The 69,349-nt window shown below is 39.0% G+C and overlaps 6 protein-coding genes, 1 long non-coding RNA gene and 1 pseudogene across 14 annotated transcripts; 3 read left to right on the forward strand and 5 right to left on the reverse strand.

Moving 5' to 3' along the window:
* Window positions 1-7,216: 7,216 nt before the first annotated feature.
* LOC124191523 (NPC intracellular cholesterol transporter 1-like) lies at window positions 7,217-18,617 on the forward strand. Of its 4 annotated transcripts, XM_046584804.1 has the most exons (23): window positions 7,217-7,467; window positions 7,765-7,878; window positions 9,947-10,163; window positions 10,226-10,595; window positions 10,659-10,806; window positions 10,878-11,070; window positions 11,629-11,838; window positions 13,045-13,197; window positions 13,259-13,476; window positions 13,550-13,648; window positions 13,715-13,905; window positions 13,971-14,228; window positions 14,293-14,494; window positions 14,567-14,864; window positions 14,927-15,054; window positions 15,128-15,391; window positions 15,461-15,755; window positions 15,826-15,980; window positions 16,048-16,461; window positions 16,523-16,636; window positions 16,705-16,867; window positions 17,232-17,329; window positions 17,697-18,617. In XM_046584804.1, exons 2-23 carry the CDS (start codon window positions 7,792-7,794, stop codon window positions 17,706-17,708), a joined length of 4,287 nt encoding a protein of 1,428 aa, XP_046440760.1. In that variant the 5' UTR covers window positions 7,217-7,467; window positions 7,765-7,791; the 3' UTR covers window positions 17,709-18,617. The 4 variants fall into 4 exon arrangements, with proteins under 4 accessions (XP_046440760.1, XP_046440759.1, XP_046440763.1 ...); XM_046584803.1 differs by lacking the exon at window positions 17,232-17,329; XM_046584807.1 differs by lacking the exon at window positions 11,629-11,838.
* Window positions 18,616-20,784, reverse strand: LOC124191526 (ras-related protein Rab-8A-like). Of its 2 annotated transcripts, XM_046584812.1 has the most exons (7): window positions 20,326-20,784; window positions 20,110-20,170; window positions 19,994-20,035; window positions 19,760-19,922; window positions 19,544-19,684; window positions 19,418-19,420; window positions 18,616-19,218 (listed from the first exon to the last, which is right to left on the reverse strand). In XM_046584812.1, the coding sequence occupies exons 1-7, from the start codon at window positions 20,447-20,449 to the stop codon at window positions 19,114-19,116; spliced, it is 639 nt and encodes a 212-aa protein (XP_046440768.1). In that variant the 5' UTR covers window positions 20,450-20,784; the 3' UTR covers window positions 18,616-19,113. The 2 variants fall into 2 exon arrangements, with proteins under 2 accessions (XP_046440768.1, XP_046440769.1); XM_046584813.1 differs by lacking the exon at window positions 19,418-19,420.
* Window positions 20,785-20,807: 23 nt separating this feature from the next.
* On the forward strand, window positions 20,808-24,671 carry LOC124191525 (transmembrane protein 268-like). Of its 3 annotated transcripts, none has more exons than XM_046584811.1 (9): window positions 20,808-20,978; window positions 21,299-21,651; window positions 21,717-21,832; window positions 21,897-22,130; window positions 22,208-22,354; window positions 22,420-22,581; window positions 23,404-23,515; window positions 23,846-24,072; window positions 24,141-24,671. In XM_046584811.1, exons 2-8 carry the CDS (start codon window positions 21,309-21,311, stop codon window positions 24,031-24,033), a joined length of 1,302 nt encoding a protein of 433 aa, XP_046440767.1. In that variant the 5' UTR covers window positions 20,808-20,978; window positions 21,299-21,308; the 3' UTR covers window positions 24,034-24,072; window positions 24,141-24,671. The 3 variants fall into 3 exon arrangements, 2 of the variants coding, with proteins under 2 accessions (XP_046440767.1, XP_046440766.1); XM_046584810.1 differs by having other exon boundaries at window positions 20,826-20,978; window positions 23,843-24,072; XR_006873467.1 differs by having other exon boundaries at window positions 20,825-20,978; window positions 22,732-24,072.
* A 152-nt stretch (window positions 24,672-24,823) lies between these two features.
* On the forward strand, window positions 24,824-27,200 carry LOC124191524 (2-aminomuconic semialdehyde dehydrogenase-like). Of its 2 annotated transcripts, XM_046584809.1 has the most exons (10): window positions 24,824-25,115; window positions 25,195-25,395; window positions 25,465-25,559; window positions 25,624-25,662; window positions 25,735-25,895; window positions 25,966-26,049; window positions 26,117-26,292; window positions 26,415-26,583; window positions 26,662-26,796; window positions 26,853-27,200. In XM_046584809.1, exons 1-10 carry the CDS (start codon window positions 24,931-24,933, stop codon window positions 27,075-27,077), a joined length of 1,470 nt encoding a protein of 489 aa, XP_046440765.1. In that variant the 5' UTR covers window positions 24,824-24,930; the 3' UTR covers window positions 27,078-27,200. The 2 variants fall into 2 exon arrangements, with proteins under 2 accessions (XP_046440765.1, XP_046440764.1); XM_046584808.1 differs by having other exon boundaries at window positions 24,827-25,115; window positions 25,624-25,895.
* Window positions 27,201-43,172: 15,972 nt separating this feature from the next.
* Window positions 43,173-44,172, reverse strand: LOC124191527 (heat shock 70 kDa protein 4L-like). Its single transcript, XM_046584815.1, has 3 exons — window positions 43,933-44,172; window positions 43,576-43,854; window positions 43,173-43,494 (listed from the first exon to the last, which is right to left on the reverse strand). Exons 1-3 carry the CDS (start codon window positions 44,017-44,019, stop codon window positions 43,426-43,428), a joined length of 435 nt encoding a protein of 144 aa, XP_046440771.1. The 5' UTR covers window positions 44,020-44,172; the 3' UTR covers window positions 43,173-43,425.
* Window positions 44,173-44,633: 461 nt separating this feature from the next.
* Window positions 44,634-45,591, reverse strand: LOC124191528. Its single transcript, XR_006873468.1, has 3 exons — window positions 45,457-45,591; window positions 45,141-45,281; window positions 44,634-44,947 (listed from the first exon to the last, which is right to left on the reverse strand). It is a non-coding gene; the product is annotated as an uncharacterized LOC124191528 (long non-coding RNA).
* Window positions 45,592-59,036: 13,445 nt separating this feature from the next.
* On the reverse strand, window positions 59,037-59,808 carry LOC124191529 (97 kDa heat shock protein-like). The gene is made up of 3 exons (XM_046584816.1): window positions 59,740-59,808; window positions 59,383-59,661; window positions 59,037-59,301 (listed from the first exon to the last, which is right to left on the reverse strand). The coding sequence occupies exons 2-3, from the start codon at window positions 59,599-59,601 to the stop codon at window positions 59,071-59,073; spliced, it is 450 nt and encodes a 149-aa protein (XP_046440772.1). The 5' UTR covers window positions 59,602-59,661; window positions 59,740-59,808; the 3' UTR covers window positions 59,037-59,070.
* Window positions 59,809-60,917: 1,109 nt separating this feature from the next.
* LOC124190274 lies at window positions 60,918-65,618 on the reverse strand (annotated as a pseudogene).
* Between the last annotated feature and the right edge of the window lie 3,731 nt (window positions 65,619-69,349).

Consider the following 69,349-nt stretch of genomic DNA (forward strand, 5'->3'; position numbering starts at 1 on the left):
AAACCCAGCAAGGTTTTTCTTATATAAAATCCAGAACATCTCGCACATCGCTCAAAGCTCTGAAATGACAAAATCATTCTCGGGAAAAAAAACATTTGCCAAAGATTTTCTATAAATATTTCAATCAAAATTTTCCATTGAAAAATAAATTACGAAATTCTGTTATTGATTGTGACCGACGAAGAAAATAAATGTAACATAACGAATTGGACTATAAAATAAAACGAACTGGTCGCTGATGTAATGATATAATTTCGCATACGTCTTAGCGGTGAAACTTGCTTGTGTGGTTAAGACTTCAAAGCGCTTTCGGCGTGACAACTCTACAGGTGGGATTGGGGTTTTTCATTCTTTCAAATGCAAGTCATCATGATGTCAAAAATAGTACATATTATTTATACTTGTCAAATAATAGTCCTTTCCAAATCGCAAACTAATGTTGGTTGAAAACAACTTTTGATAAAAATGAAAACTGGAAATATTTCGTTTGGAGTTAAAAATGATGAGAAAAAGAAACGTGACTGAACTGTTGGATTATTATTATTTTTTTAAATTTCCTATCGTCACGTAGATGACCTCTAGCAACGAAATATTTATCTACCATGTGAAGTTTGATCTCCCCCATATATACGTGTCATTAATTCTACGGTATAGCATACCACCGTATATGATTTCGACAACGCAGCAAAAGTGAAAGTGAAATCGTTGTGGATTTCTGCTTCGTCTTCTTGCTGGTTGGTCCATAGAACCGTACGGCACATTTTGACGACCGAGTTTGTATTTATGTTGTATGTAATATGTGAGTCGTTGACCGTCACCTGGAATCACTAACACACACACACACCTGCTATTATATATATTTATGCGCTTCTGGCTGTGTGGCAGCATATATATTTGACAATAATGGCATATATATTTTTCCAATGGAATGGAAAATAAATACAGTACAAATGTATGAATAGCAAATAAAAATTGAGTACCCATCATTCATGGTTTTGTGGTCCAACTTTATTAGAATTTGGTTAGCATACGTGTCTTCCACATGATAAAACAGAAGGCTAGACTCTTTTTTGACATTTTAAAAATTGTTTAAACACATTATTCTTATCATTTTCGAATCATCAAGTCTGTCGGGGTTGGAGGTTGGAAAACAATAATTCTTCCTGATTTCAAAGGTCGTTTTTATAGAACAAAAGATAGCGGCACTCTGTGTCAATCCTGTTCTCTATAGCGGATCCTCTCCTATCCTGGCCGTTTATGATTTAAAGGTCAAAAACTGAAGATGGAAGGGGGGTGTGAACCAGAACGCATTAGGCACTTTGGAGTGACCTTGCCAAGGATTATATTTACATCCCATTAATTTCAAAGAAAATAAAAAGACGACATAGAAACAATGGATGGTATAAAAAAAAACAAGTATCAGCCAGGTATATACACACACACATGTGGGAAAATATAATAAGAACTGGGATTATTGTTTGGCTTTTATTTTTAGAGTCTCTCCGTCTGTTTTTTCCAACTGTCGCAGGGCACACAAACGCTGGAAGAATCAGAACGGCACTGTCATAAAAAAATAGCTGACTCAGTTTCTTCTTCAGCGCTGAAGGCGATATTTTGCAGAACGTCATCCAGCAGCAGCGGGAAAAAATATTATTAAGCGTTACAAAAAGACACACATATAATCATTTGTGTATCTCTCCAGTTTTCTTCAACCGACCTCGACTAAATGTTTTCGGATCACCGCAGAGTTTGTCGGACCAGCGAAATTTTTCTCAAAGAAAAAAAGAGACAAGGCTGTACGTGTTGTTCGCCATGTGTACATCTAAAGGCCATGTACGGTTTCACTTGCTGCCGAGATTTGCTTATATTTTCGTTTCTCTAGCTGTAACAACAACAGGGTGAGGTACACAGAAGAGTATTCAAGGCCAATACATCGCGATAAAGTCGCCGGTGCATAACGTAATTATTTATTATTGCCAAGCTATTTAATAGAGCTTAACACGAGTTTTCACGTTCGAACGATCGACTAAATTGGTACAAAATATTCAGCTCCCGTTTACCAAAATAATTCGACGGGCCGAAAATACGGAATGTCGCAATCGACGAGTATATAAATTGCGCCTTGTCGCCGAGCCAATACGTCATCAGCCGCCAACGCACAGATGTCGTTTGGCAGGATTGCATTTTCTGCGTCGTCAGTCGAAAATGATAATATGGAAATTGGCACAACCTAATTTTAGACCCGTTTGGGATATAAGTTTAAATTTAGTAGTTCAAGAGGCCTATTATCTCAAAGTGATTATAAATCTAAAAATTCACAAGTGGCTGAGCTATAACTAGAACTTTTTTCAAGAGACTCTGGTAAATATGTTGATATATAATAATAAGTGCCGTGCTGTTTATTACCAAGATGGATGGGGCATTCACGTAACAGACACGGCGGGATATTCAAACGAGTCTTTTTCTTTGTAAAAGTTCACGCAATTTCGCAGCTACAGGAGACACTATATAGCCAGAGGGGAAATGACTCTACATTTAGACTGTGGCCGAGACTTTTTCGAGCATTTTCATTGATGGCCAGCAAACTAAACGACGGGCCAGCCAGCAGTAGTCTATGGCTAGACGACTACGAAGAGCGAGGCATTCGTTGCGTGAAAGTTGGCCAGCTACGGATATATCTCTCAAAGCACGGTGTGCCCAGCTCTATACCATCGCCATTCATGGAACCCTCTCTCTCTCTTACTCTCTGCGCTGTATAGGAGAAGAGTGAAAGTTCTGATTTTCCTTGTTTGTTCCTCCTTAGATTCGTTGACGTTTTTTTATTTTTATTTTTCTTCTGCTGGTTAGATATTCCCATTTCTATTATAGACACATCAAGGTCTGTGAATCTTTGAATTCTTCTCCTCTCTCCGAGATTCTTGCTGCTGTGAAGCGTCAAGATTTCTTGTCCTATTCTTTTTATTGTGTCGAAGAAACAACAACAACAAATCTAACCATAGCTGAAGACGCTTAAAAGAATGGCGGTTTAAGGTGTGGCGAAAGCACAAACGACTTTCAATTTTTTCTTTTTATAAATTTCTTAATTCGTCAATTGAACGGTATAAAATATTCGCCAGCACCAAAACCTCAACTGGATTTTGGCTGGTTCTTATTTCCTTTTTTAAGTGCCGACTATATAAATTTGAATGGAAAAGTGTGTACAACGCTTTCTCGTTGGCAATATTCAATCAGACGAATAAATAATTCGACAGGTTTTTCGCAATCAGGAAAGTGGCGAGTCAATCACGTTGACAATTCCACCACCACATCAGTATCGGCGAAAAAACTCTTTCACCCGAGGGGAAGTCTACTATATAACTTATATATTTCAAACAAGACACAACTGCTTTCAACTGAGCTGTATTGGGCTGGTTTCCACCGGAGGGTTCAAACTGAAAATAAAATAAAATTTCAAATTCAATTCGTGTCGTCGGGCTGGGCGCCGACCGCACACAAGACAACCAGTCAGAGTTCTATTGCGTGTTGACAAATTCGACGGACCTTATATATTGGCCCGTTTCTATAGGAATGCCAACGTAACTTTGAACCCCCCCCCCCCGTGTCATAAAGGCGAAATAAGGTCATAGCGTGTTTCAAACTTCGTCCCATCGCCCTAATAATATAACAGCGAAAGTTGAATGAATTAGTAGATACCGTACGACGACTGCTGTGTCTGCTGCATTGGCTGGGATGGTGCCCGAGTCCAGCCAGAGACCTTCACCCAATGACCTATAACTGCTGCCAATTCTGGTCAGCGTATTGAATACCGTATAGTATAGCTAGACATAAAACAGCAACAAAAAGAAGGGAGTTCACATGGACCATCCCAATCACGCACCACCGTAGAAACAAACCAAATTCCGGCCATCAAAGATGGCCGATGCCGCTGGCTTATTTAAAATAGGAGCGGCAAATTGCATCGATTCAAATAATGAATTGAAATCAAACGAATGAATGGACAACCAGACTCGAGTCAAATCGAGTTGAACCAGTCTCCATCTTTGGAAGTGATTTTTCTTTCACAAAATAAAATTAAAAAAACAACGAATAACCCGTCTTATTGCGATCGAGTTGCAAAAGTTGAAAGTTCGAGATAGCCATCGCGTCCCATTTCACACAATTTCTAATTCTTTGACAAGCTGTGAAGCGTCATAACAACCAATTAACGCTGTACAATAATAATTGAACAGTGTTTTTATTTTATCAAGGTTATGTATACTTATCAAAAGATTAACTATATACACACCTGTTTGACCTCGTAAGAAATCACCTTCTACACAAACGCCCAAAATGAACGAATTAAAAAACAAACAATCAAAAACAGGAACATTCAGTTTGTCTATAAAGGACATCCGCAAGTTGAATCAACCTGTGGAAATATATTAGTACACTGTCTACACTCTGGCTGAATTAAAGAAAGCGAGGAGAGATGTGTTTGGGCTTTATGGTGTTTGAAATTAAGCGCGGAAAGAACAATTAACTGAGCTGGTAGTAGTAGGCTACACAGCTGGAATATTATGACTTTCTTCTATTGCAAAATGGATATTTAGCTTATAGAGCTGCTGGTGGTGGTAAATAAATATCTATCTACACTGCTGTACAGTGTACTACATGTAGTGGTTTTCTCTCTGGCCAACAGTGCTGCAATCGAGGCAACAACAGCTGGGCGACGGTATAGAGCGGCGGACGAAATCTACTATAGCTACTACTGCTGGTATATAGAAGAAAATAACGTAAGAAAATGAAAGTGACTAGCCGAGTTTTTTTTTCTTTATATTTCACGAAAAAAAAAGAAGGAGAACCATCGTCTCGTTGGGTCACCGCTGCATAAACCCGTTAGCCTTGTCCGACTATTAGAATTGACTGTATTTTATTATTCGGGGGGAGATTTTCTTTTTCTTTTCAGGTTGCTGCTCCTGCTGCTGCTGCTGCTGAGGCCTCTCCTCTTTTCCATCAACGTCTCAGTAACAACCAGCAGCTGCTGCTGCACTGCAAAAGTGCACAATCGTCACTACATGTCTAAGATATACGTATAGTCCAGCAATCGTATAAGAGAGGGACTTGTACCGAATGGGGCTCGCTCCGGGCTATTAAGAGGCCTCATTCTTTTAGCTGTCTATTTCTCTGCTGCTGACCAGCAGCAGCTGTGCGTTTCAATATCTTTAAGATACTGGCATAGATCTGGAGCCCGAAAGAATCGTTAAAAGATGAGAGTAATTAAAAAATAAAAAAGAATCTTCAATCGGTGATTTATTTTCAGATAATGTCGTTAAGTGATGAGTCAATTTGCACACATCCATCCTAAGAATGACGAAAGGAATTTTTTGAATTTTGCGGAGGGAAATTCCCCGCCGTCGCCCTGCCAGTAGAGGCGCTGATGCCAACACGCGCTGCGTGTTATATCAAACATTGTGATTTAGATTTTTGCGCAATTTCTAAAAATAAACTGGATAGACGAGACTGGCGTGCGTATGGCACGGCAGCTCATCGTATACACGGCTCCCGTTTCTACAACCGTGAGAGCCTCTTTTGACATGTGTGTAATTAGGTCGAGTCCTTGATTTTACACTTGGTTATTTCGTTGCTATTTCGTTGTAAACCGTTAATGAACTCTTTTTCATGGTGGTGCAGCAGCTTACATGTCGGATGTACCTTACCGACATTTCATCTCTGGGAGCGAGACGAAGGCCGAAGGGACGGACGGAAAGAATTGATTCGGCCATTGGGAACAACAACCCAAAAAGTGAGACGTTATCTTTCGTCGTCAATAGATTCAATTAGGCTCAATATGGGGCTAAAGGGGCGTTGGGAAAAAGGCCAATAGTTCTTTCTCTCTAGAGATAGAATACAACAAGCCGGACAACGTCGACCCGATACATGTTGCTGCTGGTGGCCAGCACACTCAGAAAAGAAAAGAAAAAGAGTTTTTAGAAAGAACTTAAATGACTTGGCTAACATTATAAATAGAGCAGGATGCCGCTTTCAAAACGAAGGCAAATATATTCGTCCTTCATTTAAAAAAACCCGTGAAAGTTGAAGAGAGAGAAACAAACCTTTATGGGGCTATACCAATGTAACAGTCCAGATAATAGGGGGAGGCGAAAAAACTTTGGATTAATCCATCACGTCGAAAGTTGGACACGTCTAATCTGCGATAAAAATGACGTCTGTAAAAAGAGGATCGATGCCCTGATTATTCCTATTTGTCTTTCCAATTGTGACCCTTCATCAGACAGTCAAAGGCCGAGCAAGTCGAAATGATTTTATGGGTTTCTATGCGCACAATCAATTGATCCATTTTGAATCACGAGTCAACATGTTTTCAGACACTATAAGGATATGACATAAAAAGTCCTGACGTCGGAGAAACTCAATTCGAAAGTCAATCAATAAAAGAAAAGAGAATTTTTAGGACAATTGGAGAAATCAACATTTTTATAACGGGTCGATTTTTCGAATCATTTAGGCTCTGAGATGATTGATTTAGACTTTGGTTAATATTAGAACAAGTGTCATTAGGGCTTCTGCCTTTTCTTCGGCAAATGAATCTTTGAAAAATGCATTTGTTATCGAATCAGGAAGAGCGTGTGTGTAAAGGACGATTGGCCAAGTGTCACGGAAGGGGATCCAAAGTTTCGACATGTCATTGTGTTGTCGTTTAGTTCGTCGTACATAAAATTGTTCCCTTTTTGTTTTTTTAATTCTTTTTTACGCGATAAAAAGAAACCCGAAAGAAGACTGCTACTACGAGTCGATGGGATATTTTTATATAAGATTTCTCATTGCGACTTCCGTGTGAGGAGGAGCAACAACACATGCGTGCGTCATCACTCGCCCCTCATGCAATCCCGCCGATGAGTTAACTTTCACACTCGGCGTCAACAACAAATCGAAGCCGGCGCCCATTATTATTAGTCAACCATTTGAGTCGATGGTCGATGTCAAAGTTTCTTTTGCGAGTTGTTTTATTACACAGGATTTTCCACCTTATAAAGTCATTTCTCCCCCCACTGAATAAACAATAACTATAATAAAACTAGATGTAAATGATTTTATTTATTTACGAATTTACGGGGGGTTCCAAGCCACGCCTCCCCTCCGGTTGGGAAATGGCCGCACGAGTTTGTGCTTGATTCGTAGAGAAATCGAACTATAAGCGTATAGTAGCGCCTCTACATGGTGCAACGGCAACCATTCTGCCCCCAACCTCCGGCACAGCTTGGCCGACTCTCCCCCAGTCGACTGTAGCCATTTTTGTGCGAGTTGTTTAGTTTTATTTTTCCTTTTTAACTACCACAATAGCACAGGTTGGTTAAATAAGGAAAAGCTACAAGGAATCTGTGAAAAAAGACTATTGAAAATTTATCCAGTGTGTCGTGGTTATTTGGATTGTCAGCTGGTAGGATCATCACACACCAGTTCAAAGAAGTAAGTACTGGTCTTCTGCTGCCATTTTGTTTTGACTAGTCAAAATCGAGTCCAGTCTCATCAGTTGGTGTGGGAGTTTCGAGCTGTTAACGGCCGAAAAACCCGTTTCCCGGTCTTGTGTAACGGCCAACGAATATTTTTCATTTTTCATTTTCAAAGTTTCGGTACTGTCAGCCGGTCTCTCCCGTTTTCCGGTCACCCCCCGCTGGTGTGTGTGTTGCTCTCCCACCCACCCCATTTTCCTAGAGAATTTACTGGAAACATTCTTCAACTCATGATTTGTTTAATTCTTTGCAGATATTGAGCGAAAACAAGAACAACAAAATGGGGCGAGACGTGGCCTTCGTCTTCATTTTGGTCCTGTTCTCTTTTTGGCACAGCCCAGTCACCTCTGAAACTGCCAATCTCGAAGTAAGTGAAAGAATTTCACCAAATGTATTTTATGAAATATTCAAGACCGGTTTTTGTCTGTGCAATTAGGCGGGGTCAATTAAGTTTATTCCATCAATTTTGGTTCTCTTTTTTTTGCGTTGCGAAAAAGAAAAGATATTTGGGGCGGGCCCCAGAAACCTTGAAGATGTTCCAAAAATGTTACACACCCCACGGTGGATACCAACAGACACGCGCGCATACACAAACAAGACGACGCACACCGTGACTTTTCTAGACAGAGTCTGACGTCATTTGGTCCCCCATCGATCGATAGTTTATCCCAAAAACAACACAGGGATCTAACATGTGAAACAACAGAAGTAATCGACTTAGACATATCAGTGAACCTGGAGAAAAAGAAACTTTTTTTTGTTTTTTCCTCTCGAACATTCGATAACGCCAGATTATGTCCACACAGAAGATAGCAGATGGTTTGTCGGCCCCCCTAGTTTTATGGCCATCTTCCGGTCAAAAATCGAGACCAGTGGGCTGTTTTTAAAACGCTAGAAATAGTTGAGATAGCTCCTCACAGAAACACGCCACGTCCTAGTAGGTGAAATGCGCATACATGTTAATTAATCATTTTTCTTTTTTGGGAATTTTTTCATGTGGGCGTCGTCGTTATTTTCTGAAGCTTCCCTTTCACCATAGTCACATTCAAGGTCGCAGGGGGCTTGGGTTTCTTCTGTAACGTCAACTCGATGGCATTTGCTTAATTTGTGTGTAGCCTCATCTCTTTTTATTTATTTCCTTTTTTGAAATGTCAAATTGCGTTTCGAGCCTCTCTTTGGGGTTTGCGTAGGCGTGGTAAATGATTCGTCCCGGTCAAATGGTGGGGTCCATTTTCTTTGGGAATGTGTTACCAACTGGTTTGTTGTGTATTTTTCTCTTTATCTTGGACTCGCACGAGTTATACACATTCAAGGTCGTTTACCAGTTAGTAGCCCCTCCAGTAAAAGTGGAAGAATCGCCCGAGCGTAATCCCGAACGAGTTTTCTAAAAATCCACCACCTCATTTATTTTTCTTTTCTGGAACACAAAACAAATTTTGTAATCTGATTTTTTGTTTGGGTTCCTAAAGCTTTTTCTTTAAGAGAAAAGAAAACGAAAGTCCTAAAAGTTGTCGAAGGTGATAAAACAAAAATTATGGCTGGTGAGAAAGAGATTGACCTTGTGTCTTAAAAAAGAGGAAGAATCTTTCAAAAGTTGAGGTGTGTCCTTCACCTCTGTTGTCCATCCACAGGTGTTTGAAACTTCACCTGGCTCATTACCCAATGCCCATTTTTCTGAAGTTTTATTAGTAGCCGCTTCTGCCGTCCAACAAGGTCGACTTGCAAGGAGACACACTCTCACTTTTCTGACCGTTGAGAGTGGGACTGAACTGCAACGGTTTGAGAGTTATTTTGAAAAAATAAAGCCCTCGCTATTTTAGTCATCCGAGAAGAAGGAGGAAACGGGGGGAGAGCAGAAACCCGAGTCGACTCGATGCAACATATGGTTACTGTCGAAAACTACCACACTTAATATCTGGCTGAATGATGTTAGATTTTTCTTAAATTAAAGAAGCATTTTCAAGTGGGAATGGGCGAAATAGTATTCCATCACCTTGAGAGTTTAAATGGGAGATGGCTCTTGTCGTTGATTCGCCAGCCGAGGGAAAGTGTTGAGCCTTTTCGAGTCGTTGGGTCTTTCTAACCTTGGCCCACAAGTTTTCTAGAAGCACAAGAGTGTTGTTTATCTACTCAAGATTCCAATATGTATACTGCCCAGCGAGGTAAACCATATGAGGACTCTTTTCTCCGTCTAGAAAATCTAGCCACCCTAGCCAGACCCAGCCAGACCCAGCCACCTGCAAATTAGAAAGTACAGGGACGTAAACAAAAATTTTCAGGTTTTGCAATGACTTTTTCAAATGTTGACAAATGCCTATGACACTTAATAATTTGCCGATTCAGTCCAGGTGTCGCAAATACATTCCTCTGTGATGAAATGAATTTTGATCTCGAACGAGTATTGATTGTTTTCTCCTTTCTGATTGATTGCACAGTTATTCCATGAATCTGAAGCTCAGCACCACAACATTTGGTCCCCGAAAGCAGTTGCCAAAAGCAGCAAAGATGAACAGGGCCACTGTGTCTGGTATGGCACCTGCAGCGACTGTGACTACGCCTACAATTATGCCTACTCAGGTGAAGCTATGCCAATAGCAGACACTGATCATGCAGCACTCTATTCAGTGTGTCCCGAACTCTTTGATCAATTTGGTAAATTAACAGTTAAGTTTTCACCACTTGATGCCAAATAACTGGATTTCTTTTTAAATCAGGTCCTGGAGAAGAACCGCATTTTTGTTGTGATTCAAGGCAAATCAACGATTTGATTGTCAACTTTGGACAGGCCCTCAATTTGGTGGGACGATGCCCGAGTTGCGCCCGCAACTTGCGGATGATCTTTTGTACCATGACCTGCGATCCGCATCACAGTCGATTCCTCTCGTACAACACGACAGAAGAGCATTCAACACCTGAACCGATTACCAATTCTACCGTAGTTGTCAAAGCGCTGGAATATTACATCTCCGATACTTATGTGACTGAGATGTACGACTCGTGCAAGGAAGTTACAAATCCATCTTCAAACAGTCTTGTTATGCCGACCATTTGTGGCCAGTGGGGCGAGGACTGCTCTCCTCACAGGTATGAAAAGTCTATTTTGAATCCATTTCATAAAAATCACCTTTCATATAATTTTGTCTGTAGATTGTTGGATTTCATGGGACTTGGCATGGCCAATCAAGGATTCTCGCCCTTTGACATCTACTTCCAGTACATTCCTGACGGAGAGACTGTCACCGATGTTGTCGAACCTTTTGCTCCTCCAGCTATCCCTTGCTACGAAGCTATTAGTGTAAATATCAACGTCGAATTATTATTTTCTTTTTTGGTTTGAAATTATAATATGCTTTTGCATTTCTTTAGAACTCGAGTGGAACCTGCTCTTGCGTCGATTGTACTGGCAGTTGCCCGGTTCCCAAGCCGTGGCCCCCTCTGCCTGAGCCGTGGACCATCGGTTCCATGTACGGCGTCTCTTTCGTCATGTTGATGGTCTTCCTTGCAGTTTCTGGCACCTTCTTGGTGACTGTTTTCTGGAAGTGGCACGTGGACCGAGTCGGTAAGTCATTTCATCTGAATTTATATAATCGCCTGCGGTGGACTGAGACGACACTTTCGTTGGCCCCAAAAAATTCACAACGACTGGGATAATGGGGGCACCAAAGACTTGGTCAAAGAAATGGACATGCCGTGTTTTATGAAAAGACACTGACATATGACGTAACTGTGGGACTTGATTAACAACAACACCTTCCACATACCAAAGGAATCGCTTGTTCCATTCAGGGGTCCCATTTAGTCGTCGCTCCTCCCGTATTGCCCCATCCATTGTGTATGTTTGCTGGGTTATCGTCTTGTTTTTTTTTATTATTTTAATTAAAGAAAAATCTCACGACCCGTGCAGGGCTTTTTTCTGTGTGGGGAATATGTCAATTAAATGAGGGAACTGTAAGAAATTGTAAAATGATTGAACTCGGGTAGGGTCACACTCCGTTGGGTCGTTATGATGGTGTCCGCATCTGTTGTTATTGATCGTATTGTCCCCCCAATGTCTTTTGTGCCAAAACCAAAAGACACCAAGCTTGTGTATGTATAACGGTCCGGTGTGTACGTGTAGTCATTCTGGACGACGGGCTGGAGACGATCAGCCGAGGGTGGGATTCGGTGGGGAGACGCCTTGCCGGCGCCGCCACTCATACCCTTTCGCTACCAGCACTCGACGACGAAATAGAACCACTGCACCCACCTAAAACCACCACTGCAACTCCCACCTCGGCGACACAAGCTTCTTCTGGCCAAGGACCAGCTCAACACCCAAACAGTCATTGTAGGTGGATCCGCCGGTTTACTTTTAAGCCTCCTTCTCTCTCTCTCTCTATCTATTCTCTTTATACCTTTTCTTATCAACCTGAAACCCCATCACACTTGCCAACTAGGATCTCCGCTGGATCTCCAGAGATATCGATTGAGTTTTTGCACGTATTTTGATATTTTTTCTTGTGTCGATTCTCGTAGTTATGAGTGTGTGTGTGTGTTGATATGCTTCGTTTTGTGTGTGTGTTTGTGCTGACTGGCGGTTGCTGCTGCGTGTCATTACGATGGATAGCGGAGAGACGGAAAAGAGAAAAGAGAAGGCCTTGTTTTGTTTATGCCCGCCGTTTGCTTGCCGACGGAACGAACGAAACCTACTGACCCACTTGAAGAAAAGCCAGTTCGCCTTATTATTAGTATTAGTATCTTTTACGTATCGTCTATGGGTGGCGCGGTGTAGACTTTTCTTTCTTTGGAAATTCCAACGCGGCCTTATTTTCAGATCGGAGCACATCGGCAAGCATAATTGTATAATGTTTAATCGGTGGTTTTTGTTATCTATTTTCACTTTTTTTTTCCCCCTGTGATCTATTTCGCGTTTCTTTTAGTCGTTGACGTCATGGCGATTGATTGTTTCACTTGTCTTTTAAAAAAAAGAAGAAGCTTCATAATTGACGAATCACCGTCCCACGATTACTGCATGCACTGGTTAATAGCTTGAGGTTTTGATGAAATCTTTTTTTTTTCTACTTAGTGTTTTAGTGTGGTCTTCATCTTTCACTGTTTTATTTCTACACTATTTTATCGGGGATATTTTATTTTATTTCATCTGCTTGATTGCGCTCCGTGAGCTTTACACGGTATTACGGCAACACTATGCGTCGACTGCTTTTACGATTGTTTCAACATAATCTAATTTGGTTTTGATCCAACCCCCCTATTTCTTTCCTTACAACCTGATCATTCCGCAACAAGTTTTTAAACTTGGATAATATTGCTTCATCAAACTTTCACTTTCCATTTCGACGACCCGAAGCATCGCCACGCCTTCCGACTTATTTACAAGCCGATAGTGTAACACGTGGGACTTATTAGAACGGTCCCCGGTAATAAATTGGTGTGGCGATGTTTTGCAAGTCGATTGGATTCGAGCGAAAGTTTGATTGAAGACTTTTAATTCTGTGTTTCCAAACTGTGCTTGACGTCTTGCTTTTGAATTTAGCGCGCGGAGTCAAACGTCGTTCGTTGCAGCCTACCATCTCTACCACGTCATCGACCGACTCCCAATATGAATACGTCGAGGGATCTTTTATGGAACGAGCTGGAGCATCGATGGAAAAGGCTTTGGAATCCTTCTTCACCGCCTGGGGAACTTGTAAGTCATTGTGAATTGGCTAATGATACTTTTCAGTGAATAACATTTTGTGGTTTGACAGTCTGTGCCAGGTGGCCGTGGATGGTGCTCATTTTCGGTTTGTCGGTTGCCGCCGCCCTAACCGTGGGCGTTGTCTTCCTTGAAGTGACGATAGATCCCGTTGAATTGTGGGCTTCCCCGGAGAGTCGCTCTCGTCAAGAAAAGGATTATTTCGACAAAAGTTTCACCCCGTTCTACCGTACCGAACAAGTTATCCTTCACGCCGAAGGAATTGAGGGCGTAAGTTTACCAAAAGGAAAAATGGTGACAATTAAAAACTTCAATTAATATATTTATTTTTATCTTCCTTCAGTTTGAATATGAAACACTGTCGGGGAATAAAACGTTTGGACCCGCATTTCAACTCGACTTTCTTCTGGAAGCTTTGCACTTGCAACACGATATCGAAGCGGTGAGTGTTTTGCCACTGATGGATTGTCATAGTCTAAGTTTAAAGTTTGATTTTCTTTGAACACAGTTGATGGGAGACAACGGCACACGTTTGAATGACATTTGCTACATGCCCATGAAACCCGATGTCAACGAATGTACCATTCAAAGCGTGCTGGGCTGGTGGCAGGGCCGCGAAGACTATTTGCTCAAATCAGTTGTTGGAACAACGAATGGTTACAACTACACGTATTTGGATCACGCCATTTACTGCTCCAAGTATGGACACGAACATTTCGATTTTTTAAACCCCAACTTTATGTTTTATTTATCTTTTATTGCAGAAATCCACTGATGCCCTATGATAATAACTTTAAATGGCAAAATGAAACCACCGGTGCGTTGGAACAAATTGGTTGTTTGGCAGAATATGGTGGTCCGGCATTCCCGTACGTCGTCCTGGGTGGTTTCCGTAATGGAGAAAACGAATCCGTTACTGACGAATCACTCTACATGAACGCTACTGCTCTTATTTTGACCTTTATAGTCCAAAACATTGCAGACAAAGACCAATTAGGTCCGGCTAAAGACTGGGAAAAAAAGTAATGCCTTCAAAGAAGACTTTAGTGCGAGATCTAATTTAACCTTTCTGCCTTTTCTTTCTAGATTTTTGGAATACATGAAATTCTGGAAGGAGAACAAGATGCCAAAGTACATGTCGGTGGCTTACATGGCGGAGCGTTCCATCGAAGACGAATTGACGCGGGCCAGCCAGTCGGACGTCATCACCATCGCCATTTCTTACTGCATCATGTTTGCGTATATTGCTATCGCTCTTGGTCAAGCTAGATCCTTTTCCAGACTTTTGGTGAGACATTTAACTGTTGTTTTCAAGTGTTTGGTCGGCTTAATTTAACGAAATTGTCTTTTAAAATTACAGGTTGACAGCAAGATTACGCTGGGTATCGGAGGTGTCATCATTGTGCTTTTGTCTGTCGTCGCCTCTATCGGCTTTTACGGTTACGTCGGTGTGCCCGCCACTCTGATCATTATCGAAGTCATCCCCTTCTTGGTGTTGGCCGTGGGTGTTGACAATATTTTCATCCTGGTTCAAACGTACCAGCGTGAACCCCGTCGCGCCAACGAGACGCACGAAGAGCACATTGGCCGAATTGTCGGTGAAGTGGCACCTTCCATGTTGCTCTCTTCGATATCCGAAGCCTTTTGCTTTTTCCTCGGTAAATAATTTCTCATTTCCTTCATTTAGAATATCCAAATTAATATTATTATTCTTCAAAAGGTGCTTTATCGGATATGCCCGCCGTGAAAGCGTTCGCCCTTTATGCTGGCATGGCCCTACTGCTTGACTTTTTGCTCCAGATGACTTGCTTTATCGGATTGTTCTCCCTCGATACAGCCAGACAGGAGGTAAATTTCCATCTGTTTTTAAAACATTTTCCCGGTTTTCCTCAACTTATCAATTTGACCTGACTGCCGACAGAGTAATCGCTTGGACATTTGCTGTTGCGTTCAAGTTGGTAAGAAGAACGATCCAAAAGATGCTGCGGCCGCCGAAGGAGCCCTCTACAAACTTTTCCAGGATGCCTACGCTCCTTTCATCTTGTCGAAACCTATGCGAGCCATTGTCATGGTCGTTTTCTTTGGCTGGTTGTGCGCGTCGGTGGCTCTCACTCCCCGAGTTGAAGTCGGACTCGATCAGGAACTTTCAATGCCTGAAGACTCGTACATGTTGGATTACTTTAGCGTAAGTCTCCACTCAATTACGTGAATTGAAATGCCCAAAACTAAAATTGTATTTTGATTACGTCGACAGTATCTTGCCAAGTATCTGTCTGTCGGTGCTCCCGTTTACTTCGTCGTCAAGGAAAGCCAGTTCAACTACACGGATCAGCTGGCGCAGCAAAAACTGTGTGGTGGTCGTGGCTGCGACGCCGACTCTCTCGTCACTCAAATCTATTTGGCATCCAAGAACAAGAGTCGCTCATACATCGCCGCTACGCCCGCCTCTTGGATCGATGACTACCTTGATTGGTTCAGAATCTCAGAGTGTTGCAAAACTAAACTTGACGAACACGGAGAATTCGAATTCTGTCCCGCCTTCCAACCTGGTGCGCTTATTTTATTGGCAACATTTCGCATTCATATTTTAACGGTGCTTTTATTTTCTAAATTAATTAGATCCTTTCTTGGACTGCAACGAATGCAACAAGACCTTCATCGACGAGGAAAACCTTTGGCCCGATCCAAATACATTTAACTTTTGGTTGCCATATTTTTTGAAAGATAACCCTTGTGAAAATTGTCCAAAGGGTGGCCACGCAGCTTACGGACAGGTACCATACGAATAAGCGAGTGACAAAACTATCAACCTAACGTATATTTTGTTTTTTTGAATTTTAGGCTATGCAATACGACAATGTAACAGAAGTGGTTGGTGCCAATTACTTTATGACGTACCATACAATCCTCAGGACGTCCAAAGATTTCTATTCGTCCCTGATTGAAGCCCGAGTCATTGCCGACAGCATTTCCGAAACACTGTCGAATATTACCAACAGCAAAGTGGAGGTGTTCCCCTACAGTATTTTCTACGTTTACTACGAGCAATACTTGACCATGTGGCGCGATGTGCTGGTCAGTCTCAGCATTTCGATCGCTGCTATCTTCGTGGTAACGTTCATCCTTCTCGGTCTTGACATCCACTCAGCCGTTGTTGTCCTCATCACAATCATCATGATTCTGGTCGACCTGTTTGGCCTTATGTACTTGTGGGACATTACCCTCAATGCGGTGTCTCTCGTCAACCTTGTCATGGTAAGGTTCTCTACAGATTTTAACCCTACGCGGTTTAATTCAATTTGTTTCATTTTAATAGGCTGTCGGTATTTCTGTCGAGTTTTGCAGTCACATCGTCCGTGCCTTTGCCGTTTCGATTGAACCTACTCGTATCGCAAGATCCAAAGAGTCTCTCGTCAGAATGGGAAGCTCGGTAAACCACATTCCTCCCCAGTTTTTGGGCTGCACAATTGATTACTCAAAGATCTATTTTTAACTCAGGTTCTGTCTGGCATCACGCTGACCAAATTCGGAGGAATAGTCGTCTTGGCATTTGCCAAATCGCAGATTTTCCAGGTCTTTTACTTCCGCATGTACTTGGGTATAGTCTTGATTGGCGCCGCCCACGGTCTCATCTTCTTGCCCGTTTTGCTGTCGTTCATCGGTAAGAACTTCATTTTCTATCTGCGTACGAAATGATGCGTTTCTAGTCTGGTGTAGTTTTTGTCGCTGTATTTTCCGTCGATTTGTCTCTTGACTTTCTATTCAATTGCGAAACATACGAGAATATTCCGATGGTATACGGAAGTCGTGACATAACACGAGTCCATTACCTAGGGGTTTGTTTCCAAGGGATAGTAACAACATTTGTCTTTGCGAACTGAAGAGATAGACTGGTAGTTTCGTCACATCGCCATGTCGATGTTCTATTTGCGGGATGATGTTTGTCATGTTTCTTTATTTTTACTCGGGTTTGTGTTCGTTCCGTTTTGTCTAACTGGTGAATCACCGTATGGTCGCGTTTTCAGGACCCCCTCAAAATAAGCTGAAGGCGTGGCAGCACAGCGTCTCCTTACAACGACGAACCGTTCACGTAACACTCAGCCAAGCTGAAACCGAGAATAACGTAAGGCTCTCAGACTCCAAAACTTCATGCCTGCTGTTTCATGTTTTAGTCGTTTGAACTCTGCCTGCGTTTTTATTATTATTATTATTATTTTTTTTAATCTATAAAACTTTTTTCCATTACTCACACACTTCCTTACTTTGGTCCTTATTAACGCTGATTTGCTCCGTTTTTTTTAAATGTGTCGATCCTTCATTTCGTTTAACTCTTCACGACAGTTAACTGGGGTTGAGGTATTTGGATTCGTGTTGTGCTCGCTTCTTTTCTCTCCTCAGTTTTGTTTTCTTATTTTCTCTTCTTGTTGTGGTGGTGATGACAGTCGACTACTTCAACGTGAATTAACAAATTTTTATTTTTAAATTGGCAGGACCTGGCGTAAATCGTCACAAGCTGTTTTTGAAAAATTGTAAATCAGGCAACGTGTCTCCGTCGCCGACGCAAAATCTAAGTTATCCGCAATTTTCTGATATTCCGAACGAGGGACATGAGGATGAGATCCACCGCCATAACGCCAGGGTTGATGTTCATAGCGAGACTGATGTGGCCAAGGCGTCGCATCCACATCCTCCCTCATAATCGTCGTTCGTTCCAGACTCTGTCGTTGATGGATGGAATGTGAATCTGGCTTTGAGCTCGATATCCATTTCTGTCGCTTGTCTTATCTACCCTCCCCCCCCCCCCCCCTCACTCTCCTCGTTCACGTCTCCCCTCCCCCCCATACGTTGTTCTGTATGTCACATGTCTTCGTGCATGTGGTGATTAGTTGCTATTGTAATTTTCTTTTTCCTTACGATCACCTTAAATGTATACCCTGCCTCACTTATGTTCCAAGTGTGGACGGTAAATGTCACTCAACAAGAAAGTATTCCTCCTCTTTTTGATTATTTTTTTTCATTTTATCGCCTGATTTTTCATTTCTGAGGGGTTTAATTTTTTTAACATTCCCGTCATTTGAAATTGTTTTTTTTCTTCTCTTCGTGGAATATCTACAATATCTAAAATAATTTGAGATTCAATGTGTAAAGAAAAAAAAAATATCCCAATATTTGTGGGCGTACCTAGTCGGCTCTGATAATTCGTATTAACGCCGATAGATTGTTTACGATGATATCGTCACGTCTACGAAAAATTACTTCTAGCAATTTCCTCCCCCCCATCCCGTCTACCTGCCTTTGGTCTTGATTTTCCTCCATCCCCTTGTTGTCGCTGTGTTACTCCCTGTGCTTATCAGAATTGAGTACGGTCGTTCAACATACACTGCTCCCATCAAATAAAAACGACAAATCAACAAGTTCTTTTTTTGTATTCACACCGTAGAACGTCTCAATCGTTCATCAGTGATACGAAGGTCATGGATTGCCAAACGTGATCTAGAACTGTGACGTGTGTCAGAGGACACACATTCGTTAGTGGGCATTCAAAAATACGCCAGAAAAGTGTTGCAAGGGGGAGATAGGGATAGATTGAAAAACAGTTGACGCTTTTTCACTGTACAATAAGGATTTAGGGAATATCATCTCCATTGAGAGCCCTCTTATTGCGGTGACTTTTTCTCTTTTTTGTCTCCTTCTGTTTTTTACTTGGTTATTAATCAGCCATTCAACTAGACAAAGCAAAACTTACAAAAAAAGAAAAAAAAAAGAACAATCGGGTGCCGAACAAAAAGTTACTTAATTTATATAGGGGGTTCCAAAAAAATACAAGGTGAGGGTAGAGGGGGCAAGAGAAATTTCGTTAAAAAAAAAATTGAAAAAACAGAACACATTAACTAAACGACTGCTGAATCAGAGTATAGAACACCGAGAAAGCCACGATGTGAGAGGTTTTCTCGGGGGTTCGTCAGCTTTGATCTGATGACCTCCGCCTTTACCAGACGGGTGACTCGCCTCCTATAAAACAAAATCTGAATTAATCAATTGTAAGTTAGTTAACTTTGCCAGACGACACATCACTAAGGGATTGGCAAAAAACGATTTCTTTTTCGGGAGGAGGGAGACTTCAAGATGTATAAAGAGGGAATGCTGCGTCGCAACTGTCCTACTGTACGAGCATTTCATGCAAACGTCATCTTTTCACATAATCAATTACCTGCTGCACACCAAGAAGGGAAATGGCATCCAATACGGGCGAAACAAAGGAAAATGAGATAAAACAATTCGTTCTTGTCTTGTTCAAGCCAAAATGGACCGAAAATAAACAAACTAGGAATCTTACCAGTTTCTTTTCCATTTTTGCTTTGATATCTCTGGCCAGAGTAAAAAAAGCGTCTTCGACGTTAATTGAGGCCTTGGCGCTGGTTTCCATAAACTTGATGCCATACTCTATAGCAAGTTGTTCTCCACGATCTTTGGAAACCTATTGGCATGCATAGCATGAATATGCAACTTATAAAGATGACATTCAACAGATAGTTCAGAAAAACAAAATTACCTGTCTCTTGTCATTCATGTCACATTTGTTTCCCAATATCATTTTTTCCACATCGGCTGATGCATGTTCCTCTATGTTTCGGATCCAGTTTTTGATGTTGTCAAAACTCTTATCGTTGGTGATATCATAAACTAACATGATACCCATGGCGCCACGATAATAACTGAAAAATATTACATCAAATTTAACTGCTGTCTTGGTGTTTATCACATTTATATTATTATGTATCCTTACGCTGTTGTGATTGTGCGAAAGCGTTCTTGACCTGCTGTGTCCCTGTTGTGACAATAACAATTTTTTTAACAGATCCTTTACAACATCTTCCGTTTGTTAAAATTGATAAAACTCACCATATTTGTAGTTTTATTTTCTTCCCATCCAATTCAATAGTTCTAATTTTAAAGTCTATCCCTGTAGAGAAAAACCAGCTTATTAGAATATTCATGAAAGCAAAATTGAAACGAAATTAAAGTACTTCAAACGTCACCCGATCTTATTTCAAGATGAAACGGATGACTCAGTTACAGTGTTCATGAAAAATTTAGGAGAAAAAAAACGGAGTATACCAATGGTCGAGATGAAAGTCGAATTGAAGGCATCTTCACTAAAGCGGAAAAGAACGCATGTTTTCCCGACGCCAGAATCTCCGATGAGTAGTAATTTGAAAAGGTAATCATAGGTTTTGGCCATATTCTATAATTTACTAAGAAACACTATTAGTGGGTCATCAGAGTTGGTATAAAATTACCAGTAGACTACAACAGAATATCGGTAAAACTCTGTGTCAATTGTTAATGCCTGAGGGGTAGTGCCTGGTTAAAATGCAGTGGCGCTTTTCGGCATTTTATCAGTAGTCGCTATCTTTTTTCCTTTGAACTTTGGATGATCTGATTTGGAGGCAAGTTCAAATTCAAGTTCCCATATTTTCTAATTCTCTTTCAGAAATTTTCACCATGAACAATTTCATTTACATTTTGAAAAATTTCAAATAGAAATATTTTATTTTTTCTGGGGAGGGGGTTTCTTGAAAAGGCTTCCTCCCTAGTTGATTTGTGTAGGGCCCGTATTTATTTTTATTTTTTAATTTTTTCCGTCTCCCCACGTATCGGCCCGGAATTTACTAGACACATAAACTTGTGACTATAGACTCGTACGGAATAATATGTTTGATGGTTAGACCAAACTTTTAAAGGGTGTGGCTTTCGTCATTAAATACTTGGTGAGTGTTTGTTTTCATACTTTTAATCATACAAATTTTTTCATTGATAGAAAAATAGTAACAAGAAGTAATACATGGTCAAAATTTTGTGACCTGTCTAGTATACACTATACACATCATTGTTTGTACAGGCAAATTTTTTGGTGTTTGTTGACAAATCCTCAGTTAATAGTTATATATTCATACTCTTAGTATTTAAATTTATTGTACTATATATACTGAATTTTTGTTGTCACAAACAAAATAATTCCCTAGCTCTTTCTCTTTTTATTATTATTATTATTATTATTGTTACTCATGTGACCTCCTTTCTCATTCAGGTTCAACAATATGTCTGACAAAATGGGAAATGAAGAACAGAGTAGCACCAGCCCGGCTGATAAAAAATGGGTTCAATTTGATGAAAATAACGATGTCAAAAGACATGTTGAACCTATTCCTCCTACACCAACAGTATCAAACTACAATGGAGCAGTCATAGACACAGAAACTGTTCAAATTGACATTGATAAACTAAAACATTTGGCCCAGTCAAAAGTACCTGATGCTGAAGGCCAAGTTGAAGAGTTGCAAAAAACTGTTAATCCAACTATGAGAAATGTTAGTCTTGATGATCTTGATGGAGCTGATAATTTAGCAACAGTTGTAGATCCTTCAATCTCCAGAGGATTTTGTAAGTTTCAGCTGTTATTTGTTCTTATTCTTTAATTTAATCTGTATATTTATTATGAAATTTAGCAAATGGTGATGTAATAGTGACTGTTTTACCAGTCAATCAAAAGTGGCCTTGGATAACTCCAGCCGAATTTCGTCCAGAGCTTGTACCTGAAGAATTGATGGCAGAAGGACTTAGTGTAAGAGTTTTTTTTACTCCTGCAAAATTCTGGCTTATAATTCATGTTTGATTTCTCTATACAGTTGACAGTTGAAGATTATGTCCAGATCATGGAAAATCTAGTACATGATGTTCGCTTTACAGCTTACAATTTGTGCTACAAAAGGCTATTGATGGCTTGGCTTTTGGCTTCCTTTATTGTTTTGCTCGGGTTGCTTTTCTCTGGCGCTAAAGGCATCACTCTCTTTGGATGCGGGGTGATCTGGCTAATCATAAATGCCGGAGCTATTTTTGTCTGCATGTGGATGAAGAACAAAGTAAGATTTCAAAAGATGCTAAAGCAAAATAAAATAACTTCATGACTAATTCCCTTACGTAATATTTGTAACGGCAGATGAACCATGGACTAGAAAAAGCGGTTGCTAAAGCGAATCAAACATTAACACGCCATCGCATTATTTTAGGAGTTGACGATCGTGGCAAGCTTTCGTGTCACAAAACCCATCTTTGCTTCATATATTTTGATACAACGGACTGTGTGGTGAGTATTGTCTTACCTTGATTTTAATATTGCGTTTGATTAACGATTTTATTGACCTCAAATAGAGAAAATTGCAATCGCTTCTGGATGCGGAAGAGCACACGAATCGATCGGAGACTAACGCGGAGGATCTTCAACGCCAGAGACAGATGCGCCAGCGAATGGATATTGACGATACTGACATCGTGGTGGCTGGCGCCAACCCAATTCGCATATCGCGAAAACAAGTACAGTTTTTATGAATCCCTTTCTTTTCTTTTTATTGCACGAAGAAATGTAGTAAAGTAATATGTGCTAATAGCCTTTCAACCATGAAAGATAGATCAATAGTTGTTGAGTATATTGAAGTTTTTCAAACGCATGCCCATGTACATTAGGAGAGCGCTGAACGGCTGCTGTTACGCTACGCCCAAAGATGGGCCAAGGAATTCCTTCGTCACAGACTCGATTGGAGTGTAGACGACAGCTACAATACCTACAATTCTGCTAACCCTTCCTTTGGAATTGCCCCTCACGCCAACTATCCCCGTCCCCGCCATCATAGCTCCGCCCTCTGCCTCTGCCAGTTTATCGAAGATTATTTGAGAAACAAACCTCGCAAAGATCCGCGCAGTTGTTGTTCTTGCTCCTGCGCGCCTCTCGAATAACTCTATTAGTGGCTTCCCTTGTCCTCCTCTCACGCTCGTCTACTATTAGAATTATGATTAGTGTAGTCAATTTTAAATTTAACCTCTAGCATCGCTTATTTCTTGCAATCTATATTTAACACTTCCCTTGCTAAACAACCAACCTCTTGAACCTGAATGAGCATTTTAAAACATTCATTGCCAAGACGACACATTCTGCCGTAGATGTTTCGTTTTTATATATATTATATACATATATATATTTTCAATTAAGTAGCAGAACATCGTCAGTAGTTAAGAAACTTTGGTAATCTGTAAAAAAAAAACCATTTTCGAAACTCCGATGAACCTTAAATTTGTTGCCTTACCCCAAAGAGTTTTTCTTTAAATGTTGGATTGTTTTTGCAAATGTCTTGTGTGTAGGCAAGGGCAGGCATATTGCTTCTTCGTTACAGCCAGAGATGGGCTAAAGGATTGGCTCGACAAAGCCTGGACTTGCAGCTGCTTGCAGCAATCAATGCCTACAATGCCACAGGTCCATATTAATTTCTTTAAAATTTGCCCTTTGACCGACTTTAGTTCATGCTTCATCACATTCCATTTTTTTCCAAATCTTATTCGTTTAAATCCATACGAGTTTCAACGATTTTAAACACAGTTGAAAAAAAAAGAATGTTGAAGCGAAAACTATGATCGTTATTTTTTTAAAAAGAGAACTAAATCCATATATCATAAGAATATTAATATTTCCCTAGTTAAGTTATCCCCTTTCAATATTTGGTAGCTTGTTAGTAATCAAAATTTTCCAATTGGCGATGTTTCTGTTGCTGGGCATATAACTTGTGCATATACAAAAAACCAGTAGGTGGTGGTGGTGGTGGTCAATCCTCTGGTTCGTCAAATGGTCTCCCTGTTTCCTCTCCAGTACCGCCCACGCCACGTCACTGTGCAACGTCTCAGTGTCCGTGTCAGTACATTCAAAATCACCTTTACAACAAGGCGCACCCTGCCCCTAATATATGCTGGAAAATGCCCAATTTTGGATTCCATTAATTGTCGATGCTTAGCGTCTCTGCGTTGATTCGAAATCAGGTAACCGACATTTGTTTTAATTCACTCTTTTGGATTTGTGTTATTTCTAAACTATTCTGTCGCTTTAGGGACTGGGCAGTGAAAGACATGTTCTTCATTAGCAAAAAACAAAAAAATTATTAAATATCCTTCTGACGTGTGTGAATTCGAAATAATGAAATGCAATATTTTGCTTGTGCCTATTGACCACAGCTCTAGTGCAGCTACGACTGGAGCGTTTAAGAGGAGATAGACCAACCTATTTGAAACGTGTGACTTTTGTGTATAACACTATGACAGCTGTCCCTGGATTTGCTCTAAAAATCTATTATAACTGAAACCGTCCCCATTTCTAGTAAAGTCCATATTGGTTTAAGAAGTGACCATAAAGTAGCCTTGCCTTGGTACAACCATTCGGCTCAATAAGTAAACAGTTATTCTTGCTTTCAGAAAAACGGTGCCTTTTGCCTCTGCTACTCCTATATAACAATTCTACCACTTTTTTAAATACATATATTGGTTTAATGTAATGAAAATCGTCCAACCGAGTTTTTTTAACTTTGTTTCTTATTCTTCTTGTGATTTGAAAATACACTTCGCACAGTAACGGGCTCCTATAATTTAAGTTTTTTTCAATATGCAAGTTTTTATTTTGAGGGACTAATTTTCTTAGCTTTGAAAATGAGGACAACATTTGAAATTCCCTCTCTTTTGAATGTTGGTTGCTGTGCTGAAAAACATACAATCTGGCAAACCAAAATGACGTCTCCTTGCCGCGGGCTTATTTTTGTTGTTCGAGTGTTACTTCGGCTCTTCGGGTGACCTTCTGCGATTGTCAGTCGTTTCCTTTTTGTGTTACATTCCAGAAGTAAAATTGAAATGAGTTTAAGTGATACACCAAATCCACTGGTCGTCGAAAACTTTATTGGAGGAAGTTTCGTCAAGTCCAGCAAATATCTTGACAGCTTCGACCCATCTACAGGGGAAGTTTGGGCGCAAATCCCCGACAGTGATCCGACAGAGGTTGACGATGCCGTTCAGCACGCAAGGAATGCATTTCCCATGTACGCAATTTCAATAATTTTCTTTATGTACTATACTAAATACTATCCATACATTTTTAAAAATACCTTTGATTTCAAGGTGGTCAAAGACAACAGCAGCAGAGAGAGCCAAAATACTTATTAAAATAGCTGATTCCATTGAAGAGAATCTCGATAAACTTGCTCAAGCTGAATCAAAAGACCAAGGAAAGCCAGTTAGCCTGGCAAAAAGGATGGACATTCCAAGAGCAGCACTAAATTTTCGAGCATTTGCTGAATCCATTTGCCACCACCTCAATATGTAATACAGTTTATAGATGCAGGCAATATTTCTCTTAAATTGAATTGAATTTATTAAATAATATTTTAGATCAAATTGTATACCTGAAATGGGCTGCATGAATTACACAGTGAGAAATCCTGTAGGAGTTGCTGCATTGATAAGTCCTTGGAACCTACCATTATGTTTGTTTCAATAATATATTAAGTTATATAATTAATTATTTTATCTATCTTTTAAAAAATTTAGATTTGTTAACATTCAAGATTGCACCTGCTCTGGCTTCAGGTTACTTTATATTGCCCTTGCCTCTCTTTATTATTCTCATGCTGTTCTCAAATTATAACTATATCGAAATAGGAAATTGTGTTGTGTGTAAGCCGAGTGAGATTACGTCTGTTACGGCCTGGATGCTCTGTAAACTTATCAAAGATGCTGGATTGCCGAATGGAGTACTTAACATGGTATTTGGAACTGGTTCCAAGGCAGGAGAAGCCTTAATTAATCATCAAGGCGTCAATGTAATTGATTAATACTTCAATTTAATTTTTAAATGCGTGTATAGGGAATGATTGCGTGAATTTTCTCTAGGTTATTTCATTTACTGGATCTACGAACGTGGGGCGTCATATAGGTCAAGTTGCCGCCAAGAGTATTAAAAAAGTCTCACTTGAGGTATGGGTTATAGCCAAAATTGAACCTACAAAATTTATAATGAAATTCTAACTGAGATGCAATACAGTTAGGAGGAAAAAATGCCGGAATAATTTTTGAAGATGCAGATTTATCAAAAGTTGTGCCAGCTACAATAAATTCATGCTTCCTCAATCAAGGAGAAATTTGTCTGTGTACTTCAAGAGTCTTCGTGCAACGCACAATTTTCGACGAATTTGTTCAACGTTTGGTGAAAGAAACCAAGTAAGAAATAAATCTGAATAAATTATGTGCAACGAGCATTTATATGTAAAAATAGTTTTACCCATTCAGATTTTTTTTCCGTGTAGTGTATAGAATTAATGGCTTTATCATTTTTATCATAGAAACCTCAAAGTGGGTCCTCCGATCGAAGATGTTTTTATGGGCCCATTGGTTAGTCAGGTTCACTTGGAGAAAGTTCGGAGCTATGTTGAAATAGCTCGAAAAGACGGAGCGCGTATTCTTTGCGGCGAATCCGTTGATGAACTTTCTCTGCCAGCTCCGTATCAAAAGGTTTTTTTTCTTAAATATATATACTTATTTTCATTCCTCCCGAATTGTACTTTTAAATTTACCTAAATCATCCTGTAGGGATATTTTATTCGACCAACCATCATAACTGATTTGTCAGATTCTTCAGCTTGCATGCAAGAAGAAATTTTCGGTCCAGTAGTGTGCTTGTCTCCCTTTGACTCAGAGGAGGAAGTCATTGAACGAGTCAACAACGTAATCTGTTAATTTTTTAATTTTATAATTTCTGAACTGGTAATTTTGTTTTGTAGGTGAAATATGGACTTTGCAGTGCGATATGGGGTCAGAAAGGTGATCGATTGCTGCGAGTTGCTCATCAGCTTCACGTTGGCACTGTTTGGATTAACTGCTGGCTCGTTCGCTCTTTGGATATGCCTTTTGGTGGAATGAAAGAAAGTGGAATTGGACGAGAGGGGACTTCTCATTCTCTGGAATTGTACACTGAAGAAACAACGATTTGTTATAAATTTCAATAATTAAAATGACATATTTAGTCATGTTGTAGCTAGTTATTACAGGTTTACCTGTAAATATATTTACTAATGTCATTTTTTTTATAATGACATTTTTATTATAATACATTTTATCTGTGAACCTTTTTACGTATGAGCAAACAAACTTGTATTTTTAGTTTTTTACTTATTTTTAAAGGTGGTAGGCTACTAGTGGCCGCAGAATTATAGAGTAGGCTAACATCCGAATTTGCCAGTTCGCTGAAATTGGGAAAAAAAATTGGACGTGCGTTAACTACTAACAGTTTTTTCATGGCGGCTTACGGAGTTTCGCCCGTTTCAGTTTTAGTTTTAATTTTTACCATTGAAATTTTCGTCAGTTCCGTTAAGAATTGGATTACACAATTCCTTCGTTATCAGGTAATCTTTTAAGTTTTATTTCCCCTCGATGGTCATTGTAGTTTATTTATTATAATTTTTTTTGTAAACGTCCCTACCGTGTTTACAAAAAGATATCGCCATTTCCTGCCCCAAGGGAAGAATGAAAAGAAGAGACGAAGGAAGAAACTAAGAGGGGACAAAGGGGTGGCGCGGGGTTCTCTTTCCTCGGGGCAGGATATAGTCTTTGAAAATAAAATGCCTTTTACTTCAAAATTAATAATAAATTAACTACAATGACTATCGAGGTGCAATAAAAATTGAAAAGATTACCTGATAACGAAGGAATTGTGTAATCCAATTCTTAACGGAACTGACGAAAATTTCAATGGAAAAAATTAAAACTAAAACTGAAACGGGCGAAACTCTTTAAGCGGACGATTTTGAAAAAAAGCAAAGGAGATCTATTCTTCTGGCCATTAATTTTTGATTGATTGAAATGATTGAATAATTGAGAAAAGAATGGAATCGATGTAAAACAGCTGGGCTTGGTTGGCTATCGATAGTTGGAGTTCGAAAATGCGATGCCTTGGTCACCGTTTCCCAAAAATTGTAAACCCCCCAAACCCCCAATTTTGGCCTCTTTGAGTGGTGGACTCAATCTTAAGTAAAAGGTATTTTGTTTTCAAAGACTATATCCTGCCCCGAGGAAAGAGAACCCCACGCCACCCCTTTATTTGTCCCCTCTTAGTTTCTTCCTTCGTCTCTTCTTTTCATTCTTCCCTTGGGACAGGAAATGGCGATATTTTTTTGTAAACACGGCAGGGACGTTTACAAAAAAATTAATAATAAATCAACTACAATGACTATCAAGGGGAAATAAAAATTAAAAGATTACCTGATAACTAAGGAATGTAGTTATCCAATTATGAACGGGAACTGGAGACGACTGAAATGGGAAACATAAAAATAATACTGAAACCGGCAAAAGTCCATAAGCCGCCATGAAGAAACTGTTACTAATTCACGTTCAATTTGGTTTTCACAATTTCAGCGAACTGGCAACTTCGGACGTTAGCCAAGTCTATTGGTCAGACAAAATCAGACAAGGCGGGGCGGGCTATTGTAGCAGACATCATCTTGACTCAAATGCTGCGTTGCCACGATGGCGACAAATGTAAAAAAAAGATGTCTTATTTAACATTTGTATCCATCACGGCAACGCAGCAGTCGTTGAAATTTTTTATCTGCTAGAGAGCCTCAGGCATTGTGCCTCGCTTTGTCTGGTGGGTTTTGGATGGGGTGGGGTATGGTGTGGGGATCGTATGGGTCAGACAAAACGGGCAGCGTCGCTGGCTTCCATTAATATCTGGGCTACCCCTTCCGGCATACCACTTTAAATCTTCATTTACAGTAAGTTTTGCTACTAGGAATGGAGTTTTGTTTTTACAAAAAATGCGATGGGTATGAAAATCAACCTTTGCGAAATGTAAAGGTGTATTTGAAGCGGTAAGAGCCCCGGGCGCTGGCTGAAATAATTATTGAAATGAGTGTACGCTCTCATTAAACTCATGAGCAGCAAAAAGGAATTACATTCGAAGTACCGATACGAGACAGAAAAAGGTTACCGAGGCCTCTCATCGCCTTCTCATAAGGTAGGCTCCCTACTAAAACACCGCATACTAATAACGTTATATGATGGTCAAAAACGAATGTGTACAACCACATTGATTTTTCGAACGTTGCATTTATCTAATTTTTGTTCGAAGAAATTCATCTTAAATTTTAGATTCGCTTAACGTTCATAGCATGTACGAATACAACAATCAATATCAGCACCTAAAATGAACATAAATTTTAGGAACGGATTTGAAGGTGAAATCTAGAAAGTAGATATTTCACATTTGTAATAAACATCTTACGTTAATAGAACATTAAACGCTGAACATATATCTAATCCGCAAAATCGTATATTCATGTGACGTGCGGGATCGCATGTAATATAGGAAAATTATGCTTCTATTTTGAATGTTGGGCGAATGTTCATATAACCTTTCCATTTGTACAAAGGTGTATGTGATTCTAACCTCTTGGCGCCATAAATTTTGATAGGAACAAATAGCTCAATGGTAGAGCACTGGCCTTGTAAGCTAAAGGTCTGTGGTTCCCATTCCCCCCCATTCCCAGCTCCGACTTCTCTAATATAACGCTTCGGAACGATGGCAGATTGGATATAGATACCAATGTATTTGTATGTTTTTTGTATGTTCTATGAACATACAAAGGTATTCAGAAGAGAACTATAATAGTATATGACTAAATGGACATTGAATGCGCGGCAATAGGGAATCAAAAATGAACATTATATTCATATACCATTTGAACATCCACATACTTTTTTTGAATCTCACATTTACATGCAATGAACGTCGACGTTTTAGTAGGGTAACCACTGTAATTTTCTCCATTAAACTTGACGATGTGGCCGACGTCCTTAAATGCGTTGTGGGTAGGAAGTGCAATTGCTAGTTGAATAAAAATTACCAGAATTTGTATTACAAGTTACTCGTGTGTTCTGGTCCCATAACCTGTTGAAACAGATTACTTAAAGACATAATATGCCACAGGGAATACGCTTCGTAACTATCTCTCGTACGGTAACTATTATCTCCCGAATTAAATATCTTTGTCTTGTCTTAATACTAGGCCTATATTACTGACTACTTATTATAAAGATTAGTTACTAAACGTATTCCTTTTGGAACAATTTAAAATGCATTTTGAGCAAATAATTTGCCTACGACGAAAATAAAATTAATTTGGTTGCGAAATAAAGACGAGGATGCACACCGGAATTTAACAAATGCGCTCCTAAAAACGGATATTTGTTAAAAGGGGCAAAAAATAATTGGGTCCACCCGGTAACGTTTTAACAGAGAAATTGTCAGCAATGTAGAACTTTACTCACGTGTCATTGCGAAGTACATATTCATGTAAAGCAGAAATTCACAGGACGAACAATTTTGAGACGACACCATTATCGAGAAGAATCTAAACGATGCCTGGAATAAAACTTGAGTCAAAATAATATTCCGGTTAGTTCAGTAGCAATTCACTAACTTATCACTGGAATTTTGCGGTTTGTTGAAAGAAGTTTGAATCCCAAACACTACGAGATCCCAGTTGGTGTTGTTGACAAGCGTCAAGCCCCTCGGTCCAGCATTAGAAGCCAAGGTGATTCAGTTCAGTTCACGGTCATCTTCTGAATGAAATAAAGCGCAAATATTACGCGTTCTGTTTCAATCTGAAAGCAGAAACAAGAACATTGGCGATCTTGCCTTCCACAGAACATTAGAAAACTGAGGTGGCCAAGGCGCGGATAAGAGCGGAATTCATTTCAGCATTTCGTTTCTGTAAATGAAGGAATAATAATAACATAATATAATAATAAGCAAAATATCACTCTTAGGTGCAAGATATAAGAAATTGTTGGGGCTTTTTCCATGCTGGACTCACAAAAAGAGGCGAAACATTTTATATGCACCATTTTCTTCCAGACACATTTTTATATAAACGACAGAATACGAGCAAGAATTCTAATGGAAACGCACTTCTGGATGGCTGTTAGAAAAATATTGACGAAAAACCAACACTGATTCCAGTTACGGTCATAGGCTGCCATGTAAAATGATAGCCTGAAGCATGAGACAGTGATCCGCAATGACATCTCTGCGTATCCTAAATTTCCCTCAAAGCTCTAACACTGGGTAGTATAGCGCGAGTGAACGTTATCTGTGCTTCATGCGATAACTGTATTTGACAAGTCGGTAATTAAGCCTTTAATTTCATTAAGTAAGTAAGTAATAAGTTTTTTCAGCTTTGTTTGTATTGTTTTTTAACGGATCAACCAAGGCTTATTCCTTGCAATTTTTTCATTAAAAATAGCAAAAAAAACGTTGTGGGGGAGATTTTCTTCACAACTCGAAATGGGCCAACATAGTTAGGCAGGAACTTTTTGGTTCCCTTTTTCTTTTTCAATTTTCTTCTGTACTATTCGGCACCGCTAGTCAACCAGGCGTTTTGACTTCTCACACCGAAATAGGTTGGACGTGAAGAATTAACTCGAGGCGGTTTTTCAAGATTAAAAAAAATTAATGAGCCATTACTAGTAGTCATCTTACTTTTTTAATTGCCACTTCTTTGCCTTTTTGTTTTGTGACTGTTGGGGGAGCATAATGAATCAGGGGAATTTTACTTTGACACGGTGACCGGGGAAAACAAAACAGAAAGACAACAATCTTGTCACTTTGTTGTGGCTATTGTTATTGTTCTTTCCCCCTTTTTTTTAAGAGAGGACCGTGAAATTTTTCTTCAATAATTAACTAGTCTGACAGAACGCTGCTAGATGACACGCAATAAATCGTGGACTATACCTCAAGGTTTTCCCGCCTCTCGGTAGTTAATACACAGATTTTTGAAAACCATTTCTGCTGGTCGTTTACGTTTTTAAATTTGATTTCACGTTTGTACGGGACGTTACTAAACACGAACGGAAAAACACGCGTACGGTCTTGATGACCTTTTTCGGGACTCCTCCTTAAGAAATGAACGTAATTTTGGTTAGCTTTATTTTTACTAGTTTGAAATTCCAGTGAAATGTCAGGTTTAAAGCTACATAATGCCATTTATGATGTCGCATTAGTAGCAGCGCAGCCTTCGAATTTCAAAAATCAAACTGATTCAATTTGAAAAATGAATCGTCAGGTTTCGTCTGCTAAGAAAAATCTTAGACGTTGCATGGATAACGATTTCAATCATAAATTCTATATTTAATATTTTAAGAAATGATAAAATTTGTAAGTAATACATGTTGAATTAAAATTTAAAACTCATTTCTAAAAATTATTAATTGGAAGTGGCAATATATCATTGTTGAAAATTTATATTTTTTCTGAAGGAAGACCCCCCCCCCCCCCTTGATAGTCGAAGCTAGGCTAGAACAATAAAAAAAAAATTAAATCAAAATATATCTTTGTTTGAATCAAATCTAATCCCTGGACTTGTTGCCCTGTCTGGGATCCTTCAGGGAATTCTTTGTTTGTGTTGGCCATGGTGTTACTGTTTTGTGATTGACGGATACCTTGCCGGAGCTGTTGTCTCAACCTTTAGGAGCAGAGGTGATGAATCAGAACTGGGGCATGAAGAGTAGGACACGGCTGACGACTTGCTAGAAAACAAGGTGGACGTATGGAAGTTGTCGCTGTCCCTGCTTATGTCTGACAGTTCTCCGACTGAAAGCTTTCGCTCGATATACCTTTGTGATGCCGTTAGATACGGGGATCACCAAGTTGCATGAGCCCTTTTACGATTGAGAATTAGTTATGACATCAATGACCAGTGAAAACAACGGGGTTTGATGGGCTTGATGTTTTTGGCTTGCCCGACTGCCACCACTTTATTTTTCCCCTCTTTTATCCTTACTTTCCTTTCAAATATTCAATCAACGGCGGTTAACGGTAAGCAAGCTCATGGTTGCATATTTTTTCTGCCTTTCTTTCTCAAGTAGCCCGGCGGTCCCGAATAAAGAAATGTTCTCACTTTGTCATTTAATCACTTCAAAGAAGGAGGATTTTGTAAAAGTTAGATAAATTATGGTAGAATCACAATACGAATATAATTTTCCACAATACTTCGGGCATTAATGACGTGAATCGAGTTGTAAACTGGCAGAATGATTAAGAGTTTTGAATATTAATCAACATAAGATTGTTTATATTGTTTAACTTTCGCTTCATTTGAATTGAATTTAAAACAAATTTGAGTTATATCCTTTGATTTGACTCAAAGAATTCGATGCTATGACTTCATTTCAATGAAAATTTTTTAAAAAAATTACACTATTGCCAGTTGTATTTTATTTTATTTAAAAAACTTGGAAATGAGCTTGAGCGAAAGTGAGCTTAGCTTAGGCTTAGCTTAGGTGAACTTTTTTTGTGAGCTTGAGCTTGAGGTTACATATATGCCATGAGCGCATTATTTCATTGCTAATTCAGCGTTTAAATAACAATTTAAAAGAAAAGGCTGTGATGATAAATGATCTCTCATAACCAAATGTGTGATCAAGGAGGGGGAATCAGAAATGTGTTAAAAAATGGATTGCATTTAAATGGATGGTCTTTGATGAATTATAATACAGGTTAACAGTAAAATACACTGATACACGCATTTTTAATGTTCAAAATTGAGGTTTTCTGCACAAGGCACGAGAGATAAAAAAACGTTAGCTATATTTAATACATGCAACTCATTATAAAATTAAGGTCTATATAATTAATTCGAAATATTTGGTCAATATAGACCTTTTTCCATTTGGTTCGGGTAAGTAGAGCGAAACGTCGTGCGGCTAGTCGACTAGTGCGCACCATGGCGGGGGATAGCCGAAACTTGCTGCAGACTTTGCTTGATCCGGTCAATACCCCATGTAAGGCCATGTACTGTATAACCTGTCAGGCCATGGCTGTAACCTGTTACAAATGTAATATGAAATAACCTGAAACAAAATGATCAGAGCAAACAAATAGTTTGGATTTATTATAATTGCTTTTTGACAACTTCAACCGCTCGGCTCTTCTTCTTTCAATGAGTTCTTTCTCAATTGAATTACTGTTAATGTTGCATTCTGGCACTTTGAAAAAACTTCGGCGATCTCTTTTTTTTCATATGTTGAACATATCAAACAAAAAGCTGTTACCATTTTAAACACTTAAGAAATAAAACAGGTTTCACTTTTGCTGCTGACAGCCTGACAGGTTACAGTACATGGCCTTACGTGGGGTATTGACCGCACAATTTATCTTAAGAATTGTTTTAACATGGCAACGTTGCCCTTTACCTCCAAAAAAGTGAGTAGTTCAGTTGATCTTGAATCGCTGGTCCAGCAAATACACAATTTATGTACTTGTAGAAGGGAGAGGACTTTAAAAACTTCCATGGGAGAATTTTTGTCCTGTAGCTAGTTTTAAATTATTAAATTAGTTCCTTAATTCATAGAATATTGCGAATAGGACTTACAGCTTTTTCCGGTAACAGTTGGTCTTTTGTTATTAATATTTGTTGTTGATCACGAACTTCAAAAACGTAGTAATCGTCTTCGACATCCTCTTTCTTGAAGAAATTTCCGTGTTTGCTCTTAAATACAACGTTATTGTCCATTTTCACCAAATTTGAAAAGGGTTTTTGATTTTGACAATTATGCGGGAGAGAGCCCTTGAGATTTTTTTTTCGTGTTTCGGTCATCATTTGATTGGTATATATTTAATTTCGACTTTTTGCTTCTAAACTAACAGGAAGCTTGCTTTCAATTAGACTCTTTTACTCCTTCACTTGTTTTAGTAAAGAAAATGTTTGGTCCAAATCCATTTCGTGTTGAAGTAAATATTGAATCCTGCAAATAATTTTTTAGATATTGAAGATGGGTAGGGAGTAATTTAGTACCTCGTGCTCAATTCTTCCAATTCACAGGCATCCTTAGCATTCTGGCTTTTCAAATTATTGTAGCAGAACTTTAGATTCTCCAGCTTCTAGAGTAAATTCAATTATTGTAATGATTTATAAGTATTGGTTTTCTTTACTTGCCTTAGTTAACTCTTGATTTGTAGATTGAATTGGAAAAAAATTCACCGATTCCATGGGTGGATTTGCAGATTCCTGCTAGTTTTAAATTGTTTATTAATAGAATATTAAGAATTACTGTTATAGGACTTACAACTTTTTCCGCTATCAGTTGATCTTGTTTGGCTGATGGCTGGAATGGCTGATCAGGAACTTCAGATTCATAGTAATAATCTACCACATCCTCTTTCTTGAATAAGTTGCCATTTTTGCTTTTAAAAATTGGTTCGTGATCCATTTCGAACGAGAAATATGCAAATTTGCGGGAGGGGGACGGGTTTCTTTAAGCTTTTTGCGAAAATGTTGCTCATCCCTCTTGGCGTTGCCAGGTGTTAGGAAAACTTGAGTTTGTACCATGGGCATAGATAAAGAAGACTGTTTTTTGTTTTTTTCCGTGTTTCCCTCATTTGGATTAGCTGATTTGATTTGGTGAGCTGTTTAATTTCAACTTTTGTATTCTAAAATGTCAGTAAGCTTACTTTCAAAGAACATCATTTCACTTCAGTTCATTAAATTCAGTTATTTAGCTCCCCAAATCTTTTATCCAAATCTTTTATCCAAATCTTTTTCATATTTGAGCAGATCCTTAAGCCTGCAAATAATTTTTTAGTATATTTTAAGCATGATAGGGAGTAATTCAGTACCTTTTGTTGATATCTTCCATTTCACAGAGCTCCTCTTCATGTTTGGTTTTCAGACTGGTGTAGCGTAAGATGAGAGATTCCAACTCTTTCTCCAACTCGAGCTTTGTTTTTTGGAGTGGAATGACCTTTACAGATTCCTTATGCGTATAATTAACCGTTGGCTAGTTTAAAATAGTGAGATTAGGTTTTTATTTAATTTATAGAATACCTTACTGGTATTCGACTTACAGCTTTTTCAGGTTCTTTTTCCAGAATTTGGGCTTGATCTGGCATCTCGGACTCGTAGAAATCATCTTCCCGGTCTTCTTTTTTAAATAGATTTCCTTTTTTCGTTTTGAAAGTCACTTTCATTTTAAAACGGTCAAAGAATATGAAAAATCAAATATTCACGAGGTTTCTTTAATCTTTTTTCACGAAAATGTGGCTCCTCCCCCTTGGCGTTGCCAGGTGTTAAAAAACGTGATTTTGTACCATGGGGCATAGTATCTTTACCTATTTATTTATATTTTTAATCATTTATCATTTTATTATAATTTAATCATTATTTTGTAGCTGTCTGTTATCATAAAATTAATGAATGATTTCATTTCCAAGGTTTGATTCTCCTGATTTGAAATATTTCCCTGGTCCACCAGCAGATTCCATTGAGGAAATTATTGCTTTAACGGATCCATCATTGAGCTTGTTCACTGGTGAAGAAGAGGTCATGTCAGAATAGGATCAAAGACCCATCTTGAAGCTCACCAGTTTGGCATTTACGTTGAACCTGGCCATTTATGTCATCTAGAGGGGGGCACAATCGAAGCTAACCATTTACTCTTCGCTGTGCTGGGAGAAACTTCATCCATTTTAACCAAATCAGTCGAGGATTTTGCAAATATTCGGGAGGGGGATGGGTTTCTTTAAACTTTTTTGCGAAAATGTGGCTCCTCCCCCTTGGCGTTGCCAGGTGTTTCGAAAACGTCCTTCATTCCAAGAAAAACTGAGTTTGTACAATGGGGCTTAGATAAATGGGACAGCACAATAGATGTCTAGAAATGAACGGGCAACACATTAGTGAATGCACCGGCTAAAATAACCAAAAATAGATTTCCTGGCAATCAGTGCCACCGATTAGGGTGTTCACACAACAAGGTCTAAATAATAACAACTACTAAATAAACTTACTGATGAACAGATACCTAATTTAACCTAACCCAACACACAGCAAGCTCACATGAGATACTTACATGAGAAAGACACGGAATAATCCAATGTCCAAATGACGGGAGAATACGACAAAAAAACAGTTAGATATCGGCCGAAGGTTTTCCGCAAATTTGGTAATTACCTGCAGAAATGCACATACATTCAAAATCACTACCAATTTTTCTTTGTTAAAAAAACTTCAGAAATTATTATCACAAATTATCCGGGCTGTCCTTGGGGATCTAAGGAAATTTGGGTGATTTGGGCTTCCTCTTCACCTTCCGCTCCCTCTTCTTCTTGACATTGGCTGCCATTAGACGTAAGGCAGCCAACCAGAAAGATTTGCTGCCACTGAAATTTAACTTGCCTGCGTTTTCCTTGTCGGCCACCATTGACTGGATTTTAAATTATTCAACTGTCAATGATGGTTTCGCCTTTTCTTTTTCTTATCATATTCATCCAGCCCCTTCTCCTACACTATCTCCCTCCGTCCGTGAGGTCTACAAGCTCCCTTCAAACCATATGGAAAATATTTCGTCGAAGTGGACAATTTTTTTAGATTTCTAGTGGAAATGTTTGAATAGTTTTTAAATATTATTTACAGGTGGTCCTGTGGATTCAGCCAAACTATCGATTCCTCTTAAACAAGAAGGGTCAGGGGTTCCTTCGCGCCCTCTTCCTCTTTGAGGGCAAACGCGAACGTAATTGAAGAGAAATTTAGTTTATTTTAATTTTTATTTTTTAGAAATAAGTCATAATAGTAATTCTGATAAAAGCAACTTAAAGCTAGTACAACAGGATCCGGTGCAATTTTTCTGCAAAACCCTTGTCCTTGGTCCACACCTTTAGCCAAACCATCTTCCACTCGTTCTTGTTCTTCGTAATGTCTAAATTCTTAGCCTTTTAGTTTTGCGACCGCAGAGCCTGAAAACTCGAGGATCCACAAGGTTCACCCTATAAATAACCGTACAACAATTTATGAACATAGATCGTGATTTTTATAAAACTTAAAGGTTTCCCTAACTTCACCTCCCATTTTAAGTGTGTACGAGCTGGTCTTTGTCATCCTCAATATAAATTCTTTTCCATATAAAGACTCGCCATCTCGACTAAATTAATAAAATCAGCTTTAACTGGAGTTGTTGTTTAAATTTATTTTTAGCTATAGCTATAGTCTTAACTCGAAAGCTTTTATCAGGAAAAATTTTTCTTCGATAAACATTTAATTTATCCGTTCGATTTGCGTCGTTGAGTTCTATCTAATGATATAACGCAAAGGAATTTTAAACAAACAGGAGACCGGGTTCTGTGCTGCGTTTTAACGAAGTATGACCGGTGTGAACAAGGGTTTACAAAGAATGAATGTTTAAACTTACTCTTTAGCAGATTCCAGTCTGTAAAGCTTTCGGTTACCATCAAAGTGGTACCCTAAATAATAGCAACCGCAATCCTTACATCTACCGTGCCGATGAAGAGTATCTTTTTCAATTTTGTAATGAAGAACTTGAACTCGTTGCTGTGTTGGTTAAAATGCGTCCGGTTAATTATGGTATCCTGAGGGGGGGGGGGGAGGGGAAATATTATAAACAGAAAAGCGTTAAAATATTTATAAGTTTTGTCACCCTGTCGTTCAAATGGGCAATTTCAACCAGGACTGTGATATATTTCTCTTGTGACGTTCCTGGAGCCTGGAACATGAGAAATTGGCACTACCCTGAGAACACTACTATGAATAAGATAGCTGATATTCGGTAAAGTTCCTGGCTAATAATCGGATTTCATGTAATCGGCCGATGTGGGTTTTTTAATAAATAGCAAAACGTGCACTCAAATTCTGGACTATAAAAACCATCCAGAAACCTTTGACATAAAAATAATTTTTAGAAACTTTTATTATTTAGATTTTTCCTTTTCATTCATACCTTTTGTCGTGACAACAGATATTTCGTCGGGGCCACACTGAATTCTCATAGAACCAACTGTAAGGCAACTATTGCAAATACCAGGTTCAAGAATTGGCAAAGGAACATCTATGTAAGAATTGAAACCATTAGATATTAACCAAAATTGTATCAATCAATGTAATAAACACAGGTATTACACCTCTGTTTCTCACTTTCCCCAACATTTCAAAATGTTGAACCGACTTTAGTTTATACATGGCTTCTTGTAAAATAACTCTGTCATGAGCAATATGATTAAAGTGAAATGTAGAGTCACACTCAGGACAGAGCAAAGCGTGACAAGTGTGACAAACTACTATTCCTTTCACATTTCTACAATGGTTGCAGATCCCATTGAAAATCTCCAAAGCCTCAACAATGACCATTTTTTCTATCGGAATTTCTAACACAACTAAATGCTCTGTCTTGTGCCCACTGTCGTTCTTTCCAATCTGTTTCCTCAGCTTTTTACTTGGCAGCAGCTTCTGCGGCTGAAGTTGGAGCTGTTCGAAGCTTATCAGGGATATGTCTAGCTTCATACTTCTTTAAAATAGCCAGCAATTCAGGTTCAACTAGTATAAAAAAATATTTATATAATTCACATCTGTAAAAAGGATCACTGATGACAAACATTCTAATAAACAATTCATAATTTTGTGTTCGATATGACAATTGTAATTTGCTTGACTTGTGATCAACACACATTACAATGTGATGGCCACTGGCTGAACTAATCCAATAGGATATTCACAATCTGTCGTCAGTTCTCTTGACGAATGATCCCAATTCCTAATGCTGATGTACAAGGTGAAGGTAAGTTGTAAAAGAACATACCGTGAGAAAGTTAGCAAATCCAATTTAACAGAGCTCTTGTAGAACTTTCTCGGCAATCTTTGTTTTTGGCATAACTGTGTAACTGAAAATCAACCTTTTCCATTTTTGATGTTACATAACACACTGAATATACGCATGATGAACCTGAGTAGGGTGATGAAGAACCTGAAAATTTCTATACAGTGAAGTACTTAAGTGCAGCAGTGTAGTCCTTAAGTTTCAGTCGATGTGCTAACACTTTTACTTCGTATCTTTGTATCCCTCGAAAGCAGAAAGACAAGAAAATCAAACATTTTCGAGCGAAGAAAAGGTTTACGAGAAATTGGTGTCTGAAGAACCCCTAATTTCCGATACCAGTCTTTCGAAAAGCCAGTTATTTTTATTGATAATGTCATTTTTCCTTAGACATAATCTTACTAAGTCTTCTCTGTCAGACTTATTACAACTCTTAAGACTTTTTGGGCCCTCATACTAAAAGCCGGATATTTAAAAAATTAGTTTATTTTAAATCCAATTATGTAAAACTACTTTTCAATCTCTGTTACGCCTCTGTAGCGGTTTTTCCTTCTAAAGTTAGAAGAATTATTTAAATCCGGACTGTGAGGATTTATCAATTTTCACACTTAAGATTGATTGATAATAAAGTATTATCAAACTGTTACGACTGTTGTAGCGTTTCCCTATCTAATCCTAGAAGAATTATTTCTCTTAAACTTAAACTTAAGAAGTATTCAAAACTCAGTAACGAATTGTCTCATGCAATATAACTTAAAAATAGATATTCCTTTTTTAAAGGAGGGTGGTGAATAAACACGGAATCGAACGTTTACTGAACGTCAACTTTCTGAGCAATATAAATCGTTTGCCTATCGTTTTTGTTTTCCTCTCTTCCTTATGGTAGAGATCTTGTATTCTCTACTAGAGAACATTCTATCTCCTGATTCAGAAGAGTTTTTCAAGTTTATATCAACTAGAAGCTTATTTACATCTTTTACTCAAACGTACTTAAGTTTGCATCTTTTTGTCGCAGTGTCTTATTAAATAAACTTGATTTTACAACTCAATATACGAAATGTCCAAGTCAATTGATACTAAAAAATACGAAGATCGGAGATTTTTCTAACGCCATGACTTTCTTCTGCAGAAATTCCGACGCTGCGGGTCACAAAATTACACGAGTTAAAAGAAAAAAGGTTCGAAGGACCATGTTCGGAAAGGAGAATGTGTTAGTTTTACCTTACCGATATTTAGTTGAAAGAAATGTAGAGATTGACACAGGTATTTGTTTGCGGATCGCCGTATATTCTTCTGACTGACTAATACAGATGATTTATTAAGACAGACGGCCCGACCACCCTCCAATATCTCATTTCAAGACTGGAGCACACTCATTGTTGGAAAGAGTTCCCCCCACGGTGATTTGGATCATGAAGACAAGTTGCTGAGACAAAATTCTGAGAAAGTGCTGGATCAAGAGTTGTCCTTTTCTGGATATCTGGGTCTCTCCGTTGTCCTTGTCCCCTTGAGAAAGAACATCACACGTTTTGCCAGAGTTATGCACAACAAAGTGTTGTCTTCACCGTTAAATAAGGTATTCCACTACCAAGATTTTCTTTTTGCAGATGTTTCAATCATTACTTTTTGCCTAGGCCAGGTAACATGTTTGGCTCCACCTCCACATGATTTTCCGAAAATTGAGGAAAGTCAGTCTGAGAGGGATGTGGATGAAGAAGAAGTTGATGATACTTGGCATTGGTAGATTAACTTTCGCTGCACAGCAGTTTGAGAAGAAACTGTCATTGGCCCTACAGCTCACAGCTGATCTTCTTGATAATCAGGAGACTGATCGTTGGCTGGTGGAGCTAATCAAATGTTTTGTGGTTCTTACTCATTTATTCGTGACCAACAAGAAAGGGTTTCTAGTTCTTTCCAGATCCTACCAAGTGCCTATATGTCAGTTTTTGCGATAGAAAACGAAAATTATGATCACTAAAGCTCAGCGTCAACACTACAAGCATTATCAACAATACATTGAGCAATTGTGGAAAGTATGGAGAAAACCATAACGATTTAATTCCCTTCTCGTCATTATATTGTGTTTTCTTGTAGGTTGGGTATGAATAAGATCCAGATATGGCGTAATTTATTCTATAGGAAACACTGTCGATATTAGCAAAGAAAATTTCGAGTTGCAATTCAGTGAAAAAAAATTTATCCCCTGTGAAAATAAAAGATGCGTTCTGTTGGTAAAAAAATTGCAAACTGTGGGTTTTAATTCACACTTACATGCATATCGTGTTAAAATACTAATTGCTGCTACATCTTTTTGCCTTGATTTTACAGAACTTTTTGATTATCACCCCTTGGATAACAGCATTTCTGACGAAAATGGTTTGGTGAGGTTAAAATACCATAAAATTTCTCACCCGCCATCTCACTAAATTGTTATGTCGTTAAATTCTCATACCGCACAGTAATTTGACCATACTCTAAAAATGTTTTCTACATTAGCAAAAAAAAATTATTTTATAAATCTTTTGTCTTCGCAAAAAACTATTTTTTATGGGAAAGAGTTTTTTTTTCCGTCAGCCAAAGGGAATAGATTCAGGGTGCACTGCTGATCTTTATTGTTTCATAGTTCGGCTTGCGTGCGACGATGAGAGTGTGACTGCTCTGCTTAAAATAATTGTTGAAATTTTTTTCGGAATACTGTACTACAGTAAAAACAAATATTAGGAATGCATCTTTGAAAAGTGATTGAAATTGATAGACAGGTTTGAAACCTCCCTTGATTCTCTTGAACTCCATTTTGATGATTTTCCCGTGGCCACGGGTGAGGATTTTTTCAACCCTAAGTTCAATCGATGGTATCGCTAAGTTTACCGTCGTCATTTCTGATGATACGTCGTCGGAGAGTGGCGCAAGTGATGAATTTGAAAATACGTGCAAAAATAATGTCCGGGATTCGGATTATGATATTCCAAATTTACAAGAAACTACTCCAGAGATGTCGATGGATTCTTTGGAAATATATATGAGTTATAAATTTGCTCGTACATTTTAATATTTACTTCTTTCCCTGTTACTAGCCCAGGTAGCACACAGACTCTGTTTCAGGTCTGTTACAGATCTGTTTTGAGAGTCTGTAAATTGTTTGTAGTGTCACACTTTTACAGACTATCACACAGGTCTGTGACAGACCTGACTTACAAAATATGTATAACAGGTTTTTTACATGTTATGTTATGTTTCAATTTATATAGCGCCTTTTCCACTCGTTTCCAAGTGCTCAAAGGCGCTTTTTTCCAGTTTATCAAGATGTGATACACATCACAGTATGTTTAACGTCATGTTTCTTGAAAGCAATAAAAAAACTTGTTTTTTACATAACGCGTACCACAGTCTTTGTACTACAAACTACTACAAATATGTCGTTTCAATAATACAAGTTTACAACTCACGCGATTTAAAATTTGTATTCAACACGCATTTCATTTTATACACCACTTACACATGATTGTCCTAGCAAAATTATGTAAAGCTTTATGAAATTTAGCAATGGTTTTCAATACGGAGCGCACATCCGATATAAGTTGGTGGTGCACGGCCAATTAACTTCGCATGATGGATTCGGGACTGCGGTCCACGGATCAATTCTGCGAGCACTATTGTTGAGCCGTTGGCAGCATCCTCTGGCTTGCACGACTGTGCAGTTTAAGCCGGTGGGGCAGGAGGCTGTGGTTTGGGTTTGTTCAAAACTGGATTCATGCTGCTTTCAAAAGCCTGCAAGGAAATTTAAATGCATGTTAAATATCGTGACCTGAGAATTATTCGTGATGAGGTAGGGAGAGTGGGATAATTTACCTGCTGTTCGCTATGGAAGGCAGCGGCTTTGATAGGCAAGTCCTTAGTCTTAAGAGTTGCCTTCACACGGCTGATGTTGGCATCCAACCAAGAAACTTTTTTAGCAATTGCTAGTTCCAACTTCTTTGCTTCTTCGGGCGTCCAGTGATCGTAGGCTGCATCACCGCTATTGTAAGCAGTGTACGCTTTCTTGAAACGATTCAACGAAGCAGCAAACATTTCGGCGGCACAAGGAGTGCTTTCATGATCACGCTTACGGGCCTGTACAGCAGCTAAATTCTAAAAGTAATAAAAATTAAAACAAATTTTTTAAACTTTGCCGAGATAACATTGTAGCAAAATGTCATTTGAACCAACCTGAAGCTGCTGCAATTTGTCGACGTATTCGTTTTTCTTGCAGTCTTCGCCTTCATCATAAAGCCAACTTTCAGTGGTATCGGCCATTTGAAATAGTTAATCTCGAACATTTGACTCAATATAACATTCCAAGTCGTCAGAATCGTTGACGCGGCCGCGAATGTTTAGAACAAACTCTTCCAGTGCGTTCTTCGAGTCAATGCGGTCTCTCTCCTGGCTATCAACTGATCAGAAACCAGCCTACAATAGAATGACAGATATTTAAAAAAAACCTTGTTATCCTTCGTTAAATAACGAAAAGAAAAAAACTTACCTCACGTTCCGTCAACTTTTGTATCTTTAGTTGAGTAAAACTGCTGATCTAATAGTTGGCCTGTATGCGCCAAAGCAGTTTGTCCTGACGTATTCAAGAACTCCTGCTGTTTCAATAAAAAGGGGAATTAGTGCCCCTCGGCAAACCAGATGCAGGAATAATTAATTAAGCTGGCAACCCTACTTACATACTACATACTACTCCCTCAACTCAAACCCCCTTAGTTTCCATCATATGCTCTTCAGACTTCAGTTGCTTTTTAGTTACATGAATCAATACTTCCAACATGCCGAGTGGAAACCAAGTGGAAAAGCGCAGCAGGAAACCAGCCAGTAGGTATTCACTGGAATCTGAACCAAAGCGTAGGAATATTCCAAACAATCCTGTATATAAAAAAGGTTAATATATTAAATTACTGTTATTCAAAAAGACATTAAATCATGATAGAATCAATATTCATTACACCAACAGATCTTATGAAAAGAGATGCCCGGCAAACAAGATCACAGCCCGGCAATCACGTGGGGATCGGCCGTGGAAGGGGAAGGCCCATTAATTTTGAAAATTGCAGTTCCGGGCCAGTCGTTGGTGAGGCTCAAGCCTGTCAACGTCCACCAAATCCAAGTGGCAGGGCCACTTCTCACAGAAGAAGATCAGTTTCTCCATTGCCAGGTGTTTCGAATAATTACCATCATGGAACACCTAAACCAGCAGAAGATCAAGCCTGTCAACGTCCACCAAATCCAAGTGGCAGGGCCACTTCTCACAGAAGAAGATCAGTTTCTCCATTGCCAGGTGTTTCGAATAATTACCATCATGGTGCACCTAAACCAGCAGAAGATCAAGCATTAAACAAATCGGCAAAAAAAGTTGTAAAAAAAACATCAAATCCTACCGTCAAAGCCGCAGTCAATTCTTCAGCCAAATCTGCAGTCAATTCTTCAGCCAAATCTGCAGTCAATTCTTCAGCCAAATCCGTGTCAAAAGCTGGCCTGAAATCTAATCATCCCAAACCATCATTGTCACCGGGTAAAATCTAAATTGAAATTTGTGTATGAGTTAGATGACTTATTTGATTACGATAGATATGTTTGATGCATCACCATCACAACCTCAGCAACCTAGTCCGAGTGATGATGATGCAAATGCTCAACAAATAGAATCAAGCAACAGCAGAGACAGCTCATAGGATTCAAGCAAAGAATACTTACCTCAAAAGTACAACAGAGAAGATGATGATGGAACGGGTGATGAAGAAGCTAGTGATGTGGATCAGCAAACAGGTTTTGCTGAGAATGATCGGGACATACCTGCATCCAATTTCTCTAGATCACCTAAAACAAATATTAACAGTAAGAATAGATGAACTTTTTACACAATTATAAAATAATACATATATTACCATTTACCCAAAAAGCGATGCCAAAGACCCCTTAAAATTGTTAAAATTTGAAAAAACTCAAACTTTAACATTAAATATCTCCCGAACGGCAGGGAATATTCCAATTCTGCAAAAACAGGTGAATCCGGAGTAAAAAACTGGATATGCCTGAATTATTTCAGATTTCTAGGTTCCATAGCGGAATGGGAAAAAAGGGGGGTCCATGGATTTGGTGCGGTTGAGTGGTGGATTGCTTGTTAAAAATATCTGTTAGGGAAAACTTTCAGAAATCCGAGTTGGATGAGGAATTTTTTTAAAAACATATTTCCAATTGGCTGAATGGAAGTAAGGATACGAGGAGGACAGTCATCACGGTCTTATCACGATCTTTAACAGTTACCACAGATCTTCTACTTCCATATCCGGAAACCGGACAATTTAAAAATACAACAGCATTTTTTCCATTTTGCCTTGACCAAGATTCGAACCTCCAATCTTTTGAGTGCTAAGCTATACTCTTAACCATTTGCCTGCATGGTATATTTACCCTCATCTGGCTGCATGGTATTGTAGTGTAGTATATAAGAAAACATTTAAGTCTGTTTTCTATTGGGAATCCAGAAATATACCATACCTGGGATCTGACACAGATCACATTATTACTGACATAGGTGTTACAAGGGAAATACAGACACGTAACATACCTGGGCCACAAACATATAACAGAAAATCACCGAAGTATGTTTTACATAGATAACACAGGCCTGTAACATACCTGAGATACAGACACAAAACAGATTATTTCTGTCATATGTTTTACAAGGGAAATACAGACCTGTACCATATCTGGGCTACCTACTCAGAACATATTATTTCTGTCATATGTTTTACAAGGGAAATACAGACCCGTAACAGACATGGAGTACAGACACATAACAGAAATATATTTCACTCGGTAATACAGAGTAAAACCATGCATGTCACTTACGTGTTAGACAAAAGAAAAACACAATGTCTTTTTACAGAGTTACAACAGAAAAGTGACAAACATGGGAAACAGAGCTAAATCAGAAACAATTTTCTCAAGTAAAAAACAGATCTTTAACAGGTCTGTAGTACAGTTAAAAACCAGAATTATGTATTACAGAAAGATAACAGATCTGTTCCAGATCTGTGAAACAAACTTTTACCAAATACTGTAAAACAGAGCAATTCTAGACAAATTTCCTGTAAAACAGATATGTAACAAACCTGTTACGGATCTGTTTCACAAGTATGTGAAACAGATCGGTTACAGAAGTATGTAACAGCTCTGTGTGCTACCTGGGAGGATTACTATCCAATACGTGACATAATAAGGGAAAATTGCGTGAGAAAAAGTCGGGTTTATGCGTTACTTTCCCGACTGGATGAAAATAACGCGCAACTTAGTAAAAGCGACCGATCAAGCATCAATAATGCAGTCAGAAAATGGCTTTTAAGCACAAAGGTAAGTATGTAGTCACCACTTACATTTCCTAATATAATTTTGTGTTGTATAATTGTTGGTCACGATAATTTGAACACACTCCACTAGGTGGCCTTCGTGCATGTGTGTACGTTCGTGTGTGTGACGTCTGTGTGCGTCTATAGAAACGAATGTAAAACGTCGTAGTTGAAGCTGTGTAAATCAGAAGAGTCTCTCTCTCAGGGACTTACTCCATTTTAATCAAGTGAAAGTGATTACCGCTGTGTTTGTGTGTTATACTAAAGGTATGAAATAAGTGTGTCGCTTTTTGTATTAATGTGTATTTGTGTAATGCTTGTGTGTGTAGCACGTCTACGTATAATGAGTGATGCCCTAACGTTGAAGGCAGAGAGGAGCCCACATACTGTTTGTGATGGCTGGTCTGAATAAAGAAAGATACTAATGAAACACCCTTGTTAATTCTAACACCAACAGGTTATGGGCCCAGTACCTAGGAACCAGAATAACACAAGATGGCAAGTTCAACAGAGGAGAAGAGCATGAAAGCTGTCCAGTTCAACGGCAGCAACTTTGCTGTTTGGAAGTTCAGCATCTTCCTCAAACTGAAACTAAGAGGTTTAGCCCCAATCGTGGAAGGCTCGAAACCAAAACCAATCAATGGTGAACCAAAAGATATTGACAGATGGGTGAAAGATGACACTCACGCCATGAGACATATATTTGAAACCTGCAACGAGGAACAGCAGCAGAATCTCCTCACCTGTGAAACCTCCCATGACATGTGGCTCTCAATCACGAGTCAACATCAGCAAGGCACAGCAGAGAGAAGACAATCTCTTAATCAGTCTTTCTTAAATTATAAATTCAAATCCGAACATTCCGTTCGCGCTCATGTTGAGTCCATCAAACTGCTAGCCAAGAACTACAGCGATGCCGGAGGCATTATCGACGACGCCCAGATTTGTAACAAGGTGTTAACATCATTACCTCCGAGCTACGATCACTTCCGAACATCATGGGAGTGCATGACTGACGTCGACAAAACCCTGATTGCTCTCATGACTAAGCTATGCAGCCAAGAGGAGAGACTCAATCTCAGAACCGGTGGACAGAAAAGCTCCGACGACCTGGCCTTCTTCGGCGAAATTCCCGCTCATCAATCAACGTTCACTCACGCTCCCTCGCAGGACCGTGGCCACGGAAACCCTCAACGCTTTCAAGGAGGTAGAGGCCGACCAATCGAAGGCCGAAACTCTAGATTCGAAGATTCAAATGTCTCGTCACGGAAGAGAGGACGATGCAACAATTGCGGTCGCCCGGGTCACTGGGCAGACGACTGTTGGGACGATCCGTACGACGAACCATACAACCCCAGCTGGAAACCCAAGGAAGCATCGTTAGCCACCGTCGATCTTTCATGGCGAAAGGAGAAACCAGCTCCGCAACAAGTGTCGAACGACTTAAATTAAATTAATTCAAAGTTACTTCTTCTTACACCCTTCTCTCTTTCATCCAATCATTGTTCTTTTGTTTCAGGGGAAGTATCGCTTAAGAGTGTTTAAATTAAGGGGAAGTGTTGGTCACGATAATTTGAACACACTCCACTAGGTGGCCTTCGTGCATGTGTGTACTTTCGTGTGTGTGACGTCTGTGTGCGTCTATAGAAACGAATGTAAAACGTCGTAGTTGAAGCTGTGTAAATCAGAAGAGTCTCTCTCTCAGGGACTGACTCCATTTTAATCAAGTGAAAGTAATTACCGCTGTGTTTGTGTGTTATACTAAAGGTATGAAATAAGTGTGTCGCTTTTTGTATAAATGTGTATTTGTGTAATGCTTATGTGTGTAGCACGTCTACGTATAATGAGTGATGCCCTAACGTTGAAGGCAGAGAGGAGCCCACATACTGTTAGTGATGGCTGGTCTGAATAAAGAAAGATACTAATGAAACGCCCTTGTTAATTCTAACACCAACAATATTTTTAATAATTCTTCTCTAAAACACTAAAGAATTCAATGCCCAAGCCGGCGGAGTTCGACAAAGCGGCCCGATCCATAGTCGCTTATTTCCCCATAGCAAAGGACTTTTCAAGCACCACGGATAAAATTGTATATTCGTCGTGGTATGACGGCAATTCCAATGTTGGCCGTCTATTAAATTATGTAAGAGACCGCAGATCAAACAAAAAAAAAAAGGAGCAGTCGTTCGTAGCTACACAAATGGATGGATTGATAGATAGCCCGGATCTTCCACAACTATCTGTTCTACACTGAGCTCATCAATAGCTTCTGTAACTGAATCCAATGAAGCATTAGTAATTTCACTTTATAATTCTTCTGCTGGAACATCAATTGAATATTCCGTGGATCGAGAAATTTCTACCCGGATTTATCGGGGGTAGTTCAGCAAACGTAGACCTTAAATGATGGTGTCCAGGCGTAACTAGGAATTACTGTTGGAGATGAGTTGGAGATCAAGTACAAATAACAATTTAAAAAAATCGTTTAGATGGTTATAATCTATCCGGGTTTAAGACGAGAAGATAAGACTGGATCTCGTGGTGGTAGTATCTGCTACCCCCAAAAAGCTGTTGCTAGAGCGGACTAACAATATGATGGGTTTAAATGATTCGATGAAACCCTCGGCCAGAGATTTAGCCGTAGCTGTCCCGATCGCTCTACCGAAAATTTCCCCGACATCTTGCCCACTTTCCTCTCCAGTAACTTTTTTCATCGCAGCCGTGATATTGTCTTCCACTATTCTGCAGATAATCACACTGACATTATTTCGAATGGCATCTTTTACTCCTTAACAGTGTAATAAATTTCAGACAACTCATCTTCAAATTCCTCTTTGTTTTCTAGATAACAATTAGTTAGAGCTAGTGTAAACTAAATTATATAACTTATTTTAGGTAACAGTTTTCTTACTATTTCCTGTTTTTTCCATAATGTGTTCGAATGGCCGGATGGAAATCTAGAAAGTACCACTACCAGATACGTAGTTTATGTATCTTTAATTTTTATGTTCTTCTTCACCTTTTTGCTCATCGAGTAACATACATTTTTTAAAATATAATTATGAAGCACATGGAAAACTTCCTCTTGCTTTACGTTCTTCATCAAGGTGGTCTGTATTTTCTCTTTCGGAAATAACTTACTTTCGGACATGCTTTTGGAAGAACTCTGACCGTTCACACGGCCATAAAGAGTTTGGATAATTAGAGAAACTACTAGAGTAACCGATTCCTGTTAAATTCCTCTCCTAATACTTCTTTCATAAATTTCATGTTGGTGTTTTCCTTTACTTTTCTTGTTATGGAGTCACTGATATTTTTGTATGGTCTCAATCGCCACATTGCAAATTTCATCACGATTTACGTGCTTCTTCATGGCGGTCTTGATTTCGTCTTTAACAATGTTACAAGCTTCCTCGTATTTAGCATCCAATACGTCTTATGACATTGTAGAATTTCTTAAAATGAGTTCTAAGAAATTCTACAATGTCAGTATGTACTCCGGGAATGTTGCTACAAACAAGTCAGTCGTCGACGTATATTACGAGAATAGTGTACTCTCCTCCTGGAGAGGTGCGGTAATTCACGCATGGATCGTAGAGACATCCATTGAAGTTTAACTGCAGGATTGCATCATCAAACTTGCTGTACCAACACCGCGATGCTTGTTTGAGGCCATATAATGGTTTTAAGAGGCGACATACCCAGTTTTATTTGCCTGGAATGACGTAGCCTTCGGGTTGTTGCAAGTAGAGTTCTTCTTCCAATTCTCCATAAAGGAAAGCGGTTTTAATGTCGAGCTGAATCATTTCAAGGGCCTGCAATGCGACGATAGCAAGAACTAGTCGGATACAGTAGTGCTTAACCACTGGTGCATATGTGTCCAAATAGTCGACACCGAATAGCTGCGCGTAGCCACAAGCAACAAGTCGCGTCTTGTATCTGGGTTCAACATCTTTGTACCCTGGCTTGTAATCAAGCACCCATTCTGCCTTAATGGCTTTTCTTTCGGCAGGAAGTTGCACAATCCTCCAAGTGTTGTTTTCCATCAATGACTGGAATTCATCTTCAATTTCTGCTTTCCAGAGAGAAGCTTCCCGGCATGTAGTAGCATCTTTATAGCTGATTGGAATGTACGGTTCAATGGTAAGCACACTGAGTGGAATGAAAGGTTTCGAGGGATCATGGTCCAACATCATTGCGCTCAAGGCCGTATCCAAGTTAGCATCCTCGTCATCATCGGATGATGGCAATACTTTAGACAGTTTCATCTTCTTAGTGTACTTTGGAGTTCGGGTTGACCTGTGGAGGCAGGGAGCATTTTCAGGCGGTATAATTTGCTGAGGTAATTCAGCTTCAATTCCGGTAGCTTCAGCTGGATTTTCACCAATAAGCAGTGCTTTCTTCGCAAAAACATCTTTAACTGGTAGGTCATTGTGTGCAGCCATTTTGAAATCGTTGTTGTTAACATCTGCTTCATTCGGAGCGAATTCATCGATGACTGGCGCTTGGATATGGATAGAAAATGGAATGTTTTCGTCCGGCAAGGCTTCACCGATATCCATAGGCTCATCCATGTTGTTTTGATTCTGAATGAAAGATGAGAATTTTAGTTGTATTTTATGTGATATTAGTAAAGTCAGGTTGGTTGCTTACCTGTTCAGTTTGATGGTATTTAAATGGGCCAAGAGGAGAATCAATGAGGGAAGCCATTGCAGTTGGATTGTTAATTTATTTACATTCCTGCTAATGATAACTTTGCGTTCGGAGGGGATGTAGACTCGGTATCCCTTTTGATTCAAATCAAAGCCGACGAGCATTCTTTCAACGGACTTTTTCTCTAGTTTTTATCGCTCTTGATCTGTGATGAAGAAAAAAGTCCTTGAGCCAAAGACCTTGATGTTTGATACATCGGGTTTAATCTTATAGAAAAGTTCAAATGGTGTTGCGATCGAGTCCTTAGAAGGGACCCTATTTAGAATTTAGACCGCGTAAGCTACAGCTTCACTCCGTAACCATAGAGGAGCGTTACTTGAGTGGATCATGCTCCGGTCTGATTCCATGACTGTCCGATTTGCCCGTTCTGCAGCTCCGTTTTGGGCTGGAGTGTGAGGACAACTTGATTCGTGGCGAATTCCTCTCTCTTCATGGTAGCGCTTAAATTCAGTGTTATTCTATTCACCATCACCGTCAGTCCTAAGTGTTTAAATGTCTTTCCCGGTCTGGTTTTTTTACGAGGGCTGCGAACAGTCGAAAATAAGCAAAGACTTCATATTTCTTTTTCATGAAGTAAATAGTGACAAACCCAGTGAAATCTTCCTTGTAGATGACGAAGTAGCGTGCACCTCCCATAGAGGTGTATGACATTGGGCCACACACATCGGAGTGAATCATTTCCCCAATTGAAAACGTTTCCCGTCTTCCATCAGGAAAAACAAGTCGATGCATCTTGCTATTGGCAAATCCACTGTATTGGTGAGCGTTGCCTTCTGTTTCAACGTCACGTGGGTAAGGTCAATCAACTATGTTCTTCTTGAACATCCGCCGGATTGTCGTCATGTTGACATGCTCTTAGCGTCAATTTGCAATAGGGGTACAATCAAGTAGTTCTGCTGCCTTTCCCAAGTCTTCGACGATAACTTTGGTACTGACGTGGAGATGGTAGAGAGTACGCCCAGCTCTTTCGCCAATAAACACTAGCGAATTTTCATTGTGGATGCTCAATTGATTATCGATAAATTAAACGGTCATCCCTGCTTCAGTTGCAGCGACTATTGAAAACAAATGCGTGCTCAATTTTGGCAAAAAAGCAACATTTTGAACGATCACATTATTTTCAATCCCTTCAATCTGTTTCCATTAGAAATAGGAGAAATTAATTAATGCCACTTTATGAAGATTGGTTTCGTTTAAATCACCTGTATATCCAGACGGACAGGACAGACGGATCACAGAAGGGTGGAAAAAGTAGAGACGGGTCCTACTTACTTTACTCCTACTACGGATAAAATTGGGAAATAAAAGGAAAGGGGTAATGTAAAAAAAATATTATCTTTCTGCCCCTACTACTGCTCTTTGTCTGTCTTTCGCTTTCTTATACGCTATCTAGAATTTTGTTATCGACTAGACCTACCGCAGCTTTTCCTACAACATGATTGGTTTACATTAAGATAGCACACAAAGTATAAAACAAAATAAAAACTTAACATTTTCCTAGTGAATAATGCTGGTTTTCTGTAAGCATAATTTCTGAACAAGGCTATGTTTATAAAGCATCCATCCATCCATGCTGCAGCAATAAATTCACTGATTTCAGTAGAGAACAGCAATAAAATTAGGAATCTGAAGAAAATATGTAATGGTAGATGATATGTCTCATCAACAATTGTAAAAGTTATTGTTCAATGTTACCTGCATTTTTTGTTATAGATTTTTCCTGAAACATAGAATATGAATGTACATATATATGTATTTCATGGAAACATGACAACGACATATAGCAATGTGAGTATGAGAGCAAAGATCGATATAATGACAAGATAAAAAATATTCTGGTTTTCGACTGGTAAATATAATAAAAAAGACTAGTAAATGCAATGAAAAGAGAGCGTGAGAGGCTAGTGAGGAAATGAAAAAAGCGAAGGTTATGGTGAGGGCTAAATAGGAGGAGGCTCGTCGTCCTCATCGCGTTTGCCACGAATATGACGGGAGATGATGGCTGTTGAGCCCTGGATGACCATGAGCTGGCACTTCCTCCGTAGACGTGTCCAGGCAGAGGGCTGGATTCCAAGGGTGGCAGTGACTGCATTATTGGACGGTAGCCAGGAACCGAGTGCCCCGATGACGAAGGGGAGCGTGAGTCCAAGACAGCTGTATTTCTCCACCTTCCTGGCAAATCCAGCGTGCAGCGACTCAGGTGCATCGAAGGTGATGGTGAGGTCAATGATGATGTTAGGAGCAGATGAGGTAACGACTATGTCCGGCCTGAGGGTGGAGTTTTCAAAAACTCTGTTGACGCGGGACGTGTGGCCAGATCTACTGATGGTCTTGACTATTTCGGCCAGTATTGAGTCGTGACGACGGCCGACGGCTGGCAGGTTGTTGCGGCAGTGGCTGGTAACGTAGAAAGTGGACTCCACATCTACCTTGCACCTGCGACATTTTGTGTTGGGAGCTGCCAGACCAGGAGTGCCAAAGAGAGGCAGAATTCCAAGACTTCTCTTGTGTAGGAGGCTCCATTCGTCAAAGGAGAGGTTGGTGTTGCATGAAGTGAGCCAGGCGATGTCGTTAGAGTTGTCCAGTGTGAGACCTCTCGCTGTTCGGTGACGGTTGCGCCAGGACGACGGGATTCAAAAATTATTGACGCCTTTTGCAAATAAAACCACATTGATAAAGATACTAATGTTTTGCAATATTGGTTAGGAAGAAAGAATTCCAATCCAGTACTCTTTCAATTGTCACAAATTTTTCTTTCTATTCCTGCAACTCAGGTTAGCGTTGAGCAACTATTTTCATTATTAAAATTTATACTGTCTTCAAAGCGTCCCCAAATATCAGAAGAGTTGTTAAATAATGTTCTTATTATTAGAGAAAATAAGCTTTTCATATTTTTGGCATGGAATCAGGCAGAAAATAAATGAACAAGTTAGAAGTTGAAACCACATTGCCGTTCTAAATCCCATTTTTCCATTTCAAATCTCGTGCTCTTCACCCTTCCCATAAACCAACTCAGAATTGCATTTTGAATTGTCTAACTCTTTCTTTAGTTTCAAATTCACTGCAGAATTGGGGTTGAAACGGAAAGAACAAAGAATTCATGCGAAATTTGTTTTGAAAATAATGCCCCCATGCATGCAAGTGAATAAGAATTCAACTTAAAAACTGAATCATTCGACACACTGCAACTGAACGCGGAAGAATAAACAAATCTGTGTTGGTGGTTATTGCTGCACATCTTTCAAATTTCATAACCTCTTTATAATAATGTAATCAACACAAAACTTAAGTTCACGATAGAATGAAAGATTTTTTGAAGAGTATAAGTGATACAATTGAATTGCAAGTCCAAGCTGCATTAAAAAAGAAAATTATTTTTGAATATAAGCTTTTAAGTAATACGTAACGGACATTACCTGTAATGGACATTGCAGTTTTTGAGAAAAAGCCTGTTGCATTATTGCTTGCGTATTTGAAGGTATTTTATTCAAATTTTTCACTTTCAATATTTTTGGAAAAGAATCCTTGCAAGGAAACTGGCCCAAACCCCAACGTTTCTTCGTGGAAACTTTGATGGGAGAAAATTTCATAAATTTCATTGTTTGTTTTTCACAATTTTAATTTTGGTGTAGATTAATTTGGCTGCCGTTGAAATGATTCTTATTATCTCTTCTTTAATATCCGAACTTGATTGTTTACTACGGAATTTGTGTACAATGTCAGGTAGAATTTAAAAAGTATTGAAATCTTCCTCGCCTAATCTCTCAGCTTTTTCTATTTGATTTCCGTAATGTTCAAGTAACTTTTTTTTACAATAAACTTTGGAGTATGCTTCACCACAAAATGATTGCATTTTTTTACACAATCCACTAATTGTGAAAACTTCATTTTCAATATCTTCTTAAGTTTTAATAGTTTGATGAAACAATGATAGTTTTTCTTCATCTGTAACAACCCCATTACTTTTACGTTTAATTCCTAATTGTTTTTTTCAACAGAAATGAAAGAATTGTTTTTTTTTTCTTGAATGGAAATTTACATTGAAAACGATGTGATAATGTTGTCCTGCAGCAGTACAGTCTTGGATGTTTCAGAAGACTTCCATGGCCCATGTATCATTTCTCTCATTGCAAATTTTTACGATGGTTTCTTGAAAACCTTTTTTTTGTAACACCATAAATGTTTTCCTTGTAACTTTTCGTGTTAATTTTAAATCTAAAAAAGTTTCAACTCTCAATTAAAGAGCTCCTTGTTGAATCCACATCACTATTATCACAATCATATTTGGTCAAGTTTGTTTGTGTTTTCTTTATGAACAGATCAATACTGAGTTTGCTTACATAATTCGTTCTACATATCTCGTGAACAACTGTTTTTCTGTAAAATGCAGTAGTGAATAAATGTTGTCTCTTCTTGCTTCACTTGAACGTTGAAGTGATTCATATCCTTTTTTGTCAATGACACTAAATTTTTCTAACTACCTTGCAAGTTGCACAAAACACATTTCAAAAGATCACTTTTCAATTTTTTGCAGATGATAACAATAATATATACGAACAATGTTGTTTGTGTTACATTTGAAAATATAGCATAAAAATCTCTATAGCAGAATACTTCATTTGAAACAGGAAAAAAATGAAGCTCTACTTCGTTCAATGCGGGTGTGAATGAAACACGAGTTGATTTTAAATTTTAAGAAAATTGGGGTTAAAATTTACTTTTATATTTTTAAACAATTCCTCTTCCACAAAATCCTTCACTAGGATTGTTTAACACAATACACTGATGAAAACAAGACTTTAACGGGGGAGGGGGATTATAGTTTATTAGCGAAAACGATTTTTGCTGCCGTCATTTTCCCATAAGCACCGTGTAAAACATGGACGCAGAAATCGGGTTTAAAAAGGGGAGGCGGGGGTACTTTTTAATTTTGATCATTTTACAACTCGCGGAAATAAAAATATGTATACATATTAAAAAATGTGTAACAAGCAATAAAGTTTACTTTTCAAAAAATCAATTATTTTGTATTTAACAACTAAAAATGACATTATAAAAATACACTTATTTTTAAATTGAAATGTTAGTAAATATTAAAATTTTCGGGGAGGGTTTTGGGAGAACCCTGACAAAGTTAGGAAAAATAAAGCCAACCAAAAAAAATCGCAATTTGTTTGAGGTTAACCTTTCCTTTTCGGCTATTCTGACCGGACTACTGGCTCTACGGTGATCATGAAGACTGGATGAATATTTTTTTAAATAAAGGAGACGCTGAGCAAGAGGCTACTTTTTGTTGCCTATCGTCACAAGCTATCCTGGATGGAGCAACTAGTAAAAAGCCTTTTACGCCAGGCTTTTGCCACTTGTTCCTGAGAACACAAAACGTTTCTAGTGAGCTGTACATACTGACTAGGACCTAGATTATCACGGATCTTGGTGTTGAAATTGGCACCCAAGATCCACCTAAAATTCTTGAACCTCATACCTTTATATGTCTTCATCTGTAAGCGGTCGACATCTTTTAGAAAATTTCTATAAGTTTATCAAGAACAACGTGCAAGGCCAAGACATATAAAAGAAAGTATGGATGAGCAACATAATACTCTAGTCTCTAGTTCTTTCCAGATCCTACCAAGTGCCTATATGTCAGTTTTTGCGATAGAAAACGAAAATTATGATCACTAAAGCTCAGCGTCAACACTACAAGCATTATCAACAATACATTGAGCAATTGTGGAAAGTATGGAGAAAACCATAACGATTTAATTCCCTTCTCGTCATTATATTGTGTTTTCTTGTAGGTTGGGTATGAATAAGATCCAGATATGGCGTAATTTATTCTATAGGAAACACTGTCGATATTAGAAAAGAAAATTTCGAGTTGCAATTCAGTGAAAAAAAATTTATCCCCTGTGAAAATAAAAGATGCGTTCTGTTGGTAAAAAAATTGCAAACTGTGGGTTTTAATTCACACTTACATGCATATCGTGTTAAAATACTAATTGCTGCTACATCTTTTTGCCTTGATTTTACAGAACTTTTTGATTATCACCCCTTGGATAACAGCATTTCTGACGAAAATGCTTTGGTGAGGTTAAAATACCATAAAATTTCTCACCCGCCATCTCACTAAATTGTTATGTCGTTAAATTCTCATACCGCACAGTAATTTGACCATACTCTAAAAATGTTTTCTACATTAGCAAAAAAAAATTATTTTATAAATCTTTTGTCTTCGCAAAAAACTATTTTTTATGGGAAAGAGTTTTTTTTTTCCGTCAGCCAAAGGGAATAGATTCAGGGTGCACTGCTGATCTTTATTGTTTCATAGTTCGGCTTGCGTGCGACGATGAGAGTGTGACTGCTCTGCTTAAAATAATTGTTGAAATTTTTTTCGGAATACTGTACTACAGTAAAAACAAATATTAGGAATGCATCTTTGAAAAGTGATTGAAATTGATAGACAGGTTTGAAACCTCCCTTGATTCTCTTGAACTCCATTTTGATGATTTTCCCGTGGCCACGGGTGAGGATTTTTTCAACCCTGAGTTCAATCGATGGTATCGCTAAGTTTACCGTCGTCATTTCTGATGATACGTCGTCGGAGAGTGGCGCAAGTGATGAATTTGAAACTACGTGCAAAAATAATGTCCGGGATTCGGATTATGATATTCCAAATTTACAAGAAACTACTCCAGAGATGTCGATGAATTCTTTGGAAATATATATGAGTTATAAATTTGCTCGTACATTTTAATATTTACTTCTTTCCCTGTTACTAGCCCAGGTAGCACACAGACTCTGTTTCAGGTCTGTTACAGATCTGTTTTTGAGAGTCTGTAAATTGTTTGTAGTGTCACACTTTTACAGACTATCACACAGGTCTGTGACAGACCTGGCTTACAAAATATGTATAACAGGTTTTTTACATGTTATGTTATGTTTCAATTTATATAGCGCCTTTTCCACTCATTTCCAAGTGCTCAAAGGCGCTTTTTTCCAGTTTATCAAGATGTGATACACATCACAGTATGTTTAACGTCATGTTTCTTGAAAGCAATCAAGAAACTTGTTTTTTACATAACGCGTACCACAGTCTTTGTACTACAAACTACTACAAATCTGTCGTTTCAATAATACAAGTTTACAACTCACGCGATTTAAAATTGGTATTCAACACGCATTTCATTTTATACACCACTTACACATGATTGTCCTAGCAAAATTATGTAAAGCTTTATGAAATTTAGCAATGGTTTTCAATACGGAGCGCACATCCGATATAAGTTGGTGGTGCACGGCCAATTAACTTCGCATGATGGATTCGGGACTGCGGTCCACGGATCAATTCTGCGAGCACTATTGTTGAGCCGTTGGCAGCATCCTCTGGCTTGCACGACTGTGCAGTTTCAGCCGGTGGGGCAGGAGGCTGTGGTTTGGGTTTGTTCAAAACTGGATTCATGCTGCTTTCAAAAGCCTGCAAGGAAATTTAAATGCATGTTAAATATCGTGACCTGAGAATTATTCGTGATGAGGTAGGGAGAGTGGGATAATTTACCTGCTGTTCGCTATGGAAGGCAGCGGCTTTGATAGGCAAGTCCTTAGTCTTAAGAGTTGCCTTCACACGGCTGATGTTGGCATCCAACCAAGAAACTTTTTTAGCAATTGCTAGTTCCAACTTCTTTGCTTCTTCGGGCGTCCAGTGATCGTAGGCTGCATCACCGCTATTGTAAGCAGTGTACGCTTTCTTGAAACGATTCAACGAAGCAGCAAACATTTCGGCGGCACAAGGAGTGCTTTCATGATCACGCTTACGGGCCTGTACAGCAGCTAAATTCTAAAAGTAATAAAAATTAAAACAAATTTTTTAAACTTTGCCGAGATAACATTATAGCAAAATGTCATTTGAAATAACCTGAAGCTGCTGCAATTTGTCGACGTATTCGTTTTTCTTGCAGTCTTCGCCTTCATCATAAAGCCAACTTTCAGTTCACTCTAGTCTAGTCAGTTGTAGCAGCAACAGCCGGCGGAATTCCAGACAGTTCAGGGACGTCCGCCAACAACAACAACAGCGTCACCACCACCACCAAAGTTCATCCGGCCTAACATCTCCGGCCATCCGTCTAGACTGGGACGATGATTACCATCACCAATTCACCAGACAACGACGACAACGACAAAGATGACGACGACTAATAGTTGTTCTTGTTCTACCGGCGGGACGGCTGGCCGCCAGTCCATGACGAGAGAACAGCAGCGTCTCGAATCTCAAATCGCCTTCCTCCGCGGCCAGTTGAAGGATGTCACCGACGATTATTACAACTACGAAGCCAGGGGAGGGCCATCATCCAGCGTCATTTCACCGTCTGAAATGAAGGCCCGTACACGTTAATTAAAAACTAAACAAAAACAAAATAATAAAACGTAAAAAAAAAAACGATAACACACAAGACACTAGTACCTTTTTTTTAAATACTCCCACAAAAGAGAAAACCCAATTTTTTTGTTTTGTTGTTACCACCCAAAAAGAATTTAAATTTTCTTTTTCCATTTTTCATTTTTTTTATTTTCTTTCCCGTCCATCATGTCACGCAAGTCACTGACTAAATGATTATCATCGTTTTTTATAAATAAATTTTTTTTCTTCTTTATTTATTTTTTTTTGGTTGAGATGTGGAAGGGGTTGGGAGCTGTTATCGGGAATCACGCTCAAACTTTCAAAAACACCAATATAGAAAGAAATCGGGGAAGACAGTGATGTCAAGTCAAGTGTCATTATTTACCTCAAGAGATGATAAAAAGACACCAAAATTTTAAATTCAAAGAATTCTTTTGAAAAGTCAAAACTTAAATTCTTTAAATAACAATAAAAAAAGGGGGGGGGGAATACATGATAAAAACAAATGGGATTCGAGGATAACATCTGTTTGTTTGGCACCCACTCAGAGATCGTTGTTGCTGTTTTGTCTGCGGTTGTTGTTGAGAGAGAGAAAATAGCGACGGTTTGTTACGTTAGAGGAGGAGGAAAACTAACACGCACGAGGAAATCAAAAAGAGGGTCTCTCTAAAAAGGAGGGAAAAATAGGAGGAGGACTGGAGTGAAATGAATGAATTCCGTTCGATATGTAACGAAAAAGAAACACAGTTATTTATATATTCATTCATGTTGTTGTTGGTTAGAAAGAAGAATGTTCTCCTTGAAATTGGGTTGGATGACTAGCCGACCCTGATCCAACGATCGATCGAAGACTCTCCAATGCGGCGATCCACCTGGAAGAGCCCCAAAAGAAAGAAAAAGTGTTTGGTGTGTGTACATGTCGGAGATCACGTCATGTCGTCAAGACACCTCCCCCAAAACTAAATGGGTTGATGGCGTGACTTCTCCTGATTCTCCTTTCCCTCCATCTTAAAAAGAATCAAAAGAATTTACCGTTTGCGATCGTTCTCCGAGTCGGTGTAGAAATGGTAATGGCGCATGCGCGGCTCCGGCGGCAAGAGTTCGAAGGCGAATTTACGTCGCTCGCCGCTCGAGGCGGTCGTGCCCGAGGCCTGAACGCGGTAACCGTGCAAGTGCAACGCTCCTGCACAATAAATATGGAGAGAAATTGTAGAGAGATTTAAATCCAATCACGAGTAGACGGGGGGAAGACTATCAAGTGAAAGGCGCCGCTGGCGTCGTAATTCTAGGGGTAGGATTTATAAAAATGAAATGTAATACCGAGAGTCGAGGAGACGTTGATATCGACGACGTAGAAATAGAGGCAAGCGTCTTTGAGAAGGCAGAGGCGACGCTGTCATTCCTTGGCCCGGTGGCCGACGCAGTCTGGTGATGCCATCGACGCCGGCAGCAATTCAATGTTGCGAGTGCACATCTCAAGTCAAACGTTCTGCTGAGTCAAAAAAGACAAAAACGTCGTCTTGCGATTAGGAACAACCAAATATCCTGTGTCACATAAGCAGCTCAAGAGTGGTGTCTCCCCCCAGCTGTTGTTGTTATCTGATCCCATCATATCATGGCCATTGTGTGCGACTGCGTGTACCTGGATGGCAGCTTTGGAAGCGTGATTGAAGACCGAGTGCCAGAGCTCGACCGATTCCGTCGATTCGGCGGCCAGCCAATGCCGTATCGTCCCACCATTGCTCAACAGAAGACCGTGAACGACGTCCGAGTCACCGTGCAGTGAAGCAAAGAAACGGCTCTCAGCGGCTGCGAACTCTGCGACAGAAAAGAGAAAATTGAGTAAAAGTTGTCGTCGGTGTGGCCACCAGACGGTAAATTACGAGGGACTCCTTTTGCTAGCAACTGTTATTAGGCTATTGAAACCCCCTCCCCCCTCCAATCCTATGGAAGCGGTACTCTTTTTCTTGATATATTTTTTTGCATTTGAGCTTCTTCTTCTTCTTCCTGCTAGACCATGTAAAGAGAGAAAGAAGCAAGGACACGGTATCGATCGTTGGCTCTGTGTGTGTACCGTACAATGGGAATTAGCCCATGATTGGTTAAATGGTTAGACCAGTCTGGCAAGAGCCCGTTTTAAGTTGTGTGTGGCCTCATTCGAGTGATTCCCATCCCCCCCCCCAAAAAAAAGAAACGCTGACACAATGGCGTGATCAAATCTTCACGCTCGTTCCACCTGAATAAAACCTCCCCCCTTAGACGTTTCTATATTAGAAACCGACTAAACGATAGATATAGTCTTCTCTCTTTTCCACAATAGAATAAACACATCGGCGAGGAGACTACTACTGATGTAAAAGGTGACAAGAGAGAGGCTGTGGAGAAAACATGACAGCCTATTGCCCTATTGTAATTGCTGACAAAACTATTAAAGATTGGATTACACCATCATCATTCAAGTTGACGGGACTGGAAACTTTTTTGTAAAAAGAAAGAACCTTGACAGCGAATACATGGGAAACCAACCCTGACCTCCAACTAATTGAATCACTGGTGATTGTGAAGGAGAAGAAGATAAATGTACTTACATCTTGGTTCTTGTAGTAATAGAGACAGTGGTCCCTCTTAAACCTCCTGTACCAAACGTTGTTGGCTGATTCATCACCACGGCTGGCTGACTGGCTCTTCTTCCAGAGGAAACCCACCAAATTTGGGGCCTCATTATTAGCGGTTACCTGAACCCATTCTCCAGTTGTTGGCTGGTCTGGAGCCAGCATGGGGTTCGCAGATAGGATGCTGCATGTCCTTGCCATCTCAAGTTTCAGCTCATCTGTACCTGAAAAATGAATAAGGAACAGAAGAATTCCGGGTGAATTAGCTGGGGGGGATATTCTAAAGATAATGGTGAGGTCACATCACAGCACCGTGTACAATAGACCAAATTTGTCGGGAACAATATAGCCCAAGTTCAGGGAAGGAACCATGAAAGAATTTATCGGTTTCTTCTAACCATCAAACGTTACTTCCGAATTTTCAATTTGGCGAGAGAAGCTCAAGTGCTTAAAGATTTAAAAAAAAACCTTCCCCGGCAGTATATAATGCAATAAAGGAAAGTTGAAAGCATGGCCGAACCAGATCAATGGAGAAAAGAGTTAAGTGTGCATTTTCTCGTCGAAAAACAGTAGTAAGCGATATCTCCTCGCAAATTGTTGAAGAAAAGGTTGTTGGTCATCAGCCAATTATTGGCTGACACCATCTAGCGCTTAAAAATGAAACTAAATCCTACTGACCTGTGTGGGCGATCCGGACCACCTCCGAGTGGGAGGAATCGAGGACATAGCCGCCATTAATGGATTTAATGCTGATGAGGATATCGCCACCAGCAGTCCAGATAATTCGCCCGGCGTTCGAGGTTCAATGGCAGAAACGACGACTGGTCTCGAGCCGTGAATCCTGAACCCAAATTCGCCCAAATCTCTAGAAAGAAAGAAAGATGAGGAAAAAGCAAATTTAAAAAAATTAAAACTTAATGGAGAGTAACGAGTACCTGAACCAGAGCTCTGCCTGAAATGTTTTGGCCAATTCTCAGTTCAGGCACGTCAGTCAATCCACGCACTTTTTTCGCAGATATAAAAAAAAGGGATTTAACCTAATTCGTGTATGTTTCCTTCAAAAGGCGGAAATCAGTATTTGATGGGTATTCTTCACGGGTGTTTTTGAAAGGTTGTAAGACTGTGTTGACATAAATGTTGATCTGGTTACTGTAGAATCTTTAATTAAATATCGCTATATCTGTTGACGAGAAATTTTTGGTATGTGACAAATAATCTGGCCTATTCCACTTAAAGGTGTAGCGACATTCATTCTCTACAAGAAGTTGAAGTGCAGTGCAACTTTCATGATTTTTAAAGTTATGATAGGCACCTGCTTTCCATAAAGCTCTTATTTGCAGGTTCTTCTTCTTGGATGTACTGAAGGGGAGTTTTGGTCGATATTTTCAAAATAAGGTTGGGCTCGAAACTTGAGCACCTTCGTTCGTAAACCTATTGCTTTTCGAGCACGTTGTGTAGTCTAGCTTTCTGCGCTTTGCTTTGCTGTGAGGTCACAGTAATAATCTTCCCGACCGTGATGATGAAATCTGAGATGAGTTCCAATAGTTCTTTTCTTCTGATACGGTATGCCTTCGGAAAGAATTTCTGAATAGTCTCCAAATATAACTGCACAGAAATTTTAGCCAAAATTTTAGCCTATCAAAGGTCAGCAGTGTATCTTCCTTGTTCAATTGTGATTCAAGATCAAGCCATCTGCGACTCTGAAGTAATTTTTCAAATTCGCGTACGATCGTCAACAATTATCTCGGTCTTTCAACGGAGTGCAATTGGCTGGACGTGCCAGAAATAGTTCAATGAAGTAAAGGATGATTTAGTAAATTCGGGAACAATTTAATTTTCACGTATCCCAATTCTTGAGAACAAATTTATATAAATTGTCAACGACAAATCAGTTTTGATTTTGATATCAATCGAATTTCTTGAGAATACGTCGACTGGTGAGGAATGCTTGCGTTCTCCAGTGCCTTGGCTGTTGCTTTGACAATGCCCGAAATTCTTCAGCGTTCTCGATTTCTCTTTTATTCCTTAAAGCTAGTCTTATTCGAAAGTCTGAGATGAATCAATACTGTACTTTGTCAGGGCGATCCTCCCTATACGGAAAACCGCAATATTCCATGCCCACCATCCAACAAGACAATCTATATATATTTTTTTAAATCTCCGAGTAGAATACAAACCATGGCTGCAGAATGATCCCAAATCAAACGCGACATTTTTTTGTCGATTGATTTGTGTGAGCAAAGAACTAGGCAATTTTTACGGAATTGGAGCTCTAAATAGTCATGCAAGTGGGAAAATAACGCAAAGAGAAGATGTCAAGTCTCAGTTTACGATCTATTAGGACTTTTGTGAATGCTGTTATAACCAAATGTTGTTATAACCAAGCTATTTTTCAATAAAGAGAGGTTAATTGCAGAAAACATGAGAAAAGATTGTAATGGAATTTTATTTTTTTTTTGCATGGAAAATCAGGAAAAAGTCAAGGGAAAAAATTTTTATTGCGGCACGGGAACCCTGTATTTAATCAATCACATCCTCTTGGCCGGACACAACAGCTGCAAATAGAGCAGGTACACCTGCATATTGCTGATTTTCATTTAATGTGAAGTTTCCAAGGGTTGTCTCGTCTACACCCAGCTGTCAACCAAGTACTTTGAGCCATTACAATTTCTGTTTTCGATATCAAGCAGTAGAAAAATCGAGAAAAATTATCTTCATCACCTTCAAGGGACTACTGTTTTCCTCACATTCAGAAGTGGCGACTGCAGCTCTTATAGACTCCATGTTTTTCTGTGCTTTTGGTAGGTGAAATGATTCAGAGATACAAAGTTAGATTAAATATTCAAAGGAAAACTGTAATGTTGGAGGACTCTAATTAACGTCTTGCCATAGAAAACTGTCGTTTCCAGATATCAAAGTTCTAAGGTAATTTTTGTTCTTTATTTACAACTGGTATTCTTTATTAAGGCGTCAACTTATTTATTACAGACATGTCAATGAAAATCGTTTTCGGCTTCTCCCAATTTTGTGCTTAAATAATTTGTTACACAAGCGCTGAGTGATCGTTTTCTAAGAAGAACGATTGCCTTTGAATTTTCGCGATAGAAGCTTGCTGCATGAGCAATAGATGGCATCATTGACAGCTGAATGGAGTTTGTAAGTTTTTCAACACAATTTCGCGCAGACAAGTATTTGTTGCTTCCATTCGTTTCACGCGAATTTCAATTTGAAAAAAGTGTAAATTGTATTACAGATTTAAGCTATGCACAACTGCACTGCAATTCTTTTTGAAGCCCAAGTCAATAACTTTTATTCCCACCAGAGGGGGAGCTAGCAAGTCCGGCAAGAAAACTAGCAGCCGAACCAAACCAGCCGCAACTAGAATGTCTTTAGTTTTATTGCTGAAGTCACGAGTGACATACTGTTTATCGACGAGAATGCACACTTAACTCTTTTCTCCATTGATCTGGTTCGGCCATGCTTTCAACTTTCCTTTGTATTAATAATTTCCTTTGTGTCAACTATCCCCGTGTTACTGAATATTTGATGGCTTTCAATAACGCGTTTTGAGTAGTTGGCATCAAGAGGCGTTCTATAGTTAAATGAACTTGATAATTCGTTGCCAGTGCCAACGTGAATTGCAATGTGCCGGCCAAAAATGGTTTATCTTATCATAATCTATCTGGCAATTATTGAAAGGAATTTGTTAGTACACAATGTCCCTAGATACCAAATTAAATGTAATTTGAATTACTACTTTAGTTATGAATGACATAAGCCCTCTGATACATCATATTTCCATTGGGAATGAAGATCCGACATTGCCGAACTCTGTTAATCAGATTCTAAGTTCCAATAGACTAGATTTGTCAGTGGCTCAGTGCGAATATCACGACTATGATCTCACATTATTATTATTTATCATTATTATCGGTAATCACAATGTTAAAATCTATCATCCAACAAATTCAGATGTGGCTATTTGACATTAGTAAATGGAAGTGTTCCTTGATGAAAATTAAATTTTTTTCCATCAGTTGGGTGATAAAAGACAGTGATTGAACCGCTTCATAATGTTCATTAACTCAAACCTCTCAAACTAAATTCAGATAAGAAATTATGGTCACGAAATTCAAACAAAGTTCAGATTCAGATTTTTATTTAGCGCCTTCGACAGGGACAGGCCTATCCGATGTGTGCTGACAATCTGACATACTGTAGTTATAATTTTCTAGCAAGTTTCGTTCGTTGAACGGTGATATAAAAAATCACTTTTGTCTTCTCGTTGACGTCATTTCTGTTAATGAACACTTTTACTTAAAGTGTGCTGCATCGAACTATCTTTTTATGACTATGAAATTCACGCGTTTAATTAAGTAGAATCTCTAGGCAACGCATTTGGTTTGTCAATAAGCTATACGTGATATATATACTAGAATTTTGAAGAAATGTTGATAGTTGATTGGAGTAAACTAATAAGTGCATGAATGTCGATAATCGGAAAGAATTCAGATTCCGGACTAAGCGTTAGGGAAGAATCAGTCTTTTCACTAACGCGAGTTATCTTTTAAGTTAAAATAGATTTGGATTGATTTTCATTATTTCATTAATGTAATGAAGATGGCGATTATGTGAAGTGGGGTACAGGGTTCAGCTGCAGCCTGCAGATGAACTATGTGTCTATTCAGCAGTAATGTCAAGACCTGTATGATCTCTTCTTTATCTTTAATAATTTAATGAATAATGGTCCTAAGTAATAAATGTATGTAACACGTATGTGACTATGGTGTCCGTATGACTGACGAAACTCTGGTAAAGAATAGTTAGTTCATTATAATCGGAAAAGCCTTTGTTGTGATCGTCAGTTGTTGCAGTTTTGTATGATGTTCATAATCCAAGATACGATTAGTTTAGTTAATTTGATCAGAATTATGACATCACCGTGAATCGCTTGAATAATAGGCCTATCTGCCGCAATGCAGGCTGCAGCTAATATTATTTCGGGCATTTCCTTTACGCGGTGGTGGTGAGTTGAAAACGCCGCCAATGGCGTGTAGCTCTTGTAGTCGTCATTTAACGAAAGATTCAGTAATTCAGTATATCAGTCGCAATTTAATTCAGTATATCAGTCGCAATCGCCTTGCTGCCGAGTTGGCGTCCAGTTGGCCAGTGATATTTCTACAATTTAAACTTGTTTTCAACAAGAGCTGTCACTCGCATTCGAGTGGATGTCATTCGTTAGAGAAAGTGTATCTCTAAAACTGGAATCCTTGAAAGTCTAACTCTAGAGTGAACCCAGGAAAATTTTCAATTACGGTGATTCACTCGTGCTGTCGTTGTGAGTATGTCCTAATCTGCGCCGCCTTTCTAACGCCATCTGTGATGACTTAGTTGGCAATCATATGGGTATTTCGCAATTTTATTCGACATATGTATCTTTTTTTATCTATTTAAGTTTATCTGAATGTACCAGAGTCAAGTAGTTCTATCAAATATCAACCAACTAATAAATGGAATTTTTATTGACTACAGGGAAGGATGTGTGGCCCGCCATCCTGCTTGTGGACGTACTCCGCATCGCTGGAAAATGATTTCGTCCTTCAGGATTAGCTTGTGCTGTTTGAATTCTGCCAAGGTAGGAAAAGCCAATGTCATTAGGTCATTTTATTGCTCCACATCTCTTATCGTATATGTGTCCTTTCCATGCCTACGGCTTTTCTTTTTATTCAAATGAGAGTAGGCCTACCAGATAATCACGATGGGCGTTTAATTGGCGGCAGGGCATATTTTGGAAAAAATCACGTCATGAAGTCTTTCCAACCCATTGCGTTTCTAAGGTTCTTTTAGGAGAGTAAAACTGGACCGGTTACTATGCAACAGCTATGGTGTAATATGTTATTTGACAATCAAATGCCAATGTTGAGTGTTGACATCTCAAAGGACCTGTTCGTATTGCTTCCTCCTGACCTATATAACTAACGTCGCAGGTGGTAAAAATGGGGGTATTCTAATTGTGACAGTGCTCATTGCGTATTAAAAAACCAAATTTCAAAGTGCCTGATTGAAACGAACGGTGAATCATTTCTTAGCTCAGTCACTCAATCTATTTACACGCAATGGGCCACGGCCCACGAGAAGCTTCCTTTTTATTTATACTCATCAATATTCCGCATCTCAGTCCAATTAGTGCTTACTCTAACGGGAAACTGTTAATTGTGTTTATTGAACTAAGAATAGCAACGTATATTGTAATGCAAGTTCTTGGTTGATTTACATAGTTTATAAATTTGTTCCTGATTATACTTCGGAAGGAATCGGCCTGTTGACCACCGTAAAATACACAGAGAATTAACATATAGAGTATGATTGACTTTGTATTCATCAAGCCATCGATGTTGACGACAGATGACACTGCACGCAAATAATTTTTATGTTTCGAGCTCACAAATGCTCCCGAATCCTAACTGATTTGCAGTGTTTTCATGTCACGTCGATAGTGCCTTACTAAGAAATTG

This window comes from Daphnia pulex, chromosome 3 (assembly GCF_021134715.1).
Source record: "Daphnia pulex isolate KAP4 chromosome 3, ASM2113471v1".
Classification (NCBI taxonomy): domain Eukaryota; kingdom Metazoa; phylum Arthropoda; class Branchiopoda; order Diplostraca; family Daphniidae; genus Daphnia; species Daphnia pulex.

Coding starts and splice junctions, on each gene's coding strand:
- LOC124191523 (XM_046584803.1), top strand. CDS start 7,792: ATGGGGCGAGACGTGGCCTTCGTCTTCATTTTGGTCCTGTTCTCTTTT. Junction 7,879..9,946: donor CTGAAACTGCCAATCTCGAA/GTAAGTGAAAGA, acceptor TTGATTGCACAG/TTATTCCATGAATCTGAAGC. Junction 14,229..14,292: donor GCTAAAGACTGGGAAAAAAA/GTAATGCCTTCA, acceptor TTTTCTTTCTAG/ATTTTTGGAATACATGAAAT.
- LOC124191526 (XM_046584812.1), bottom strand. CDS start 20,449: ATGGCCAAAACCTATGATTACCTTTTCAAATTACTACTCATCGGAGAT. Junction 19,923..19,993: donor TTTCGCACAATCACAACAGC/GTAAGGATACAT, acceptor AATATTTTTCAG/TTATTATCGTGGCGCCATGG. Junction 19,685..19,759: donor ACATGAATGACAAGAGACAG/GTAATTTTGTTT, acceptor GCATGCCAATAG/GTTTCCAAAGATCGTGGAGA.
- LOC124191525 (XM_046584810.1), top strand. CDS start 21,309: ATGTCTGACAAAATGGGAAATGAAGAACAGAGTAGCACCAGCCCGGCT. Junction 21,652..21,716: donor TTCAATCTCCAGAGGATTTT/GTAAGTTTCAGC, acceptor TATGAAATTTAG/CAAATGGTGATGTAATAGTG. Junction 22,131..22,207: donor GCATGTGGATGAAGAACAAA/GTAAGATTTCAA, acceptor TTGTAACGGCAG/ATGAACCATGGACTAGAAAA.
- LOC124191524 (XM_046584808.1), top strand. CDS start 24,931: ATGAGTTTAAGTGATACACCAAATCCACTGGTCGTCGAAAACTTTATT. Junction 25,560..25,623: donor TCCTTGGAACCTACCATTAT/GTTTGTTTCAAT, acceptor TAAAAAATTTAG/ATTTGTTAACATTCAAGATT. Junction 26,050..26,116: donor TTAAAAAAGTCTCACTTGAG/GTATGGGTTATA, acceptor GATGCAATACAG/TTAGGAGGAAAAAATGCCGG.
- LOC124191527 (XM_046584815.1), bottom strand. CDS start 44,019: ATGGCCGATACCACTGAAAGTTGGCTTTATGATGAAGGCGAAGACTGC. Junction 43,855..43,932: donor ACAAATTGCAGCAGCTTCAG/GTTGGTTCAAAT, acceptor TATTACTTTTAG/AATTTAGCTGCTGTACAGGC. Junction 43,495..43,575: donor CCTTCCATAGCGAACAGCAG/GTAAATTATCCC, acceptor ATTTCCTTGCAG/GCTTTTGAAAGCAGCATGAA.
- LOC124191529 (XM_046584816.1), bottom strand. CDS start 59,601: ATGTTTGCTGCTTCGTTGAATCGTTTCAAGAAAGCGTACACTGCTTAC. Junction 59,302..59,382: donor CCTTCCATAGCGAACAGCAG/GTAAATTATCCC, acceptor ATTTCCTTGCAG/GCTTTTGAAAGCAGCATGAA.